Below are 69,992 nucleotides of genomic sequence, written 5' to 3'. Positions count from 1 at the left end.
CTAGACCAATGGTATAGCTCCATGAGCTGGAGATCTGTGATCTAGACCAATGGTATAGCTCCATGAGCTGGAGATCTGTGATCTAGACCAATGGTAGAGCTCCATGAGCTGGAGATCTGTGATCTAGACCAATGGTAGAGCTCCATGAGTTGCAGTATTGGCCAGTGTTGCTGTTGTAAGTAGTGGCATGCATATTATTTTTAGATGTGTTAAACCTATACATGCGTATGGCATTTATGGTATACATTATTAATTCTAAAAGGCAGGATGGAGATTTTCATTCATTCAATTCAGAACACAGCCAACAGTAGGCACGTTCTCTTGAATGTCACGTGTGCTGCACACTATTTTGGATTCTGATGCAAGTTTAATGGTGTTTGTAGGTATGGCCTGGAGTGCTTGTTCCGATACTACAGCTATGGGTTGGAGAGGAGATTCAGACCTGACCTCTTCAAAGACTTCCAAGAAGAGACACTGAAGGACTATGAAAAAGGTATGAACATCTGATTATACATCCTTTTTTTTGGTTCTGTGAACATTATTAGCCAGATTGAGAATATCTATCTTTATTTTTACATACCTATACAAGCATACATATCGCTATGTAGAGATGAAAGAATATCTCTGGTGAGGAGTCTGATGACGGTGGAGATTCTCCTTTGATGTTCTGTGGTGAGCCAGGTCACAGGTCACTCTGACTCCGAGATGTTATCAGCCGCTCTCTGTTTACCAATAAAAACAGCCCCGGCTGCCGTGGTTAACCCTTGCTCTCGGCGTGGAAGTGCTGGATATCATCGCCGGGGTTGAAAGGGCTGCTGGCCTATCTTAAGCAAACAGAGTTTGGTGAATTGAGTCGGTGTGAAATGACCTGGATGAGCTAATCCGAGAAATTGACTGAAGCAGCAAAGTCACAGGTCATCAAAGCTGAATTGTAAATGGTGATTGTGTGTGTGTGTGTGTGTGTGTGTGTCCCTGTTCAGGTCAGCTGTATGGGCTGGAGAAGTTCTGGGCATTCCTGAAGTATTCCCAGATGAAAAATCAGCCGATTGATCCCAAACTACAAGAACACCTCAACAAGTTCAAGACTGTTGATGACTTCAGAGTTGTGGTCAGTTGTGTGTGTGTGTGTTGAAGAAATAATGTCTAAAGAACAAGAAATGTTGTTGGTGACTTGTTGTAGTTAGACAAATCGTAAATGTTGAAACAGTTGTTGTCCCACTGCCGTAGTGTCTCCTCATGAATTCACATAGTAAACAGAATGAAACAGCACACTGTGTTTATCTTATCCAGATTGGGTAAGATTGGTTATTAGATCATTATTTTGACGTCTGTTTAACTGGCCTGTGTGTGTGTGTGTGTGTGTGTGTTAGCCCCCGATGGGAGAGGAAGGAGGAAGGAGGAGACGACTCTCATCCTCCGGCGGTGACGACGGGAGGCGAAGACGACACAACTCCAGCTCGTCCAGCTCCAAGCCCGTCCCCAGCGCCAAGAGCACCAATCAGACCCCAGCTGCTGCCTCTGCCAAAGCCACCTCAGCCAATCCCAGCGCAGCCCCATCAAAGAGCACCAATCAGACCCCAGCTGCTGCCTCTGCCAAAGCCACCTCAGCCAATCCCAGCGCAGCCCCATCAAAGAGCACCAATCAGACCCCAGCTGCTGCCTCTGCCAAAGCCACCTCAGCCAATCCCAGCGCAGCCCCATCAAAGAGCACCAATCAGACCCCAGCTGCTGCCTCTGCCAAAGCCACCTCAGCCAATCCCAGCGCAGCCTCAGCCACGGGCAAGACCCCAGCGGCCAGTGCCACCACTACCACAGCCACTTCTGCCGATAAAAAAACTGCGCCTTCAAACACCAAGACCTCCGCCAGCGAGTCTGCGGGCGCCCGCGCTGGCCCGAAGCGGAGCTCCTCCTCAGAGCCCCGTCGGAAGGATGCCGCCAAGCCCCGAGACGGGCAGCCGCCACATAAATGACCTCCCTCTCCAGGGAAACTCGGCCTTAGTTAGTGGTTTTTCCACCCAGGGATGCGTCTTGACCTGCGACCCTTACCTGTTCGCCGTTAACTCTTTCTGGTAGCCTCAGCTTGAGCATCAAAGCAGGCAAGAGACGTAAGGTTAGCTTTAGCCGTGTCCACCCCCCTAACGTTTCAGCTGCGGCGCCAGTCCCTAAACACAGTCCCATTCTCAACTCTTGTGCTGTTTTTAGGATGTTAACTTTGTGTCAAAGACGATGTTTAAATCACGTCATTGCACAGTATGAACAGTTTTTGTTGTTGTTGTTGTTTCTTCAACAGGATTTTCAATCAGGCACCGACTGTAATGATCAGGAAAGGTGGCCCTAATCACGTTATTTTTTAATTGTAAAAGTTTACAGAAAATGCATTCCTGCATTGAAGGCATTTCTTGTTACTTTTGGAAGGATGCCTTAAACTTTAAGAAAAAAAAAAAGAAAAAAAAAGGATTTATCAACAACTACTTAACCCATATCAGGAGGCAGTGGCTCTGCCTCTATGTTTGTTGCAATATATGTGTGCCAAGTCAGTTATATTACAATCTAACAATTGAACTTCTCTAAAACATTTGAAATGAGTCATGACGCTGGGAAATCTCCTCGAGACACTATTCACCACATCCAGTGTAGTGCTTTCCTCTTAAGGATTATGACATATTGGGATAAAATGCTGTGTAATCACTTTTACAGCCTACGCCTGTAATAATTATCGCAAACATCACAGAAAAGGAAAATATATATATATATTTTGAATGACTGTCAAGGTATACAAAATGGTGGAGGTTGATCAACGGAAAGGTGTGTCTGAAGCTATGACCCTTATAATCTGAAAAAGGAAAGGAAAAATGAAAAAAAAAAATCCTATTATGCTGTTTGCATTGTGTGGCTGCTTTCTGGGCAAAGATACCTGTCCTTTTTAGTTAAGAGTTGTTTCGGGACGGGCATGGGACTGGGTGGGGGTGTCAGCATATTATTGATTTTACTTAAATTAGAAAGTGTCTGTGTACTTGAAGATTTTTTTTTTTTTTAAGAAATTATATCTTTTTAAAAAGAGGAATTGTATTTCCACAAAGTTTTGAATTCTATTTGGAAGTGAGATAATTTATTGTTGTTGTTTATTGTGTTTATTTGATCTGAATGACGTTAATAGAAAGGATCATAATTTTTAAGCCTTGCATTTATTTGAATTGTAGAAGCAGTAGAAACCGTACATGACCGCCAGTGGCATCCTCAATTGTGTGTTTGCTTTCTCTAGCCGGGAGATACATACGCTTCTGTCTTTAAGAGCCTATACAAGTCCTGAATGTAACATATTTAGTCATGAAAAACTGTACATAAAAATGAATTAGAAATAGCGTTCTTTTGATTTGATGTTAATTTTATTTTATTGTTTTCATTATTTTAGTATTTGTGTGTGTGTGTGTGTGCGCGCGCGCGCGCGCGCGTGCGTGTGTGTGTGTGTGGCTTTAGTGTTGGTATGCATGTTTTGTTTTTTTTTCCTTTTGTGAACTGTAAAATGTAAAAATGCATATAAAATTATAAAACCCAACCTTTCCTGTGTGTCGTCTGTTTTGAGTTGCACATCAGAGTTCTGGACACATCACACACAAATAAACCGTAGGCCTACTAAAAATGATGTGATAAGTGATACGTTTCCTTGGTGGTCTCTTACGGAATAGTCATCCATATCATAGTGACAAAGATCAGCGTTAATCATTTACTGTTGCCTACAATGGGGCAGATTCGACGTTTAAGTCGCAACCTCAGCGTTTCAACACGTTGATAAATGTGGCCTGGTGTGTTTTAAGGTCAGAAAGGTGCCGCCAAATTAAACCGTTTTGTAAATGGGAAAACGTCTACAGTTTTTACTCGTTCTTGAAGGACTAGCAGAACTTGGTCCCATTCCTCGCCTGGATTGGGGTATTTTTTGTCTCGCCTCTTTGTTCCAGCGCATGGTCTGTGTTTGTGTTGTGTCGGCTGTCAGTTGAACACATCCGGAATTACTACAACTCCCAAGCATGGCGCCATCATGAGCGACGTCCGCCAATAATATTTGAACCACAGTTTGAAGTGGGCGAGTCTGTTGTGTGTGGAACTTGAAGCGCTATCGTGCAGTATGGCGGACGATGGAGATGGTAGGGGTGGAGCAGCAGACACAAGTGGTGGTGGGCAGGGTACAACAGAAGAGTTGGATCCAGGGCCCAGTCTCGGCGGGATGCTGTTTAATTTGTGTGTTTTAGCTGTAATTGTCGCTATCGGCTATGGAATTTACCGACGGTGGTTTAGGAGACTTATCGGTGCTGACGCGGCCCAGGGAAGCGAGGCCTTGTCGCTTCCCAAGATGAGAAGACGTGATTTTACTCTGGAACAACTAAGGGAATATGATGGTGTTCAAAACCCGCGGATCCTTATGGCTGTGAACATGAAAATCTTCGACGTTACTAGTGGCAAAAAGTTTTATGGACGTGGTAAGGACACTAATGTGGCACAGTCCCTTTCTTCTAGCTGTGTACAATGCTAGCATGCTAGTAATTGTTAGCCAAGTTTAGCAATTCAAGTTATTTTCGAGCTTAGTAACTAGCAAACACGCTAGCCAACTTGGGCGCTATTTTACGCCTTAACAATATCACAGGTTGAGGCCAGTAAAGCTAGCTAGTGCACATGCAGGGTCAAATCTAAGATCATTGTACTTGAAACAAATGACCACTGTCTTGGGATCAATGAGGCAATCGTTAGCGCAACAAGATATTTTGCACAAATTTCCAAATTGTTAACATGGCCAGTGACTTTCCCCCCTTGGAGACAAGTTTGAAACATTGGAGTGGCTAGCTTGTCTTAGCTTGTTACCATATAACGTTAGCTAGTGTTACCTGATGTTTGCAACGTTGTAAACTAAGCACACTGACATATCACTTATTTAACCTTGCCCGTTATGCCAAGAGTAAGCAAGTGGAAATAGTAATTCTTCCTAATATTACTGCGGAGAGGTTGGTGTGTAGCTAACTTTAGTGACTCACAATGTTACATTTGAAAGCAGAAGTTGACACAAGTGCATGTGTAGGTTTGGAGAGCAACGTTAGCTTGCTAGCTAGCTAGCACCGTTTCCAATACTTAACGTTAGGCAGCGCCAATTCACGACTCTGTCTATTGTCACACGGAGCAACCTGTCAGATCTTTCAGTTGTCGACACTTATTTGGTTGGCATATTGTGACCTAAAATAGGAAGGCGGAAGAGGCCACCAGAAAAGCAATGTCCGTATGCAGGCAGTAACGTTAGTGACAAAGTCGCTAGCTTGCTACGTCCATTTAAAATTAGTTGACCCACCCACCAACCTCTGTTACATAATGGGCAGATGAGCTTTAAGTGACAAATCAATGTGTAAATATTTCCGTTGGTTTGTTTCAGAAACAGGTTTTATGTCCTTTCTTTGATCAGAAATGGGTTAGACGCTTTGTTCAGTATAAACCGTTATGCTGTAGACTAGAGGGTCCTGTTCGCGATTAGTTATGTCTCGGGCACGTTGAGACGGCATGGGCTAGACTGCCTACGTGCAATGAAATCAAGTTGTCAGATTTCAATAACAGATACATCAGATTGTTATCTAAAATAGCGATTGAGGCTTGTATATGAACCACTGCCTTCACAACCCAACAGGTTGTGCTGTGACATTGAGTTTTCTCGTAGCAACGTTGAGGAGATCAAAACTCGCGAGCCAGGCATGGAAGGCAAACTCGACTGTGGAACTCGTGCTGGTGGTTTCACAGATGCGTCAGCGCTCCCACGGTGAGCCACGTCGGAGAAATCCCAGTTATCCCAGGCGTTTAGAAGAGTCTCAACTAAGCTTCATTATCAGTCTTTGTTCAGTATGAGACAGACTACTTGACTGTGCTTGTGTGTTTTGTGCAAGGTGTACCCTATGTTTCCCCCTTCTAAACAGACCAGTTCTGTGACAGTCAAAGCGACCCATCTGGTATTCCCTACCCAGCTACCCTATGTGAGAGCACTCATGGTGGTCTCTGTTAAAGTCTCCACCATCCCGCAGCACAAAAGACTACCAGTCTAAAAAACTCAGCTGCTTTGCCACATGCTGATCAGCTGATGAGCCAACACAACAACAAAAAATATCATAATAATTTAAAAACAAAACAAAAAAAACCTTCCATGTGAATGCTTCTACTAACTCTTGGGCACAGTGGTTGCACATCACACATGTAAGAAATACAAGTTAGTTACTGGCTTTATCTGTTTGGCCATGCTTGTGAAGGTAACTTGATTGACAGGCTAGCCATGGTCACATTACCGTAATTTCCCAACTATTAGCCGTGCTTATTCATTGATTTTGCAACATTTCTTTAGCTATGAGTTTGATATATGAGGGCAGTTAATATGATTTTGTTTGGTTTTGTTCTGAAACAGTCCTACGGCTCATACACAATGCGGCTAATAATACACAGGACATTACTGTAGGGGAGAGCGGTGCATCTGGAAGTGGCATGGGTGAGGTTGCTAAGCTCTCATGCGGACTGCCAGGAATCTCTTTCAGGTGCGTGTTGCTCTTGGGAAGCCTGTAAACAAACACTGAAGGTGTGGAGCAGGTTTGGGCGGAAGGACTACTGCGCGTCTCCGCTCCATGGCGCTGTGGCAAGGCCCGGCCCGGCCCCAGCTGTTTTGGGTTGCCTGTGTTTATAGAAGTGCCCTGAAGCGACTGCAGGCGCTAACCAACATTCTTAGCATGCTCGTGGGAGGCGCAGCGTGATTAGCCTAGTCGTGTTGCACTGCTCCTAAATCCAGCCATGTCTCACCTTTTGGAGAGGAGAGGAGAGGAAGTCTCCCAAGAATACTCAGTTTTATATTTGTTTAGATTAGATGAGATGGGACTAGATTAGATTAGATTAGATTAGATTAAACTTTAATGTCATTGTGCAGAGTACAAGTACAAAGACAACTAAATGCAGTTTGCGTCTGACCAGAAGTGCAAAAAAGCAGAAAGTGCAATGTGATATACAAGTATAGACAGACAAGAAATATAGATATATGCAGTGGATTAGCAGAAGATATTATAAGAAAAACAGATTAAATATATTCAGTATGAACCATATAGACAGATGTGTACAGTACAGTACAGTATGTGCAGTGTGGTAACATCACCACTGTAGTGCAGAAACGGCAGCATTATACGAGTGGTAAGAATAGTATGAAGAGCAGTAGAATATGGCTATGTACAGTATAAGAGTAATTACAGCTGGTGTGGTGTTGATGTAGGACCAAGTTGGCTACAGCCATGCAAATATATGCACTTATATGGTGACTGTGTGTCAGTAGCAATGCCACAGTCATGCAAATATGTGCACTTATATAGTGACTGTGTGTCAGTAGCAATGCTACTACAGTCATGCAAATATATGCACTTATATGGTGACTGTGTGTCAGTAGCAATGCTACTACAGTCATGCAAATATGTGCATGGAAAGTTGTCTTTGTTCTTCATCCTTTGCCTTGTCCTCTGTTTCCCTTTCTTTCTCCATAATGCCGGTATGGATACTTGCTACTGTACTACTATGTTCTCTCTCTCCCTCTCTCTTTCTCCCCCTCCCTCTCTCTCTCCCTCTCTCCCTCTCTCTCTCACTCCGCTAATCAATCATGTGTGTGTGTTCTCCCCGTGACTCCTCCCTGCAGACGGTCCGTACGGCATCTTTGCGGGTCGGGACGCGTCGCGAGGCCTGGCCACCTTCTGCCTGGAGAAGGACGCGCTGAGGGACGAGTACGACGACCTGTCCGACCTCAACGCCGTGCAGATGGAGAGCGTGCGAGAGTGGGAGATGCAGTTCATGGGTGAGGAGTGAGGACGCCCTCCACTATCCCAGCATGCACTAGTCCGGGAGAGCTGCCATATGTGCAGCCAGCCCACCTCACGTAGTCCTTTCACTCCCAGCGCATTCTTTGTTGACACCTGGACTGCACACTCACACACAGGCGTTATACAAGCAAATACACACACACACACACACACACCTTCTCTCCTCACAAACGCGTCACCTTGCACATAACACTTAAGGGAACACCAGCAGGGCATGGACGGAATCCAAGTAGACTTGGGAGTGTTATAAAAGTGTGATAAGACAACTCGTTTGTCTGTTGTGTCTGAGACTGCGTGTCCTGTCCGCTAGCGAGTGTAATCAAAGCGTTACTCTTACAGGAGCACGTACACACACTTGTGCAAACACACACATGCGTGTGTATGCATGTGTACACACACACACACACACACACACACACACACACATAGACACACACTCACTCACTCATATACACACACACACACACACACACACACTCAAACACACACACACACACACACAACACACACACACCCATGCATACACACCAGATCAGCTGACTCTGGTAACACACACACACACACACACAGATGCTGTAGTCCATGTTCAGCTGTCCCAGCGTCCCTGTGGGAGCAGCTAGAGTAAAGAGGCGATCCGTCATCAGGTCCGTGCGCCTGCTGATTGCTCTGCTCCGCAGCCGTCATCACCTCTCTGGGGCTGCCACGGCGACGCCCCAAACCCCACGAGCCCCCAGCACCAGCTCCCACTCAGATGACCAGATTAGAGCGCCCACAGCCATCTGCAGGATTGCTTTATTCACCCTGACACACACGACGGGCAGCAGTAGTCGATGTTTTGACCCGGCCATCTCCACACTAAATGCATTACACTCCAGCTCCCAGCAGCTGCAGAGCACACACACACACACAGGTCTACAACTGTAGAATCCAGCGCTGTGCAGCGACTAACAGCCAAATGTGTAATAATGTGTAGCACAGGCTTACTGTTGTTGTTGTTGTTTATTTGTGAGTATGGCACACGTCCACTGTTGAGCGTTGTTGTGTAATACCCCAGAGCCCCCCCCCCCCCCCCTGTAGTTTAGAGGAGGTTTGCAGTGACGGTGATGCTTGCGTTGCCATGAAGCGTGAGGTGTGTACACAGAGGCACCTGTGTTTGAGCGGCCATGTTAAATGGAGCGTGCGATATGCGTGCGTCTCTTTGCTCTTCTTAAGCAGGAGCTTAAGCAGAAGTGTGTTTGTTCTGTTCTGATGTCTTATCGTTCTGTTTTATCGTCTTGATCCTGATCCTGGTGCGACGTAGCGTTTGTGTGTTGTTGTTTTTTGAGTGCCGTTTAATGACCGGTGTCGTTTGTTTGTTTGTTTGTTTGTTTTGAATAGAAAAATACGACTACGTGGGTCGCCTGCTGAAACCAGGGGACGAGCCGTCGGAGTACACAGATGAGGAGGACCTCAAGGATCACGCCAAGCACGAGTGACCCGCCCGCCTGCCACACTCACCCGCCCGCCCCACCCCACCCCCCCATGACCAAAGCCTGGGCCCAAACAGCTCTCTCCAAACCACCGCACACTACCCAGACACCATCACCCCAGACATGCGTGCACACACACACACACACACACACACACACACACACACACACACACACACACTACATGCATCGACTCCACGGGTGGTCTGCTGTGCGACTGCACTGGCTCCAGCTCTCCTCGCTCACAGCAGCATCTTGCCGCTCCACCTCACGTCCAGCCTCCGCCCGCACCATAACTCCGTCGTCCACGCTGACCTCTGACCTTTAGCTGCCCTCTACCTGCCCTGCCCTCTACTTGCCCTCTACCTGCCCTCTACTTGCCCTCTACTTGCCCTCCACTCTGGTTTCATCTCTCTCCATCTTCTCTTCGTCCTCTCATCCCTGTAACCCTGTGGCTGTTCTGTGACTGTGCTCTGTCTCCTCTGTCTCCTCTCCTCATCTCTCTCTCTCTGTCTGTATCTATCTCTGTATCTCTGCCTTTCTCTTTCTCTTTCTCCACCCCTGGTATACGGGAGAGCTGAGCTGTGTTGGGACCGTATTGGCCCTCTGGCAGGGTCAGGGGAGAGCGTGTATATGTGGCTGGGGGGGGGGGTCTGGGGGGGGGTCTGGGGGGGGGGGTTTGGGTATCAGACTGAAATGTTGATGTGAAAAGGAAAAAAACAAACAAAACAACAAAAAAAAAAACACGTGCATTCACATACAGACACGTAAACATAAAACAAAGAAACACATGTTTTTTTTCTTTCTCTCTCTCTCTCTCTCTCGCTCTCTGTCTGTCTCTCTGTCTGTTTTTTTGCGGATGTCCCTGTTTGTACCCCGGTTTTGGCTATGCCTTATACTAGTGTTTATACACTGAGCGAGTAAGGTGAGGATGGGAGCGGACTCAGTCCGGAGTCCTCCATCTTTCACAGGGTGGGGAGGTGGAGGGCCTTTATTCCCGTTGTTGATCGTTCACTCATGTTCGTTTTTTGATATAACGATGATTATCATAACGTTTGAGCACATGTCTCTTGAGCCCCAGAGCAATCAGTTCACGCACTGGCCCAAACGCCCGTGCGCCACTTCCCCTTTTAATTCTGACCAATGAGAGAAAGGCAAGTACAAGATATTAACCAATCAAAAGGCCAGTTGAGCCATGGCCTGTCCAAAGCTGACGTGACGGGAACGGGGTTTGTTTTAACCATAGGTTTTTGTATTGTACGTACTTCCAATGACAGTTTGTCACTATGTGATTGTATAAATAAGAAAAGGAGGAAATACTAGATTGTAATGTTTTTCTTTTCGTTTGTTTGTTTGTTTGTTTGTTTGTTTTGGCGGGTGGTTTGGGGATTGTTGCCATTAAACTACTTTTGAATCACATTAATCTGAATGGCTGGTTGGGGGAACTAAAGGGAAGGTCAGTTTGTTGACAGGTCTAATCATTTGACTGTTTACATGCCAGTCAGCCGCGGCCGCTACCACATCTGGTCCGAGTATTAATTGTGCCTTATTTCCTTTCTTTTCTACTACAAACGTACTGAGCAGTCGAGGATTAAAAAAAAAAAAAAAAAAAGGAAGAAAAAGACAAAGTCACGTCCACAGTGAGAAGAAAGAATGACAATGATATCCCCATTATGGTTTTTTTTCTTTTCGTTTTTCATCTTTTTGTGGCGGTGTTGTAGACAAAACGAAAGAATGCAATCATTATCCATAACTATATCCAGACTAAAAAGGCATGCTTGTGTCTGTGCACAGAGCAGACAACAAAGACTTTCCTTCGTCACAACCTTGTACATAGACTTTACAAAACGATTCAGTGTTACTGCCATATTTATGTAGTTGACGAGCGCCATGTACTGCTGTGTTGTATTGGCCAAAAGCCCCATGCTCTCTCCTCTGTTCTCTGCTCTTTTCCTACTCTCTCTCTCTCTCTCTCTCCTCTCTCTCTATCTCTCTCTTTTTCTCCTCTCTCCTCTCTTTGGTTTTAAGATCTCTGCTAAGGCTTTTATAAGCGTGGGGAGCCACCAAAAGAACGTGTAAAAGTGTTTTGGGGTTAGGAGGGGGGGGGGGGGGAGTCGGGTGGTAGGTGACCGTTAAAAAGGGGCTTGGGTTGGAGTAGGGGCGGGGGGGTGGTTTGAGGGCAGAAACAAAACGATAGTCAATTCTGTAAATATGTGTATTATTTTATTAAAGCATGTGCAGCCATGTGGCCTGACCTGCTGGGCTCCCAAGTCATTGTATTTAAAATGTTGGGTTTGTGCGCGTACAGTACCAGAGGGGAAGAGGAAGTGTTAATGCATAAATAAATAATAAACGGATTTGGTTAAGAATGGTGTACGTGGCCGTCTCTCTGGGGAGTTGGGGGCTGTGTGTGCGAACTCTGCTTCACTCTTCCTCTGGATCCTGCCCACCTTGCTGAACAGTGATGATGACGAGCCTTCTCCGCTCGCTGGGGTGTGTTTGAGTGTATTCACACACCAGCAGGCTGTGCTGCAGAGAAATAGGCTGGGTCAACCCAGCCTGATCTGCTGGCCATTTGGATGATTTCGCCCTGCAGCTCAGGCTGGAAACCTGCACTTCTATCTCTCCTGCTTCCTGTCTACGTTTGCTGGGTCCAATCACACACTGGCTTATCCACCAGACGCACCCGGATCGTTGGTCTGATTGGCTGAAGGACTACCCAAGCGTACAGTCATTTGAACTATGCCCGCTGATCACGCCTCTTGAGCAGTAGAAATGGAGCACAGACTCCCCAGACTCATGTTCAATCTTAAACGATTGAGCTTAGTCTGGTCATGGCAAGACTATCTTGGCCTTGCACACCTTGCTAAACAGTGTGATGGTGACTATCCCTCGCCACTCCCTGGGGTGTATTTGAGCTTAGTGACTAAACAGCAGGCTGTGCTGCAAAGCAAGGTAACTGGCCAACTCTGGGAATAACCACCGACCTCTAAAAGAACACTGCACTGACCAGCTGTTGACTACAGTGGCGTGTTGTTGGAGACCAGTGGTCACCAGGGTAACCTAGTAACCTTGCTTTACAGAATACCCCTCTGTTAAAGCTGTCCCAGAGGAAGTGGTGAACGTTCTAATAGGTCAGTGCTTCATTCTCCCAACAAAACAAGGCCATCGGACATCAATTAGATTAGATTAGATTAAGCTTTATTGTTATTGTGCAGAGAAGTACACAGTCAACGAAATGCAGTTCACGTCTAACCACAAGTGCAAAAAAGCAGAAAAGTGCTATGTGATATCAAGAGCTTTGATCATCCCAACTGTTTTCTGCCCTTGCAACATCTAGGCCTATTGGCTTGGCCTGGTTGGACTCTGAGGAATTTTGCAACAAGCATGTAGATTTTCTTCAGAGGCCCGTAGGAATGAGGCCTTGGCAGGCGCAGTACACTGTAAACATGTGTGGCTTAGCCAGCCGTGCCTTGACTTCTGGTGGAGAGTTGAAACTGTTTACTTTAGAGGGATATTTTATGCTCATTGGCCTTTTCCCAGTAGGACTATCTACTGTGGCTGAGCATCTTTACCCACAACTGTCGGCATCAGTGGCGGCTGGTCATCAACATTTTTGGTGAAGCAAAACCTGTCGACCGACGCGGTTGCGGCGTCGGGACCTTACCACTTCGAACGTGCATTATTTTCCTGTAGACGCACGGCGCGTCGTTGATTATATCCCTTACATAACGGTTCAGCCTTAGGCCTACTCACGGTTCCTCCTCACATTCTACAATTGAGATGTCTCCTTACCGTAGCATCAACGAGCTGTGTAATTCCCACAGAAGGTTTTGGTCTGCCCTCTGCTTCCACTCGTAATTTGTCCTCATATGAATATGACTGGAAACGAAGCTAGCTACCCTCGTAGCAATACCCTTCTAGCTTGTAAGGGCTCTTGCTAAACAAATTATATTAGGAAACAAAAAATATATTCACTAACCCTAAGTAACAAAATCCTCATCTACACAGAAAAATAAAGATATGTCTTATGAAATGACTGTTCAACAAATGATGTGTTGTTGTTGCTGATTATGAAGCTCTCCTAAATCGTCGCTGTCAAAGTCAGTTAACGATAGTTGCCTTATGAAGGCGTTGACTGGCCAGAGTATTGTGTCAATCATATTCAAGTGACGGAAGTGCAAAATTTTACCCTATCGGTCACTGTTTCATGGGTGGGACTTATCTGCCATAAGGATCCATTGAAACGGGAAAAATCCACGAGCCGCGGGGGGTTTCACTCGATTTACATTGAAGTCAATGGGAAAAGATATCGATGGTAGTGAAGCAAGAAAATCGTCTGATTCACTGCAATTGTCTGTTTCACCGCGGGTGTGGGGATGGCGCTGTTGTCACTCACAGAATTGAATTCAGGAAAACAGCTCGTCTTAATGACGGTCTGTCTGTTTCAAAACAGTGAAAATTGGATTATTGTAAGGTTTTTATTTTTATTTTTTATGTTTACTTTTTTTTGGTGAAGCACTGCTTCACCTGTAGTCTTATAGAAGCCTCCTCTGGTCGGCATCATGTGGCTGAAGGCCGCCCCCGTTCACAGCTTCAGCAACACCTTTGACACTTCCAAGTAAGCCTTTCTCCGTATTGGCTAACAGCTAAGGTGTGCATCCAGGCTTAAGCATTTAGGAGAGCATGCTGCAGGCATGGCTGTCGGAACTGGTCACTCTCTTCATTTACTCAATGCAATTCACACCAATTCTGCTGCTTTTCATTTTTAATCATTTCAGTTCAAATCAAAAAATATTTGAATGGCAAGAAAAGCACCAGGACTGTTGTATTTACGCAGGGACATGTTGGTGTAATTTCAAACACACTGACTGATGACATTAATCATTTTTAAAAATCCATCTGAAATTTACCAATTTTGTATACTTAAATAATCCAGAGGGACTAGCTGCATGACTGTTGAAAGACTAAAACATGTTATGAAATATGGGAGGATTAACAGACTTCCATGGGCTCCCATGGGTCATGGAATTTCTGGAATATCATGGAATTTTGATAAAGTCTATTCCAGACCGGGAAAGTCAGGGAATTTTATCGCATTCGGAGCAAAATCATGGAATGGTAGATAGATGTAGCAGTTTAAAATGTACTTGCCTAAAGACAAATACAAATATATATCCACAGAATTGGTGTATGTCTGGTCATTAGCTTCACTGTTTGCTTGAGTGAGTGTTACCAACTTTGTCTATTCATTGTCCATTTATTCATCCTCCACTCTAAAGAAAAGAAAAGTGGACTTATGACTGCGTCATGAAGCAGCCAAAGGTTCACTGTCTGTTCACATGTCCTTTCCACCACTACTTCATGGTTAATACTGGTTGATTGTCGCATCACAAGCTGGCTGCATACTATCAAAATGTAAAGGTAAGGTAATGTAACTTTTATTTATATACCGCATTTGTATGCACATACTGCAACCAAAAGCTCCTCACACAAGACATTGCCACATAGTACAGAATTGCATGACTTAATAGGCCTTGCTGAACATTTGCTATGCATATAATTTACCTCAAAGGTTCCTACTTAGTGACAGCCTCAAGGATCACTGTGAACCCTCATGGGTTTCCCTTGTTGTAGCAGGAGTGATTTGGAAACATCTACCAATTCGAATATTTGCATGTTTTTCAAGTCTGTTGACTTTTAAATCTGGTTGCTTTAAGGATTGTGTGTGTGTGTGTGTGTGTGTGTGTGTGTGTGTGTGTGTGTGTGTGTGTGTGTGTGTGTGTGTGTGTGTGTGTGTGTGTGTGCGCGTGCGTGCGTGCTTGGTGAGCTCATCCTGGCCCCTATGTGTGTTATTTGTTTGATATGCAGAGGAGAAAATTCCCTCAGAACAAATAAAGTTAAATAACTTAACTAAGTTGCTATGACTTATGAGTTAGAGTGAACTCCCCGTGAGCAAAAGACACCGCTTCCCCTGCTCAGAATCAACATTGGTGATGTCGGAGTTCCTGCAGCGAACAGCTGCACCTTTGGTAGGTCTTGCAGTGAGGTTGTGCGACTTGTCCGGCGGTGGCTGGACCATCACAGATTTGGACCGCTGGAATGTGCACGCCCTCTGTCGGCCGTCACCTAGGCGAGTGCTGTCGGCATTAGACCCTCTCGCTCGAGTGGTCCTGTTGCCTCCGAGAAGATCCTCTGGTCTTGTTTTGGACATAATAACACTGTTCTCGATGGAGCAAGAGCTATTGCAACTGTAGAATTGTAGCTGCTACACGAATGCAAACAGAGACACAGAGCTAAACTGTCACCAGCCGGCTTCTATCTGGTAAGTTAGCATGCTAGCAAGAAAATGTTTCACAAAAGGATTTTGATAGGCTTCAAAATGTAACGACCAGCTGCATCTTGAAACTTTATGTAACGTAATCCGTGTTTTGAACCATTCATAGCATCGTCAGTCATGGGCTACACTGTTGAATGTTTGCGCTCATCCATGTAGACAGATGCATCGAGATTTGTTTATGAGCAGGATGCATGATTCACTGAAAGAAGCATAATACACATCTACATAATGTGTCACGTTTGTATCTGGGACACGAACATGACGAATTATTTGTAGTATGTAACTGTCCCTAATTGCATGTATTTTTGTTTGTTGCTTTGCGCAGCAAAGCTTTCACTAAAACTTAGCCATGCAGATCGGTTTGGTATTCATAAAGCCTAGGTCGAATTTAAGTGTACAAAATTGTTCAATTTCAGATGGATTTTTAAAAAATATTATTAATAATGTCATCAGTCAGTGACTGTGTTTAAAATTAGGCTACACCAACATGCACATCCCTGCGTAAATACAACAGTAGTCGTGGAACTTTCTTGCTCCATCATTTTTTATTTGATCTGAATGATTTGAAATGAAAACAAGCGGAATTGGTGTGAATTGTATAGTGTAAATGAAGAGTGTGACCAGTTCTGACAGCCATGCCTGCTCTCCTAAATGCTTAAGCCTGGATGCACACCTTACTGTAGGCCAATATGGGGAAAGGCTATTTGAACTCCAACTGAAATTGAAAAAAAGTTTCCTGATATAAATAATCTCATTCCAAAATGTCTGCTCTGTGAACAGCATGAAAATATCGTAGGCCTAATTAGAAACAGCAGAGGCAGAAATGCAGTAAAATGTTATAGTGCACTTACAGGAAGGGCCACTGATGCTATAAATTATTTTGGGGGTTACGCAATATCCTGCAGCTTCCCTCTCTTCTGACTTGCCTGTGAAGTAACTATGGTTAAGTAGCATAGCAGTTTGTGCACTACTGAAAGTTTTATTAACTGTGGATTGCAGCAACACGTCCACCTAAAAGCTTGAGCTTGCAATGAGCAGCTATGTTGAGCTTTAAAAGTTGCAAGAGCTCTGGGCTACAGCACGTCATTGACTCGTAGCATCTGAAACTGATGTGGTGCCATGTTATAGGTCAGCACAGTGAACTTGATGTGTTTTGGTTGTTTCCATGTGGAAGATAACAGCCCACAGAAGAGTGGACCATGGCGGAGCACCTCTCTCAGAGCGAGCTGGACTACCCTTTCAAACTGCTGGAGTACTTCAACGGCTTCAGGGTCTCCAAGGTTGTATACAGTGGAGTGAAATTATTGTACACACACATTATTGTATGTTGTGTGTGGTGTCTTAAGCTGCTGGGACCTTGAATTTCCCCTTGGGGATCAATAAAGTATCTATCTATCTATCTATCTAAATGCTCCTTGATGCACACAGTAGACCATCACCGAAGTGTGAGATGTGTCATTAGTGTACTCTCACAGTGGCACTGCAATGGCTGAAGGGGTTAGGAAAGAGCAGCTCCGTCTGTCAGCAGACTCCCTACGCTGGGCACGAGTCTCTCTCTCACGAGGGATGAATGTGGTTATTTATTTATTTATTATTATTGTTTTAATCACAAGCCTAAAACAAGCATCCAAACGAAGCAGAAGAAGTCACTAACTCTAAAGGCTGCTTTTCATTGGATGGTCGCTGTAGGAGTTATAGTGACCTCACCTTGCATGAAAAGTGGAAGGAGCTCGAAGTTGCTCGTTAGAGCCGGATGAAGCAACACTGATGCCCCTCTGAACTCATGAGGAATTCAGAATTATTGAAACGGTATGACAGTGTAGTGTAACACAGGCTAAGGTTGCAGGATTTGAAGACGGTTATAACAATTTAGTATAACACAAGCCAAGGTTGTAGGTGTGAAGACGTGTGTGAGATAAAATTGTGCTGCGATTAGGAAGAAGAAGGAAGAAACAAGTTTGTTGTAGTTTCTAGACTGTAGAATCAGGCAGCACAGCAACAATGGCCGCCGCTGAAGATGTGAAGTTGATTGTGCTCGTCTCCCCAGGTGATATTTTCTGCGTGTGAGCTCGGGGTGTTTGACCTCCTGCTGCAATCCCAGAATGCCCTGCAGGCGGGCGAGGTGGCGCGGGAGCTGGGCAGCAGTCAGGACGGCATGGAGCGCCTGCTGGACGTGCTGGTGGGCATCGAGATCCTGGAGGTGGAGCGCAAAGAGGGCACAGGTACTGGTGTGGAGTGATCACACACACACACACACACTCATGGACACATAGACACATAAACACACACACACACTCATGGACACATAAACACACACACACACACACACACACACACACACACACACACACATACACTCACTCTCAACAGTCACATACAATAGTTGATGTTGTTCTTGAAGGAGGAAGCAACTCTAGCTAGCAGGGGTCAGGAGAGCAGAGGTCAGAGGTCAGCCTGTGTTCAGCTGGCTCAAAGTGAACAGCCCCCATCTCAACAGCTGGGCCTCATGCTATCAGTGCAGCTGGTAGCAAAGTGCTGAAGCCACGTATGACTCAAGATGGCCATATCTGTAGCGACTCACACACACTGGTGTTTCCACATGTTGCGTTGCAAGTGTTAGTGTGATGATCTCCTCTGTGTAGTTCTGTTCTGTTCTCCTCCGTTGAGTTACGGTCTGGCACGAGACACGTTCCTCTTCTCCTTCCTGTCTTCTCTCATAGTCATGTATGTGGACACTGTCACAGCCTCAGGAGAGGAGGCACAGATACAGCATGAAGCAGCTGGGGAGATATTGAACGGATATTGATATCTTTTTGGTGTTTTTCCAACGTCTGTGTTCTCTGTTGTTGTTGTTAATTGTTTATGATAATGTTGTTATTGTTTGTATTGCTAGCTTACTACAGCTAGGGAGATATTGAACGGATATTGAATATCTATTTGGTGTTTTTTCACCCTCTGTGTTCTGTGTTGTTACTGTTGTTGTTGTTAATTGTTGTTGTTGTTGTTATTGTTATTGTTTGTGTTGTCAGCTTACTACAGCAGCACAGATGTGTCCAATCTCTACCTGGCCAAAGCCAGCCCTAAGTCCCTGCACGACATGATCATCTACCAATCACAAACCATCTACCCGCTCTGGAACAACCTGGTGGACGCAGTCAGGTGAGTGACATGATCATCTACCAATCACAAACCATCTACCCGCTCTGGAACAACCTGGTGGACGCAGTCAGGTGAGTGACATGATCATCTACCAATCACAAACCATCTACCCGCTCTGGAACAACCTGGTGGACGCGGTTAGGTGAGTGGTCAGGTGTACGCAGGGAAGCAAGGTTGCTAGGTTACCCAGGTGCCCTCTGGAGTAACTGATGATCTCCAAGCAACACGTCACGTTGGAACCAATAAAGTTCCCTGGGTTAGCAAGTTAGCCTAGTACAGCAGCGTTCCCTGGGTTAGCAAGTTAGCCTGTTTGGTAGTACAGCAGTTCCCTGGGTTAGCAAGTTAGCCTGTTTGGTAGTACAGCAGTTCCCTGGGTTAGCAAGTTAGCCTGTTTGGTAGTACAGCAGCGTTCCCTGGGTTAGCAAGTTAGCCTGATTGGTAGTACAGTTTGAGTTTGATCCTGATACGACTAGACGTCCCCTCTGCCATAAGACCGGACTAAACGCATCTGCTACTCTCTGACTCGGACACGTTGATGTGGATGCCAGTGAAGCAGACTGGCTCTCTGTGTAGAAGTGTTGCCCTGCCTCTGTGCCCACTGTGGGGGGGGTCATCCCTATGTTCCCCGGGTCCTATGTTCCCCGGTTTTCCCAAAAAGGGTCCTATGTTCCCCGGTCGCAATACATACTGGGGAGCATAGGACCCTTTTTGGGAGAAGCGGGGAACATAGGACCCTTTTTAAAATGTAAGAAAAAAAGGGAATATGTTCTTCCGGTCCCATACAAAGTGAGGAACATAGGACCTGGGGAACATAAGTACGCTCCCGTGTGGGGCTATGGGGGCTGAGAGATGCATAGTGTCATATAATAATGCATAATAATACACAGGACAACATGGTCTAGTTATTAGCATAGAAACCTTAGCACAGAGCTGACTTCTGAACTTAATATTTCCACCTAAACATAAAATCACATTTTTTGAGATAAGAAGCATCACCCTGTTTTATTTAAATCTTTCTTTATACATCCTTTTTCTGCAGGGAAGGGAAGAATCAGAATGAAAAGACCTTTGGGCTATCGTCCGAGGACATCTTTTCAGCCATTTACAGGTATGAACGTCATGAGTGTGATGATTAGTGTACACAATAAACAAGGAGACACACTGTGTCAGCATGTTATTCTTTTTTCATTCTTATTCCGTAAGCTTGTCCATACAATGGAATTAGAATGGCATGATGTCTTGTCAGAAAAACAAATAAATGCTTTGCCTTATTCAAGAGACCCTTTTAAAACATGATCCATGTATAAATCCTTTTAATCCGACCATTTGTAAATTCTATTATTTTCTATAACATGCAGTGTTTTCTGTGATCATTTCATCACTCTGTTTTTTCTGTCTTGCATCTCCTTATCCCTTCTGTCCACAAGGCACTGTATGCTTTGATGAAAGGAATTCTAGAAAAAATATATATACATGTATTTTGATTACAGTTTCTTATTGTTAGCCAGCCTAATATTTTTACTAAACAGACTGTACATAAACTGAGATCCATTATTTTTCTTTTTGCGTTCCTTGCGCGAGACGATGCTGCACTGCACAATTTTCCTGAGGCTGTTTGAAATTTTGGGTCACAGCTTTTTGTTCCTGACATCCGAAGCTCACATCTGAGTTCGTCTGACAGTCCCGTGTTATTTAGAGAGAGGTCACTGTGCCATTACTCCTTTGAAGCCTAGGCAGTGAACCTAAAGAACTGCACTGTTTATTTAGCCCTCACGACTGCAGTTTGCTACTAAATCATCCCGTAGCCTGTTCCATGTCTGTGCTAGTGTGAGCTAATGTGAGACTTGGGGTCCTTTAAACTCACAACTGTTTGCTATTCCATTTCCTTTTCCATTTATGTGTGAGCTAATGTGAAACTAATGGTCCTTTAAATTTAAATAGCAGGCACAGAGATAAGTCTAAAGTCTAACTAAAACTAATTCAAAAACCGTACAAGCTCTGTTTGCTAACTTTACACCAAGAGCAGGATCATTGACCCAAAGGTCAGTGGGCCGGCGTTACGTTCTCTCATGTCACGCCGCGGCTGTAGCTCATGCATGAGACCTTTTGCTCAGTGACTCCCTTTACGCTTCGCCCCAACATTTAAATCAGGGCCCCGGCTTTTACTCCTGTGACCACAGAGAAGAAGGACTTTACAGATCAGTGGGATATGCGACATGCTCTTGTCCTCTATTAGGTCCAGTAGCTCTTGCGTTTAAAGGAACAGACTTTCCCTTCTTCACTTGGATGCACTTAGTGGTGACAGAATGAACAGATGGTGTCTGTGTGTGTGTCATTTGGTGTCTGTCTAATCAGGCTCTGCAGGTCCATATGTGAATGTGTGTGTGTGTGTGTGTGTGTGTGTGTGTGTGTGTGTGTGTGTGTGTGTGTGCTCACTAGGTCAGAGGAGGAGATGCTCAAGTTCATGGGGCTTATGAACTCGACGTGGGCCATTGACGGACATGACATAGTCACTGCCTTTAACCTCTCCGGGTTTAAAAGCATGGTGGACCTCGGCGGTATGTCTCTCTCTCTCTCCCACATCTCATCATCATTGCACGTTGATAAAAGAACTGCCCCATTACTCTGGAGTGAAGCCCCATCAGCCCCATCAGTCCCATATGATTGTGTGTGTAATTACATGTGATGGGGCAAAGACAGCCGCTGTGAAGCGCTCTGTTGGCAACAAGATGGCGGCTCAGAAGGGGGCCATTAGTGGCGTGTCCGTGGGTGATAATCCGCTGCTTTATGGTTATATGATTTATTTTGTCTGCCTGTGGCAGGCTGCTCGGGGGCGTTGGCGCGCGAGCTGGCCAGGGAGTACCCCTCCTCCACCGTGACCGTGCTGGACCTGCCCAAAGTGGTCCAGACGGCCAGGCGGCACTTCTCAGAGGAGAGCGACAGCACCGTCCAGTTCCAGGAGGGTGAGTAACATGGCTGAAGCTTGTGACCGCAGGCAGGGGTAGAGTTCAAGATGCTGATGGGAAAAGAAGGAATATGAAAATATTCGGCCTCAAAGCCTGTCATGTCTTCATTTGCTCGCTATGACACTGAAAAGCATCAAATACATGAGCAATTTAGCTCATAGGATATCAGAAATGGTATTACTACCGTACTATAAATGGATAAGACTCTAAAGATCCCAATCTCATGCTGAGAACACATTGGTGCATGCCATGGTCACTTTGGTATTCCGATTGTCTATTCAGCACATACTGCTCTCAAATCTTTGTCAAAAAGTGTCACAACATACAGTAGATTCATTAGATATCAATGAAATATTTCAAGCCGGAGTGACTGAATCCCTGTTTTGGTCTCTGTTTCCCTTATCGTTCTAACCTGTGTGTGTGTGTGTGTTGTGTTTTCAGGAGACTTCTTTGAAGGAGAGCTCCCTCCAGCTGATCTGTACATCCTGGCCCGGATCATCCACGACTGGAAGGAGGAGAAATGTGAAAAGCTGCTGAAGAAAATACACTCCTCCTGCTCTCCTGGTACACACCTCCTTTCACACACACACACACACACACACACACACACACACACACACACACACACACACACACACACACACACACACATATACACACATTCCTCCTGCTCTCCGGGTACACACCTCCTTTCACACACACACACACACACACACACACACACACACACCTCCTGCTCTCCTGGTACACACCTGCTCACACACACTCCTTGTGTTTAGAATGGAACTCAATCAGTGTTGTCATGAATATAATGTTGTATTGAGCATTGTGCTTTATTTAAGGCTATGTTGTCAATATATTTCCAAGTAGATTTCATTAGTACTAGAAGAACTAAAGCTACAACGGTCTAAAGGATGAGGCTGAGTAAGAGAATTGAGACGTCTTGTCTGTTGTCTTTCTCCGTCTGTCCCGTAGGTGGCGGTGTCATGATCGTGGAGGCCATGTTGTTTGAGAAGCGGTGTGGGCCAATCACGGCGCAGCTCTTCTCGCTGAACATGCTGGTGCAGACGGAGGGCAAGGAGCACCCGCCGTCGCGCTACACACACATGCTCACGCACGCCGGCTTCAAGGACGTGCAGCTGTGCCGCACCGGCAAGTCCTACGACGCCGTCCTGGCCATCAAATGAAGACTGAGCTGAAGGCCCGACCCCACCATAGACTGTCCTCCACCCTCCACCCCCGACCCCACCATAGCCTGTCCTCCACCATGCACCCTCCACCCTCCACCCCCGACCCCACCATGGACTGCCCTCCACCCTCCACCCCCGACCCCACCATAGACTGTCCTCCACCCTCCACCCTCCACCCCCGACCCCACCATGGACTGTCCTCCACCATGCACCCTCCACCCTCAGCCACACACTGCCCCCCCCCCTCTCTCCCCCAACCACACACTGGCCCCCACTGGAGCCTGCAGCCCCCCACATACCCCCTCTCCACCCACTGGCTCCCCCTCTCCACCCCCAACCACACACTGGCCCCCACCATAGACTGTCCTCCACCATGCACCCTCCACCCTCAGCCACACACTGCCCCCCCCCCCCCCTCTCTCCCCCAACCACACACTGGCCCACGCTGAAGCCTGCAGCCCCCCACACACCCCCTCTCCACCCACTGGCACCCTTCTCTCCACCCCCAACCACACATTGTTTCCCCTCCCCCCTTCTCCACTCCCAGGTTGCCAGGTTTGGGTTGCCATGTTGTGGTTGGAAGTTTACCTGCTACAGACCTGGCCGTAAAACCTCATGATTTACATTCTATTTCTGACCTGCTGCTTCCTGTTGGAGACGGATCGTCTCCCTCTGGAATCAAGAGACGTGCGGATCGCACGACTGGAGATGGTGATCAGAGACCAGATGAGTGAGGCTTTGGAGGCATTAACCATCTCAATCATCTCAAGATGTTTCCCCTCAATACCTCTATGCGGGAGTCCCCCTCAGCCTTCCTTTGCATTGACAACTACAAGACTACAAACTATCAGACTACTTTTACTGTTGTGTGTGTTTCAGTGTTAGATGACAAACTGCAGGTTTGGACATTATGCGATGATGATGCAAAGTGCCAAGTCAAATCGCCATGGTGTTTCTGAGGATGTCTGGTTGTTATTATTATGGGTTGTTTACTGTTGAAGCCTTCACCACAGCCCCTTGTCCTTCAGGTGCACCTCTCTCGCTGTGATTGCCTCCTTCACCTGTGTGGCCTAACAGTGTTCCTGACCATAGACCGTCTGTTCTGTATGCATGCAACCTAATCACAGACTAATTCACCTCGTCTTGCATCACCCACACAAACACACGATATCTCCTCTGGTCCATTACATCACTACATCATTACACTCAACTGGATGTGTACACTCAACAGGGATCAAACCCCATTCTGAAGTTGTGGCAGGCTAAGGTTTGGACGAATCTTGATATCCAATTCTGAATGTGAGACACATGAAAGTGAGGATTTTGGGCCTGGGATTCAATTGCGTCGGAGAACAAATTTCATGTTAGATACTGTTCTGTTGATCACTGAAATGTCGTCCTTTGTTGTTGTTGATCATTCAAACTTCAGTACATTTTCATTTTCAATGTTGTTAGTAGAATATAGCATGGCTGTATTTGTGGAGGAGCAACTTTGTAATAAACTTGCAGAGTACTCTTTACAGACACGAGCTTTCTCGCGCCCTCTACTGGTCATAAATATAAAGCAATTTCACATTGATCTCTACATGACTGGGACGAGTTTGATCGAAGATTGCATCACTGAAATCATTAATATACCGGCAGCAATAATATATCGCTTAAATATAATTATACACTAAGGGACTGCCTGGTTTCGTTGGTTACAAAGAAAAAAGGATTACGACTGGTTATCCCCAGTGGAGACACGACCATGCTTTCAAAATGAGCCTATCAGAGGCCGGCTTGCTGTCACCGCCTTCTTATCCTGGCTAAAACAACAGCGCCTCCTCTCGTCTACGCGTCGCCACTGCGCCTGTTCTTTCACATCACACGAAGTGCAAGCTGTACTCCGTGTACTGAGAGAAACTTAATTTACGACCGTGTTGTTCAAGCTGTTGTAAATGGTAACGGAAGCGCAATTTACGGTGTGGTTGATAGATGCACATATACCTGGATATATAGCACAGTTTTGGGGATTGTTATGAGTGGATTCGTGAGCCCTTGACCTTTCCATGAGAAATCCTTGCGTCATTTTGTTACGCAACATTCTATTCACTCCACGTTCATTTTGTTCAAATTGCCTACAGCACCATCAAAACGACAAGATTATGTAAAAGCTATTACTATGTATCTGACATGATGCTTTCAGTTGTAGTGAGCAAACAAACAGACGCTCATCGTGATAAGAGGAAATGCTCCCTCTAGAGGAAGGGTTGTTGCGTTTATGAAGCTGTGACAAGTGGATGCATACGTCAGTCAGTGTGTGTTTGTCTGAAGTCCAGGGAGGGGAACGGCAATCTGCTACCGCCCCAACTCAAAACAGCACGCAGCACCATTGCTTAGCTACACAGAAACATCGCCGCAACGAACGGCCAGATTGTACAGTGAAGGTACACTTCAATTTCTAATTTCCTTCTGCGAGACTGCATTATTAAACGCCATGTAACAACTTTGTGAACCTTCGATTTTTAAGCCATGTGGCTACTGTTTTGAGGTATTTCCGTGTACAGTTTTGTGTACAGATGGTCGCATCCCGGTGGAAATTTAGTACGTCATTAAAATGGCGCCAAAAGATTAAGTTCAGACCACCAGATAACGTGCGGAGACGTGGCTATAACTGCACAGCTGGGTGTCAGTGTTGGCCGCTGGTAATAAATATACGAAACTTGCTTTTTTGGAGAATAGCTCTGTCAGCGTGGTGGTATTGATACACGGGACGCAAGCGATTCTGTTTGAAAATAGTAACGTTAAACGCTACTGGTTGGGTGCTTGCAAGAGGACGTTAGAACTGGGGCAAGAGGAGGGTTTTTGCGATTTTAAAGTTTGAACCATTCATTTGCCATTCACGGCATGTGACTCGTATGCACGGTACCCACATGGCATAATGTTTATGGTTTCCTTTAAGAAGACATAACTGTAACGTTATTCCTTATTGCTACCTCAGCATAACCCCCGTGGATCCCCATGCATATGTCTGCAGTGATAATTCTGGAAAATGTGGGCTAGCTAGCTAATGTTAATCAAGGGATGTCCTAGCACTCCATAAATGGTGCCGCTCATGTTTCAGTGACGTACGCACTGTCAGTTCAGCTGCGAAATGTTATTAATTTAGCTTCTATACATGATCAACCTTTCGTTATAACATTACGGTATATTGGGTGCATACGGCATCAGATTGAAGCTAAATAAGTCACTTGCAACTTTGCTACACAGCTGATTGCAATGCCTGCGCTGTCGTGCTGGCTAACGGTAGCTAACGCAATGTTAAATGTTAGCTCTGAGTGTTTCACGATAAGTAACTACGTTGAAGCGATTATAATCATTATTTTTGTTATTCTAATACGACAACTGACGTAGTCATGATTCCGAATTTGCATTTTAGCAAACTGAAACGACCAATTTATGGAATTTATTAGATTTTTTTTTGGTACAGGCTCTGGACCGGCCACCTAATGTTTGGGGGAAGGCGTGGCTATTACAAAATTGGTTTACGCTTGTTGCAAGTGATGGTTTAGATGGTTTTTAGTAAGTGTTTTTAGAGAAATGGGCAGTCGTGATATGTTTGTGAAACCAGAGAATACTATTGTTAAATCCAGTACACTGGGTTTTAGTGGACTTTGGAAAATTTGGAATCATCAAACAATGTCAGTTTAAGCGGCGCAACAATGGTTTGTCAACAGCTTCAAATTACAGCACATAACGGTGTGTTCTGTTGTAATCGTTACAACAAATAATGTTAAATAAAACAACTTAGGGTTTCTTCGTTTATGTTTACCTTGATTATGGACTATTGTGACGTTTATAGGTGTGACGCGGATGACGATGTGAGCACGTGCCCAGTAGCTTGTGTTGTTTTTCTTCCGTCAACATCCAGTCACTCTTTCCAAGAGTTCAGAACATTGCCTTTTTCGAAACGTAGAGATGTAAAAGTATGTTTTGATTTGTTGCTTCTACTGTTAGTTTTCCTGCAATTTGGAGTCCTTGATTTTGTTGTAAGGTCTGTAAGTAAGGGGTAGCCTATTGGGTATCTTTAAAATAGAAGAACAGTTTATTTGTCCAAGCATGTGTGTGTGTGTTTTATTTTTATTTTTTATTAATAGTGTATACCAAAGATCCATGTGATGTTAAAGGCTTTTTCATAGCAGCTTACATTTGACAAATGAGGCCATTGAGTGTATGTATGACTTGATTATGATGTGATTGATTGAGTGTGTGTATATACGACTTGTCTTTGCAGATCTGTGATCTTCCAGACTCGACTGCGGAACATGAAGCGAAGCAGGCATCCCAGCAGCAGCGATGACTCTGACACAGGCAGTAAGCAGCTGTTTTGTTCTGGATAGTCCCGCAATGGGTTTACCATAATTTCCCAACTATTACCCGCGGCTTATACATTGATTTTGGAAACGTACAAATTTCCAGTATAACATCATTTTCAGTCATTACAAGTACTAACTTAACCATCTTATATTCATCCAAGTTTCCATAGTATTGTGTTTGTTTGGACAAATCTTCCTTCTCCACTCTTTTCTTCCATGGCACGAATGCTGTGTTTAGGGAGAACCAGGGCCAGTAAGCAAGTGTCCAGGCAGGAGGAGGGGATCAGTCAGACAGAGAGACAGAGAGGGTGTAGACTCAGACAGCGAGTGTGGACTTTTACTGACGTTGTGCCAGGTCAGGTCAGACAGATAGCAGGTGCTCCTGCAGGCTATCAGGGAGAGAAGGGTGCTAGTAGCACCAGCATCACAGTGTTTGATGTCCAGGAAGTACTCTTACTGTTTCATACAATTTGATGTGCAATACTGTTTAGGGCAGTTTGGAGAAAGATTACGGGTGAATCTTAAACTGTTTACCATGTTTTAAGTCACTGGCTAAAAAGCATCAGCCACATGTAATGTAATCTAATGAATCTCAATGATGCGCGTTCCCGCTAACTTTGTGAGGGCTGCTGTGAAATTCAAGTGCATGAGGGCTCATTCACACCCTTTCTTTGCCTGTTCCGTAAGTCTGCATCTATGCAGAATTTACTCAAGGGATGTACCAACAATTGTAGTGTGAAACACAGGGTTATCAAAGGGAGGTTGGAAGCTTTAAAACACATTAATAAACAACTGCCATGAAATGGAAACTGTAGGTAGGTCAATAGGTCATAGGTCACATGTGCTGCCCCATCGCCATCATCGGCATTTTGAGCCTTTAAAGACGAGTTTAGAATGTTGATAAACTACAGTCTCTCAATCTCAATCCCTTATCAATGGATGTCTAAACAGGCTACCTTGCCAGAAGGTTAACTTTGTGTTACTTACACAAAAGTGAACAACTTCCTGTATTAATAAATAAATAATTAGATATTCGAAATAAATAATAAATGTACCAACTTACGTGCTCTAAACGCTTACATCTTTCACCACAAATGCTGCCGTGTCAGGAGATATCATCAACTTTTCTGAACTCTCAAAAAACTCCCACTTTAAGTGGCATATTCCAATTTGTACAGATGTTCAGAAAGGTGTAATCTCCTACTTGGAGGTCAGAACTTTCCCACTCTCCAGTTGCTCTTGAACTTATTAAAACATCTAAGTGTTAGAAGAGGCAGCAGGGACAGGATCCATATATGTAACTTGGAACAGCTCCTGAATAGGAGGCACACATTTGCTAGTCAGTCTCTCTCTGTGAGAAATAGGTGTTTGACATTTCCATCCCATCCCTCTCCCAGTCTTGAGAAGTGCTCTGTCTGCCGTAGCCCAGCCAGCAGTGGCTTTTGCTGACCATGTCTACCTAAGAAAGGGCAACTCGTACCTGGCCTCGCCAGATTACTACCCAGCAGGGGGCTGGCCATGTTATTTACCTGGTGCCAGTAGCATTTTTGGAAAATGTCAAGCATGCAGTTTTACCATATGATGCCCTGATACTATACAGATTTTGTTGTGTCATTCTCACTGCACACATATTATATATTAATTCATGCAGTATTTCATATCACTCTGTGTGCATGTGACTGTGAGCGTTTATACAGTGTGTGTGTTTAATTTAACACACTTCGCACAGCATGCTTCTGGAGCTGTGATCATTGTCTCCTGCCCTTTTGTGTGTAAAGATGACCCCCCCGCCCCACACACACACACACACTGATTTCAAATGATTGTTCTTCTGCCAGGCACGTCGACATCCTGGTCGCAGCACTCCAAATCTCAGAGCCGGAGATCCAAGGGGAAGAAGCCGTCTGAGGTAAAGTGCCGGCATGTTTGTGCCCTGCCTTCTACCCCTGTGCTGATTGGCTATCATGTTTGTGACCTGCCTTGTACCTCTGTGCCGATCAGCAGTCGGTTCTTATCGCCGGTGTCTTTGCACCTGGCTGTGCCGAGGGCCGATGGGTTCTTATCGCCGGCGTGTGTGTGCTCTGTGCGGTACCCCGGTTACTTTCCCACTGAGATGCCTCAGGGCTGTGTGTGTGTGTGGCCCTGCACAGAGCTGTCACACGTAATCAGTGATTAGCCGAGTCTATCTATGCGCTGAATAGAGGCGCTGTGAGGCGCACAGTAGCACACGCGTGATGGCCTCACCTCACAGTGCACAAGGTTCTGTAGTCTGAGAGATTGATGGAGCAACTGATTGATCATTGACTGCTTAGATGGAGTGATTGATTGACTGATTGATTAATTGATTATTGGCTGCATGGATGGAGAGATTGATTGAATGATTGATTATTGGCTACATGGATGGAGAGATGGATTAATTGATTGATTTATTGATGGATTGGTAGATTGATTAGGTGTATGGTGTTCTGGTGTCCCCAGGTGTTCAGGACGGACCTGATCACAGCCATGAAGCTGCACGACTCGTACCAGCTGAGCGCGGAGGACTACTACGTGCTGGCCGACCCCTGGAGGCAGGAGTGGGAGAAGGGCGTGCAGGTGCCCGTCAGCCCCAACGCCATCCCCGGCCCCGCCGTCTGGTATATACGCCTATACACCACCCTCATACACCCTCATATGTATATATATATATATGTATATACAGGCCCCGCCGTCTGGTATATACGCCTATACGCCACCCTCATACACCCTCATATGTATATATATATGTATATACCGGCCCCGCCGTCTGGTATACACGCCTATACACCACCCTCATACACCCTCATATGTATATATGTATGTATATACCGGCCCCGCCGTCTGGTATACACGCCTATACACCACCCTCATACACCCTCATATGTATATATGTATGTATATACCGGCCCCGCCGTCTGGTATATACGCCTATACACCACCCTCATACACCCTCATACGTATATATGTATGTATATACCGGCCCCGCCGTCTGGTATACACGCCTATACACCACCCTCATACACCCTCATACGTATATATGTATGTATATACCGGCCCCGCCGTCTGGTATATACGCCTATGCACCACACCCTCATATGTATATATATATGTATATACCGGCCCCGCCGTCTGGTATATACGCCTATACGCCACCCTCATACACCCTCATATGTATATATGTATGTATATACCGGCCCCGCCGTCTGGTATATACGCCTATGCACCACCCTCATACACCCTCATATGTATATATACTGTATATATACAGGGCCCGCCGTCTGGTACATACACCTATACACCACCCTCATACACCCTCATACACCCTCATATGTATATATACTGTATATATACAGGGCCCGCCGTCTGGTACATACGCCTATACACCACACCCTCATATGTATATATATATGTATATACCGGCCCCGCCGTCTGGTATATACGCCTATACACCACCCTCATACACCCTCATACACCCTCATATGTATATATACTGTATATATACAGGGCCCGCCGTCTGGTACATACGCCTATACACCACATACACCCTCATATGTATATATGTATGTATATCCCGGCCCCGCCGTCTGGTATATACGCCTATACACCACCCTCATACACCCTCATATGTATATATACTGTATATATACAGGGCCCGCCGTCTGGTACATACGCCTATGCACCACACACACCCTCATATGTATATATATCATTTGCTATTGCTATATCATTTGCTATTGTCAATATCATTTGCTATTGCTATATGTTAGGCTATTGCTATATGCTATATGTACGTGGTACTGTGTAGCTGGCGTGTGTGTGCGTGGTGCTGATCTTGTGATGTGTGTGTGCGCAGCGCGGTGGCGGAGCGTCCGGCGGCGGTCGTGTTCGCGCGGCCCAAGAAGATGATCCGCTCGTCGGGCCAGGAGCCGCCGGGGCTGGGCTACGTGGCCGTGCGCACGCTGGCCGACGCCGTCTGCCGCTACGACCTGGACGAGCAGGACGTGGCCTGGCTGCACTACGCCAACAAAGAGCTCGGCCTCATGGGTGAGTGACACGGAGACACCTTTGACCTTTGACCTTTGACCTGTGACCTTCATGTGTGAATGAGACGGAGCGCTGCATCCAGAGGCGGCTGATAAAGCGAGACGGTTGATAAGAGAGTCATTTCCTGTGTCTGTTAGGAGACACAGGAAGTAGCTCAGGTAGAAGGCAGGTCCTAACGGCAAAGTTCAATTACTTATCCCGTGCCCGAAAGAATTATATATTATATATTATAACATTTATATTTATTTTCTCTTATTGCTTATTCAGAGAGAAGTTCATGTTTGGTGTAATGGACACGCCTATTTAGGAGTCAGGAACTACGTGCCATTTTGTTTAGTTGGAAAAATCCCTTTATGATTCATCTTGGTAACTAGACTATCTTTGCTGCATCTGCTCACGCGTTGACCTTTGACTCCTGAGAGTGCAGGCGAGAGATTACGATTTGAAATCCGTTTCTTCTCGTGACCGTTTTTGCTTGGTATACAAATGATCATTTTTCTAGCGATCTTTTTTTTTGGGGGCTTAAATGTATGGTGTGGTCTATAATTTCAGTTTACATGGTAAAGAGTCAGATTCAAGAAAGATACAAAAACTTTGTAGTCCATTTAATTCACATAGAATCTGTAAACCAGGCAGCATAGTGAGAACCAGAAGTACTGTATATACAGTGCCTATAGAAAGTCATCATACCCTTTTGAAATAGTTACTTTTTTTGTCTTACAGCCTGAAATCAAAACCCATTTAAAAAAAAAATCTTTTCCAGTTTCATTTACAAATTTAGCTGTACAACATCAAAATGATGAAAAAAAAGTCAACAGTTCTGAAAATTAATAAAAAATTAAAAACTAGAATAACAGGGTTGGAAAAGTCATCATACCCCTGACTTAATACTTTGTAAAGCTTCCTTTTGCTTTCATTACAGCCATCAATCTGTTTGGATATGTCTCTATTATAGATTTGCACACCTAGATAGGGGAATATTTGCCCAATTTTCCGTGCAGAAATTTTAAAATTTAGTCAAATTCTGTAGGAAATGGCGACGGACTGCTCTCTTCAAGTCAATCCACAGATTTTCTATAGGATTTAAGTCAGGGCTCTGACTTTGCCACTCAAGGATATTCACCATCCTATCCTTAAGCCACTGCTTTGTTCTTTTGGCAGTATGTTTAGGATTATTGTCGTGTTGGAAGGTTAATGACCTCCCCATCCTCAGCTGTCTAGGAGAGGGACGCAGGTTTTCCTCAAGAATTTGGGTGTACTTGGCAGCATCCATTTTCCCTTCTATCCTGACCAATTGCCCAGTCCCCGCTGAAGAGAAACATCCCCAAAACATAATGTTGCCCCCGCCATGCTTCATAGTAGGTATGGTGTGTTTTGGGTGTGTTTGGGTGTGTATACTGTGTTTGGTTAGCGCCTGGAGCTCAGTCCAAAAACTTCAATCTTAGTCTTCAAAAAGTTCGATCTTAGTCTCATCTGACCATAAAAGCTTTTTCCACATGGTAGCAGAATATTCCAGATGTGTTTTGGCACTGAACTCCAAGCGCAATGTTTGGCGAAAACCAACACAGTACACCACCCAAAACACACCATACCTAGTGTGAAGCATGGTGGGGGCAACATTATGTTGTGGGGATGTTTCTCTTCAGTGGGGACTGGGCAATTGGTCAGGATATAAGGGAAAATGGATGCTGCCAAGTACATCCACATTCTTAAGGAAAACCTGCGTCCCTCTCCTAGACAGCTGAAGATGGGCAGGTCATTCGCCTTCCAACACGACAATGATCCTAAACATACTGCCAAAAGAACAAAGCAGTGGCTTAAGGATAGGATGGTGAATATCCTTGAGTGGAAAAGTCAGAGCTCTGACTTAAATCCTATAGAAAATCTGTGGATTGACTTGAAGAGAGCAGTCCATCGCCATTCCCTACACAATTTGACTAAATTTTAACATTTCTGCACGGAAAATTGGGCAAATATTCCTCTATCTAGGTGTGCAAAGCTATAATAGAGACATATCCAAACAGATTGATGGCTGTAATGAAAGCAAAAGAAAGCTTTACAAAGTATTCAGTCAGGGGTATGATGACTTTTCCAACCCTGTTATTCTAGTTTTTAATTTTTTATTAATTTTCAGAACTGTTGACTTTTTTTTCATTATTTTGATGTTGTACAGCTAAATTTGTAAATAAAACTGGAAAAGATTTTTTTTTAAATGGGTTTTGATTTCAGGCTGTAAGACAAAAAAAGTAACTATTTCAAAAGGGTATGATGACTTTCTATAGGCACTGTACATGCAGTATTATCATGATGCGTTAGCTACTCCACTGTTCCTGAGAGAGAAGCTGGCGTGCAAGGAGCCCCTGAGTGGCTTGTGTGTGTGGACAGAGGAGCCTCATTATGTTTGCCATCTGTAAAGAGCACTGTTGCTGTATAATTACCCCCGCCAGCAAGCGGGCGGCGTTGCCACGGTGACCGCGCCGGTCTGACCGAGCGCTCTGTCCGTTTCCAGGGACGCAGCCGATGGACGAGCTGACCATGGAGCGGGTCATGGAGGAGTTTGAGCGCAGTTGCTACGACAACCTGAGCCACGCCATGGAGACGGAGGAGGGCCTGGGCATCGAGTACGACGAGGACGTGGTGTGTGACGTGTGCCAGTCGCCCGACGGAGAGGACGCCAACGAGATGGTCTTCTGTGACAAGTGCAACATCTGCGTCCACCAGGTGTGTGTGTGTGTGTGTGTGTGTGCGCTTGCTCGCGCACACGCACGCACAGGGTTTTCCTCCAATGGCTTTGTGGTTGACTGAAAGCACAACTTTCATTTTGTCAGGGTGTCAACTGTCAAGCTTTATTGAAACTGCATGATTGAGTTTGTCTGCACATGAAAGTGAGATATGTGTGCTGTTGGCTAGTTCCAGCAAGCTGAAACTGATATGCAGTATATAGATAGATAGATAGATACTTTATTGTATATATGTATTATATATGTATATTTTATGTTATGTTGTTGCAGGCCTGTTATGGCATACTGCACGTGTAATATGTTTATACTGCACGTATAATATGTATATTGCTCGTGTAATATGTGTATGTCTCTGTTGTATGTGGCTGCAGGCCTGTTATGGCATACTGAAGGTGCCCGAGGGTAGTTGGCTGTGCCGCATCTGTGCCCTGGGCATCCTCCCGAGGTGCCAACTCTGCCCGAAGAAGGGCGGCGCCATGAAGCCCACCCGCAGCGGCACCAAGTGGGTCCACGTGAGCTGTGCCCTGTGGGTACCGGAGGTGAGTTACCTGAGCTGCCCGCTGGGTCCACACGGGCCCACCCTCCACATGCTGGGGTCAGAGGGGTCCATTTAGATCTAGTTAAGCTTTAATAGACATGGACATTGATAATGAATAGAAATAAGGAGAAATATAACCGTGCCAGCTCTTTACTCTCTGGGCTTCAGACGGGGCAGCTCTTTGCTGTTAATGGCATTTAAAAGGGAGGGATTGATTGAAATCCAATACATCTTTTGTGAAGTTCTGCCAAAAAAAATCTTTGTTCTTAAACTGTCCAGGCTCTTTAGATGGTAAACAAAGTGGTTTTGACTGATGCATGTTTAAGCAGTAATGGCAAAATTCATTGGAGAGATTTAGATATTTTGAGGTTTTTCTTGTTTTCTGTGAGTTCTAGAACTAGTGTAAAGGCTCTAGAACATGGAGCTTTCTCCTGCTCAGAGTTCTGCTGTAGGGCTCTAGAACATGGAGCTTTCTCCTGCTCAGAGTTCTGCTGTAGGGCTCTAGAACATGGAGCTTTCTCCTGCTCAGAGTTCTACTGTAGGGCTCTAGAACATGGAGCTTTCTCCTGCTCAGAGTTCTGCTGTAGGGCTCTAGAACATGGAGCTTTGTCCTGCTCAGAGTTCTACTGTAGGTAAGGGCTCTAGAACACCGTTTCTCAAAGTGTGGTCCGCAAACTATTCTAAGTTGTCCCCGAGCAGATGTGATGAAATATGATACTAATGAGGTGTTTGCAATATTGAACCAACGTGTGTGTAAATCCAAACAGTTCTGCAACACTGCCTGTGTAAGCTACGCCAGTTTAAATCATACCGATCATCTGACACAAGCAAGGTGCAAAGACATTAGCCCAGCTGGTTCATTGAGTAGCCCTATTGTGTAATATTCTGTTGAAGTAGCTCTACTCTTCTGTTTTAGCTAGGTGGTCCGTGAGGGCCAAAGAAAGAGAAAAATCAGGCTGTGGCTTTGCTCTGTATCCTTGTGTTAAATAGTCTCTCCCTGTGTGTGTGCGTGCGTGTGTGTGTGTGTGTGTGTGTGTACGTATGTGCTAGGTGAGCATAGGGAGTCCAGAGAAGATGGAGCCCATCACCAACATCTCCCACATCCCCAGTAACCGCTGGGCCCTCAGCTGCTGCCTCTGCAAGGACCGCTCGGGCGCCTGCATACAGGTGTGTGTGTGTGTGTGTGTGTGTGTGTGTGTGTGTGTGTGTGTGTGTGTGTGTGTGTGTGTGTGTGTGTGTGTGTGTGTGTGTGTGTGTGTGTGTGTGTGTGTGTGTGTGTGTGTGTGTGTGTGTGTGCTTGTGTCAGTGGGGCGCCTGCATACAGGTGTGTGTGTCAGTGGGGCGCCTGCATACAGGTGTGTGTGTGTGTGTCTGTCTGTCTGTCGGTCGGTGGGGCGCCTGCATACAGGTGTGTGTGTGTGTTTGTGTGTGTCGGTGGAAACTAAGCCGGAATGTGTGGAACTGTAATATACTGTGTGGAATGGGTGCATTTTACTGGCTAGTGAGTGTTTTTTTGGGACATGATGTAGTGTCTCTGTGTGTGTGTGTGTGTGTGTCTCAATCCTGCTCCTCCTCCCCCCAGTGTTCTGCCAAGAGCTGTCGGACGGCGTTCCACGTGACGTGCGGTCAGCACGCCAGCCTGAAGATGAGCACCATCCTCACCGAGTCCGACGAGGTCAAGTTCAAGTCCTTCTGCCCGCTACACTCGGGCCTCAAGACCACGCCGGCCGCGGGCGAGGAGGAGGAGGGGGGGAAGGAGGGGGGGTCGGCGGGGACGGACGCAGGGGCGGAGAGGGAGGTGCGGGGGGAGGACAGGGACCGGCGGGGCGGACGGAAGGTGCGGGAGCGTCCGGCGAGCATGACGGAGGGCGTCCGCGTGAGCGAGCGCAAGCAGCGGCTGCAGCAGCTGGAGGACGACTTCTACCGCCTGGTCTCCGTGGGCGACGCGTCCAGGCGGCTGGGGCTGCCGGCCGACGCCGTGGACCTGCTGTTCCAGTACTGGAAGCTCAAGCGCCGCGCCAACTTCAACCGCCCGCTCATCACGCCCAAGAGGGAGGAGGAGGAGAGCCTGGCCCGCCGCGAACAGGAAGTGCTGCTGCGCAGGCTCCGCCTCTTCACACACCTGCGCCAGGACCTGGAGCGGGTAGGTCCCGCCCCCCGTAACCGCCGGCAACGCGGCAGGAAGCTGCGTGCTGTCTCACGGGGCGCTTAACTTCCTGTCCCAGAGTCTCCGCCCAGCGGCACACAGCACAGCACAGCACAGCCCCGCGCTGCCTCCGCTGTGTTCTCCCAGACAGGAAGTTATAAATAAACAGAGCATCCAATCAGCAGACTGTTACTGGAGTTGTGTTTGTTATGACAGGAAGTCAGCTGTAGTCCCACCGTCAGGTCTGAAGTCCTGTTGGAGCTAGAACCCATTCACTTCCCCTTTAGGGGAGTGGCCTTCTGAGAGCACTTGGCTTTGCTAGCAAGTCATCGGTGTCATATTTGGAGGTGTCATAGTCTAAGGTCATATTACTCTCAGATCACATAACACAGATTACAGATTTTACTGTCACTGATGGCATTTCAATAGTCTAAGCCAGAGGTTCTCGACCTTTTTGGGGTTAAGGTTCACCAGAGGTCGCAAAACAACAAGGCACACTGACTCATGGGTAGTGTAGTGATTATGATGAACGACACAGACATTATTATAGGCTGTACCTGCCAGATGTTTGTTCCTAGATTTGTTTATAAGCATGGAAATAAATGCAAATACGTATTTGTCTCCATACGTATCTATCAAAGTGTTTATGAGCTGAACTCAAAAGAAAGGCAAGTCCTGACATTCTTCACCGGCTGGGAAAGGTGTTTTTATTCAGCGGTCTGACAAGGGGAAGAGTGCTGCCAGAGATTAGAGTTTTGAGAGAGCACAACATTCTAAACGTAGAGAGTTCTAGAAGTTAGAATCTGCAGGCCATGGGGAGATTAGAGTTTTGAGAGAGCACAACATTCTAAACGTAGAGAGTTCTAGAAGTTAGAATCTGCAGGCCATGGGGAGATTAGAGTTTTGAGAGAGCACAACATTCTAAACGTAGAGAGTTCTAGAAGTTAGAATCTGCACGCCATGGGGAGATTAGAGTTTTGAGAGAGCACAACGTTCTAAACGTAGAGAGTTCTAGAAGTTAGAATCTGCAGGCCACGGGGAGATTAGAGTTTTGAGAGAGCACAACATTCTAAACGTAGAGAGTTCTAGAAGTTAGAATCTGCAGGCCATGGGGAGATTAGAGTTTTGAGAGAGCACAACATTCTAAACGTAGAGAGTTCTAGAAGTTAGAATCTGCAGGCCACGGGGAGGTGCTTGGGGCAGAGAGGGTTAAAGCGGAGTATCGATCGGAGTACGATCTTTGCTTGGGTGTTTGGAACTGAAGGGAAAGTGAAGTCTAAGTAAGTTTCAGCAAACACCACACTCATAGTTTTTGACTTGACCTGTGTGTGTGTGTGTGTGTGTGTGTGTGTGTGTGTCCAGGTGCGTAATCTGACCTACATGGTGACGCGGAGAGAGAAGATGAAGCGGTCAGTGTGTCGAGTCCAGGAGCAGATCTTCCAGCATCACATCAAACTGCTGGAGCAGGGACGCTTCACAGGTACACACACACACACACACACACACACACACACACACACACACACAGCAGCACATCAAACTGCTGGAGCAGGGACGCTTCACAGGTACACACACACACACACACACACTCACACACACACAGCAGCACATCAAACTGCTGGAGCAGGGACGCTTCACAGGTACACACACACACACACACACACACACACACACACACACACACACACAGCAGCACATCAAACTGCTGGAGCAGGGACGCTTCACAGGTACACACACACACACACACACACACACACACACACACAGCATCACATCAAACTGCTGGAGCAGGGACGCTTCACAGGTACACACACACACACACACACACACACACACACACACACACACACACACACACACACACACACACACACACACACTCACATGCATCCTCACACAGCAGCACATCAAGTAAGCACCTCTGCTTATAAGCATATATCTGCCATGTGTGTATGTAATCATCAGTACCTAAGCACAGGCCTTCAAACTTTCCCACTCATCCCTCATGTTCTCTCTCTCTCTGTCCCTCCTGTTCTCTCTCTCTCTGTCCCTCCTGTTCTCTCTTCATCCCTCCTGTTCTCTCTCTCTCTCCATCCCTCCTGTTCTCTCTCTCTCTCTCCATCCCTCCTGTTCTCTCTCTCTCTGTCTCTCATGTTCTCTCTCCATCCCTCCTGTTCTCTCTTCATCCCTCCTGTTCTCTCATGTTCTCTCTCCATCCCTCCTGTTCTCTCTATCCCTCATGTTCTCTCATGTTCTCTCTCCATCCCTCATGTTCTCTCTCCATCCCTCCTGTTCCCTCTATCCCTCCTGTTCTCTCATGTCCTCTCTCCATCCCTCATGTCCTCTCTCCATCCCTCATGTTCTCTCTCCATCCCTCCTGTTCCCTCTATCCCTCCTGTTCTCTCATGTCCTCTCTCCATCCCTCATGTCCTCTCTCCATCCCTCATGTTCTCTCTCCATCCCTCCTGTTCCCTCTATCCCTCCTGTTCTCTCATGTCCTCTCTCCATCCCTCCTGTTCTCTCTCCATCCCTCATGTTCTCTCTCCATCCCTCATGTTCCCTCTATCCCTCCTGTTCTCTCTCCATCCCTCCTGTTCCCTCTATCCCTCCTGTTCTCTCATGTCCTCTCTCCATCCCTCCTGTTCTCTCTCCATCCCTCATGTTCCCTCTATCCCTCCTGTTCTCTCATGTCCTCTCTCCATCCCTCATGTTCTCTCTCCATCCCTCATGTCCTCTCTCCATCCCTCATGTTCTCTCTCCATCCCTCATGTCCTCTCTCCTTCCCTCATGTCCTCTCTATCCCTCATGTCCTCTCTCCTTCCCTCATGTCCTCTCTCCATCCCTCATGTTCTCTCTCCATCCCTCATGTCCTCTCTCCTTCCCTCATGTCCTCTCTATCCCTCATGTCCTCTCTCCTTCCCTCATGTCCTCTCTCGGTCCCTCATGTCCTCTCTCCTTCCCTCATGTCCTCTCTCCATCCCTCATGTCCTCTCTCCTTCCCTCATGTCCTCTCTGTCCCTCTGTCCCTCCGCAGGCTTGTCCACTACGCGGCGTCTGTCGGAGGCGCTGTTCTACTTCCGAGACCCCTCCAGCGTGCCTTACTCGTCTCCACGGGCGCTGAAGGGGCACCCCGCCCTCAACACGCCCCTCCCCCCCCACGCTAGCCCCGCCCTCAACACGCCCCTCCCCCACGCCAGCTCCGCCCCGACCGGCCCCCCCACCCCCACCGCCCCCCCCGCGGGCCCCCGGCTGGGGAAGGAGACGCAGCGCGGAGAGGTCACCTCCCGACTCCCCCACCCCCCCGAGAGCCCCTGCAGGCCCCCCAAGACCAACGCCGCCCTCCCAGCCCGGCCGGCGCGGCCCAATGGCGTGCTGCCGCGGGCCAACGGGCTCCTAGCGGGCAGAGCGTCCAGGGGCACGCACGAACGCTCCGACCTGCCGCCGGCGCCGGACACTCGTCGGGTCACCCGGGGCGACGCCACCAGAGCGGCCTCGGCAACCAAGCCCGCGGAGAGGAGGGAGCACGCCGCCATCGCCGTCGTCTCCACGGAAACGTGCACGCGCATCAGGGACCTGGGCCCGCCCCACACGCCCCCCAACCTCAACCCCACCCTGCGGCTCACCCCGGTGGTGGTGCCCCCCCACGCCCAGATCTACGCCGCCGAGGACCAGCGCAGGAGACGAGCAGCGCGCGACCCCCCCTCCCCCCCCCGGCCCAAGCTCCGCACGGCCGCACGCCTCTCTCAGGACACGCCAGCGAGGCCGGCCGATTCCGACGCCGCCGTGGAGCCCGTCGCCGCGGAGACCAAGTACAACGGCGTTCTCAGGAGGTCCGCGTCTAGCCAGGACAGCTCGTCGTCGTCATCATCATCATCGTCGTCGTCGTCGTCGTCGGGGGGCAATAACCTCAGGGGCTGGGGCAGTTTCCGTATCCCCAAAAAGAGCGAGAGGAGCACGCGCGGGCACCCGGGGGGGGGGCAGGGGGGGCAGGAGGGGGCAGAGACGCCGCGCGGCGACACGCTTCCGGAACCTTCCTGCCCCCTCCCCTCCCGCAGGACGTCCGACAGGACAGCGGCGCCCGCTCCCGCTCCCGCGCCCGCGCTCAGAACTCGCCTCCGGGTCGCCACGCAGAACCACGCCCGCGCCAGCTCCGAGGGTGGCGAGAGCGAGAGCGGGCAGACGGAGCAGGACGCCCAGGGCAAGCGATGCCAGGCCCCGCGCCTACACAGCCACGACATCATGGCCCGCCGCTACGGCAACGACATCATCCGCCGCGGCGTGCTGGCCTCCTGACTGGAGCGCGGGCATCATCATGGCGGGCATCATCGCGGGCATCATCATGGGCACCAGCGCGGGCAGCAGGTCCGCAGGGCTGCAGAGCGGGCACAGTGATGACACTGCTGTTTATTTTGGCCCACGTGCTCCTGCTCTCCTACTGCTTTGGTACTTACGTCTCATTCTCAAGTGTTCTATGGAAGAGTTGAACTTCTGTTATATGGAAGAGTTAAACTTATGTTATGCCCCCCCTGCTTTTGATTTTTAATTTTTAATTTTTTTTTTTTGCTTTAGTTCTAGTTTGGTAAACGTTACTTCCTCCAAGTCATCACACGAAGTTAAAGTGAAACGTATGCTTTGCTCCTTCTCAAGAGATTATCCAACTCATGTGGAATGTTTCCCACAGTTCAGACTTCACGTGAGTGGGAATAAAAAGCTCCGTAGCTGTAAGGTGGCCTTCCGAGACCCGCTGGTCACACAAGCTGAGCCAGACCCCCCTGGTGCCCCGTCAACTCCCAGAGCCAATATGGACGCCGCATATGGAACATGCGCACATTAATGTAGCATTGGCCCGTCAACTCCCAGAGCCAATATGGACGCCGCGTATGGGACATGCGCACAGTAATGTAGCATTGCCCGTCAGCCCGTCAGTCACACGCTGCCTTGTGAAACAGCAATCCTGCGGCAGGTAAACAGGCACTAAAGATTAGCTTCGTTTTTTTTTGTTTTTTTCTTTATCTATAAGTCCAAATAGGCCTTGAAAGGAAATAAGCTTATTTTAACTCTTTTATTTATTGTAAGACATGTTATGTGACCAGAATTTGTATGTATATTGTAGCAATAGCAAACACATACTTTTGATGCTAGTATCTGAACCATTTTATGGTATGACAATTTGTTCTGAGGAAATGATTTGTGGTAGACTACTGCATTTGTTGAAGGTTAATGCCTTAAAATCTCACTTCCTTGTAGCCTTTAACTCTCTTCATGAAGTTGGCTGGCTTCCAGTGATGTGCTTGTTGCATAATTGTGATCATGATTAGTTTTCATTGGCCGTTAAGACATGCTTAGTCCTGGACATCTGATTTGAAGTAGGTCTCTCAGCAAATCATGAAATCAAGGAGTGTGTCGTGTTCATCCAGCATGGGCACTTTAGGGCTATACATCAGCCTTATTCTCCTACGCATCTTTCCATTAATGCTGTGCATCATAACAAAGCACTTAGATTAGTCACAAGGTTGTTTTGTTTTCAAAGTATCTGTGTTGAGATGGGGCCCAGTACCTTTTTTTCATTGTCTTAATTAAATGCAGTTTTTATATCTAGCCAAAGGGGGGCGCCTCGCATTTTCTAAAAGCAGATGTTCTCCAGCTGATGGGCCGTAATGGAGCTAGATCCAGGAGCTCTGCTTCTGTTATGGCCCCCATTACGCCCTTGTCTGTTACTAATGATATTAACCCTTTGTTGTACCACCTGGCTTTAAAGGGATAATCCGGAGTGAAATGCACTTTAGATCAATTTTTCGGACTATTGGGAGTACATACGTTGAGTTGACACCAAAATCATGTCATTCGGATGTATTTTGAGAAAGTTCGCGCTCACCGTTTTTAGCCAAAACTCGTTAGCCTGGAAGTGACCGGGGCGTGTCCTTTCGCCGCTACAAAACGCTATTTTTATACCTCTTCTACTGTTCCAAACAACACTACACTTACGTGGTAGTGAGTAGAGGTTCCCTAAAGCCAAACCGAAGTATCAGCACGTCTTTATGTGGTCGGATAGAGAGTCCAGAATGAATTTAATCGAGTCCGTACCTTTCCGGAAATGTTAGTAAAGTGTTGTGAAAACGTTGCTAGCTGCAACAGCGACATTTCCGGAAAGGTACTGACTCGATTAAATTCATTCTGGACTCTCTATCCGACCACATAAAGACGTGGGGATACTTCGGTTTGGCTTTAGGGACCCTCTACTCACTACCACGTAAGTGTAGTGTTGTTTGGAACAGTAGAAGAGGTATAAAAATAGCGTTTTGTAGCGGCGAAATGACATGCCCGAGTCACCTCCAGGCTAACGAGTTTTGGCTAAAAACGGTGAGCTCGAACTTTCTCAAAATACATCCGAATGACATGATTTTGGTGTCAACTCAACGTATGTACTCCCAATAGTCCGAAAAATTTATCTAAAGTGCATTTCACTCCGGATTATCCCTTTAAAGTTCAGCGCTGCTGGCGCCCTCTGGTGTCGTAGATGGGAATTGTACGCTGTGAGATGGAGGAATGAACTCCAGCAGAGAGCGCAGTGGGGCGAGGCCCTCGATCTGAGACGGCAGGCTCCTCCCGTGCCTATTGTTGATTTACATGTTGCACTAATAGAGAACTGAAAGGTGACAGTAAGACTGTGTTCAGGTAATTATTTTTTCATACGGAAAGATATTTTATATGGAGCGCTGCTGTCGTATGTTTTGTTATGCAGATCTATTTTGTTTCGTCTCATCAGATTGTGAATAAATTTCATTTCTTGAGATTAACGATTTGATGTTGTGGAGTAATATTTATTTGTGTCTGGAAAAAAACCTGAAAACTTATCTATTTGTTTTCTTTTCAGTATGGGGAGGTTATTTTACACTGCCGGGCCAAAAAAAAAGGTGCCCAAAGAATGAGGTCAGCTGTCAGCTGAATATACCGCATGACCAGGCTAGTCCATCAATGCATTTTTTCGTGGAATGAAATAGTAAGAGTGAGTGGCCCTTTTTTTGACCAGGCAGTGTGTATAGATTCAAGAACCTCAGACAAGCATTGGAACGTGGTCATGTTCCTCCTCATCAGGCCGGTTCTGTAGGCCGTCTTGAACCGGGAAAAACCAGACTGGAGAATCTCCAGCCAGTGATACAGTACATGGGTTAACTTGTTGAGCAATGTTGCTCATTATTGTGACCCTAGCATGAGCCCATATTGGCCACCATTTTGATCAAATGTCCATTATCATCCAATCACACATGAAACACATGTTTATGTGGTTGCCCAGCAACATTGCTCAAAAAGTAGGCCCATGTATTGCCACCTGAGCCACTGTTCCTTTCTCATCCCTTTGCTATATTTTCTGTTGCACCTGTTGACTGACATGTTCAGCATAACAAAGTTGACAAGTGTGTGGGAATGAAGGAGAATTCGCTGTTCAGAACGTGGAAATAAGAATTTATTAAAATATGTTTACAGTAGGTGAGCATTCACATTAAACTCAAGAATGATACAGCCTATCCATGTATAACCAAGAAAAGAAACTTTGATCAATCACATAGAGATGAATTAAGATATGGTAAGATTTTTAAACGTTGAATGATCAGTGTTTTGGCATATTGGGAGATATTACATGTAGCCTAAGATGTGTTCAGTAGGCTAACTGGGCAACATTGGAAATGGACGGCCCAGAGGTTGACACAGATCATCATGGATATCATGGTAGCCTAAGCTATGGCCTTGTGGACTTTATAAAACTTTGATGTGATTCCACATTCTAATTGCGCTAATATTGAAGCGCAGCCTCACGGCTTATATGTTATGAATAATTTCCTGAAGATGAAATCAGTCAAATAAATAAAAGAGTTTACAAAAAATAAATATTTTTTTCTTACACCATACTTTTAGTGTTAAATCAAAATAAAGGAAAGATTCACATTCAATTAAGGTTCATGAAAGACATGTCACAACAATCACAAGAACAGTAACGGCCAGTGCAAAATCATCTGCTGAATTAAGACACGACATGGCTGCGCGCAGCCTGCTTCTCTCTACCCGCTCAACATTCTGAGTTCGTCTTCCAGTCGTATTCCGTCACACCGAATGCTCGAGCCTCGAGGGGCGCGTGTAGGCCTGGGATAATTCTGGGGCAGCCATTTGGAAACCTGCGCGACCTTCCTGGCGCGCGATTCCCCATACCTGAACGGTTCATGGATCTATCCGTTCATGGGTGCATCCGGCCCTTTACCTGTGGTGGTAACATCTAAAGATCCGCCAAGGTCAATATATCTATGCTGATTGTACAGTTTGGTGACTGCCTCGCCGAAGCGTTCAGTAGGCCTAGGGATCTGCTTTGTTCATCGAGGTGGTGTTGTTTCCGTTCCTTGTGGTATGACGACATACACGCCGGTTCTGAAGTCTGTTTCAGGCTCTGGCTGTGACAGCTGCCGCCCCTACGTGTTCTCTATGGAGGGCGCGTCGTGTACGGTGACAACCGTCGAGCCGCTAGCCGTGCTCTGCTGGTCCATGTTGTTGTGGTCAACACTGGCCAAGTCCACCCGCGGGAGACGGAAGCCATTCTCTGACGGGCCAGGTGATTGGACGAAACTCCCAGACACCGAGCTGGGTCCAAGGTGACTCATATTGATGTTCGTTTGGGTCGAGTAGGGCGACTTTTTACGAGCTTTGGAGCCTCCAACGCCTGCCATCATCCTCGACGTATGTGTTCTCCTGGGGAATGGAAATTAAAATCTAGATTAATATAGGCCTATCACTTTTTTTTACAATAGGCCTACCTCAAAAGGTGTGACCTGCTTACTCTACTGGGTTCATTCAAAATTCAATTTCTATTTTTATGTTTCATCTCGGTGATCATTTGTCCATGAAGTGGTCAGCCCCAAGGCTAGGTGCACACATACTTGCAAGTTGTTACTGTAAACTAGTGCGGCTACATTTCTTTCCCACACAGCCATTGTGTCATGCCTGAGCCATAGAGATGACAGACGATGATTTAATGGGCCTAACCTTTCTCTCTCTCACCAGCTACGCTAATTGAAGAGCAGTGACACAAATTCAAAAAACCTTCCTGTGAAGTTACTTATCACCCATCGAATCAGTGAGAGAAAACTAGGCTACGTTGTGGGAGCTCACACACATGTATCATTTTGTTAACGACTAGCCTTCACCAAGCCAGTGTAATACTGTGCTATTTTGGCTGAAGAGGAATGCGGCCTCACCTGTTGTACGTCTTGAGAATGATGAGTAAGATGGTGAGAATGATGATGATGCCGATGACGATGAGAGCTATCATGGCTCCAGAACCTGTGGGAACAACACAAACACCACACAATGCATCAGCTTACTTAACCGCACAAGCCATCGTGTCACTCTTTGTGTTCCCCTTTCTCTAGTGAGATGACTCCTTGTCTTCATCGCAACACTTCACACGGCTACCATGACAGATATACACATGCTCAAAACAACATCATCGGGAATCCCCCATCTCAACAAGGCTGCCACCGCATGACCTTCATATGACCCCTAGAGCTTTGAACTTGCAGTCCGTGTGTCAGTCAGATGTGAACATGTCTGCTATTGTGTTGAATACAAAGTTCTCCATAACTCCAAAACCCTGTGTTTGTCCGAACTGAAAAGCTAAAAGCACAAATGTACTCTTGATTTAAAACTGAAATATATATATATATATATATATATAAAAGCAGCTCTTACTCTGGGTGAGGATCTGCTCCTGGGACTTGGTGGTGGACGTGGTGTTCTGGAACGCTGTGGTGAAGTTGGTCACGGGCTGGGCAGTTGAAGTTTGCATCTTCAGTAATATCCTGGAAAGGAAACCATTGCGGACAGTGTTTGATTACATGACATTATTATCACCCTCTCTTTCTCGCAGGTTGTGTGGTGGTATGCTGAGGGACAGGTGTGAAGGGGGAAGCCTGATGTGTGGCACTGTGTGTGAATGCAACATCCTGTCTCAAGGTGCTTAAAGTAACACTAAAGAGTTTTCCATACCTTAAAATAATGCTTCCAAAATCATTTCAGCAGTTCATGAACTCGTAACAGGGTGAACGGCACTTCTGCTTTCACCTCACAGCCCTCTATCGGCTATAACTGCACTATGTAACTTTACGAGGTGGGGTAGTGTATCTGTAGTTCGATGAAATGAGACATCAGAAACTACAAATTTGACTTGCTTTGATGTCGCAATAGATCATACTTTCATAAAATCATGCAACATATTCTACCTTGTCTGTTATTTGCTGGATAAACAAAAAGCGTGTGTGCGACAGAGGAAAAGTGCTTTAGTGTTGCTTTAACTGAACCTCAGGGCCAAACAAAACCTTCTCTGTTCCTCCAGCACTGGTAGAATAGTTGGAATGGTTTTGTCTGCAAACTGGTTCAAAGACTCCTCTCCACCCTGCTGCTGTGAAAGGTGTGATGGGCGCTGATGAAAGGCCCAGACACCTGACCACCATCCCAGCCGTCCTGCAGCATCTCTAGACAAGCCGCTGCTCTTCGAGCACATATCCTACCTCAGAACCAGGGCCGTGAGTACAACAGTTCCTATGTCCAGTATGGTCCGCTTTGGGGCAGCTGTGGTGTACTGGTTAGGGCTTCGGGCTTGTAACCGGAGGGTTGCCGGTTGGATCCCCGACCAGTCCACCACGGCTGAAGTGCCCTTGAGCAAGGCACCTAACCCCTCACTGCACCCCGAGCGCCGCTGGTTGGGCAGGCAGCTCACTGCTCTGGGTTGTGTGATTCACCTCACTGGGTGTTCACTGTGTGCTGTGTGTTCACTAATTCGGTTAAATTGGGTTAAATGCAGAGAACTGAATTTCCCTCACGGGATCAAAAAAGTATATATTCTATTCTATTCTATTCTATTCTATTTTGCTATGTCCAGTATGGTCCGCTACAGCAGTATTGCTATCCATGTAAAACAGCACTGAGCGTCATGCTTCAATATTTCATGTTTTCTCTGCGGACGTCACGTCTGTGATATCGAGGCGTGTTGCTGACGCAGGCCGTGAGCGGGTGCGCCTCATGGAGTCCAGTCATGCCAGCCGGTCATTACCATGAGAGAGAGAGATTAGGGAACTTCCCTGTTTACGACTCGCCTGCCCTCCGCTTGGCCTCGCTAAACAACACAACACAACACAGCGCGTGTGACTGGATCAGGCTCGCTCCCTTTCTCCACAGAGAGGCTCTTCCAGAGTGGGAGTCTGGCGGGCGGATTCCAGAGCGCTGGGCGAGTAGAATGGGTCCTTTCATGTGTGCGCGGCTCCTTGCTTCCCGCTCCCGCCCCCCCCACCCCCCGGGGCCTCCCTTCTGACGTGACCTTTTCAACCGGCTGCTCTGCTGCCGCTAGCAGACGCCTGGACTGGACTGACCGAACGCTTCCTCCCGACGAGCAGGACGCGGCCGTGAGAGCTAACGGACACACACACACACACACACACACACACACACACACACACACACACGCACGCGGGGGAATGCTACGCCCGCCGCACAATCAGAACAGGTGTTTCAAAAGAGGACAAAATTTGCATCGGCTATAAAAAGCCGAAAACCCTGGAACACGGAAGAGGAGTCTCTCTCTCTCTCTCTCTCTCTCTCTCTCTCTCTCTCTCTCCTCTCTCTATCCCTCTCTCTTGCTCTCTCTCTCTCTCTCTCTCTCTCTCTCTCTCTTTTCTCTCACTTTCTGTCTCCACCCTCAACCCCAAACACACACACACACACACACACACACACACACACACACACACACACATTCAATCTCATGAGGGATATTCTTAACCTACTGATTACATTCAAATGGCTTTGCAACTACAAAACATGCAAAACGCACAATGTCATAACAGCAATTATATTTTCCACGCTGAGAGCAGTGCTGTGGGCTGTGGTCAGGCTGCACAGATGGCCACTCCTCTCACCCTCCTCTCACCCTCCTCTCCTCTCCTCTCCTCTCCTCTCCTCTCCTCTCCTCTCCTCTCCTCTCCTCTCACCCTCCTCTCCCCTCCTCTCCTCTCCTCTCCTCCTCTCCTCTCCTCTCCTCTCCTCCTCTTCTCTCCTCATACCCTCCTCTCCCCTCCTCTTCTCTCCTCTCCTCTCCTCTCCTCTCCTCTCCTCCTCTTCTCCTCTCCTCTCCTCTCCTCTCCACTCCTCTCCACTCTTCTCCCCTCCTCTCCTCTCCTCTCCTCTCCTCTCCTCCTCTCCCCTCCTCTCCACTCCTCCTCTTCTCCCCTCCTCTCCTCTCCTTTCCTCTCCTCTCCACTCTTCTCCTCTCCTCTCCTCTCTACTCCTCTCCACTCTTCTCCCCTCCTCTCCTCTCCTCTCCTCTCCTCTCCTCCTCTCCCCTCCTCTCCACTCCTCCTCTTCTCCCCTCCTCTCCTCTCCTCTCCTCTCCACTCTTCTCCTCTCCTCTCCTCCTCTCCTCTCCACTCCTCTCCACTCTTCTCCTCTCCTCCCCTCCTCTCCTCTCCTCTCCTCTCCTCTCTTCTCCTCTCCTCTCCTCTCCTCTCCTCTCCCCTCCTCTCCTCTCCTCTTCTCTCCTCTCCTCTCCTCTCCTCTCCTCTCCTCTCCTCTCCTCTCCTCTCCTCTCCTCTCCTCCTCTCCTCTTCTCTCCTCTCCACTCCTCTCCACTCTTCTCCTCTCCTCCCCTCCTCTCCTCTCCTCTCCTCTCCTCTCTTCTCCTCTCCTCTCCTCTCCTCTCCTCTCCCCTCCTCTCCTCTCCTCTCCTCTTCTCTCCTCTCCTGTCCTCTCCTTTGTAGGGGTAGGCCACAGGACACTGGGGGGACCCCACACTGTTTTCCATAAATCCAAACTGCTGTCCAGAGTGATGATCACTAGATCGCTGATAGACACTGACCCTGCAGTGGGGCGGGACTAGTCTGAATCTGGCCCTGGTCTGGCCCTGATGTGGCCCTCAACTGGCCTCAGTCCGGTGTGAGTCTGGCAGGTGACTGCTGCCTTCGTCTGCCCTCTCAAATTGATGTGTTATGTGCAAACAACATCACAACCCTGTATACTTTACTTGCCTCACAAATATGACCAGAATTGACATCTAAAATGACCTCAAATTGAAACGAGTATTTCAAATGGCCTGTACTTGTGTACTGAGCTTCGAATCAAGATCATGCCTATTCTTTTGCATGGGTTCAGTCCATCTCTCCCTGTGGCTCTCCATTCAACAGACCATCTCTCAGCCATTCCTGAATAGAATCGCTATACTAATCAAAGTACTAGGCCCATTGTTTAGGGGTACGAATGCCTAGATGGCCCTCTCTAGCTTAAAGTTGACAAAATAACAAGCAATTAAGTTACTATATATTCACTGAAACCCAACCCATCATGAACAACATTTGATTTTAGCTTTGAGAGTGGTTAAGAAAAATAAACGTTGGTATTGCTATCTTCTTAAATTGCCTTTGAGAGAGAAAATCTACCATTTTTGGACAGATAATCTAGTGTTAAAAAGAACAATGTGACATACTCAAGACCTCATCAGCCTATATATATATTCAACCCATCTATACCGTAACGTAAATCTATAGCCTATATATATATACAATTTCAATTTCAATCTAATAGAGCGTCAAAACATTACACATGTCTCATGGCGCTTTAAACATTGTTAAACATTCAGAGAGAGCCCATGAGTAACGGGGGCGAGGAAAAGCTCCCTAGAGTTTATTTATGCTCCCTAAGTGTTTATTTATATATATATGTATTTACAACCCACCTATGCCGTAACGTAAATAAATCTTCTGCCTCTCATGTGACCACTGCCAACCCACAACTAAGCATCAGATACGGACTCTCTTCTCATATATTAAGCATCAGATACGGACTCTCTTCTAATATATTTAAGCATCAGATACGGACTCTCTTCTCATATATAAAAGCATCAGATACCGACTCTCTTCTCATATATATAAGCATCAGATACCGACTCTCTTCTCATACATATCAGCATCAGATACGGACTCTCTTCTCATATATTTAAGCATCAGATACGGACTCTCTTCTCATACATATCAGCATCAGATACGGACTCTCCTCTCATATATTTAAGCATCAGATACGGACTCTCTTCTCATATATTTAAGCATCAGATACAGACTCTCTTCTCATATATATAAGAATCAGATACAGACTCTCTTCTCATATATACAAGCATCAGATACGGACTCTCTTCTCATATATTTAAGCATCAGATCCAGACTCTCTTCTCATATATACAAGCTTCAGATACGGACTCTCTTCTCGTCTCTCTTGTCAGAGGAGCGATCCATCAGCACAGCACAACACAACACCTGTTTGGGCCTCTCTTGTCTGGACACAATGAGATCCACACCGCAGATCACTTTCACACACCTCTCATTTCACAGTTTCAGAAGGCCTCTCTCGCTCTCTCTCTCTCTCTCTCTCTCTCTCTCTCTCTCTCCCAGTTGTTCCTGAGGGCCCCCAGGCTATGACCACACTAAAAACGCCATCTTTTCTTCAATCCTGCAAAAACTAGTTTAAACTAGGCAGCAGCATCGTCGGCAAACGAGCGTGCGGACGCTGAAACCTAATCAGCTGAGCGCATGGGTGTTTGGGGAGCTGTTAGGAGTGCGCTGCGGCAGTGACGTTATTCCTCTTTTCTAAACGGCTTCTGTTATTCTGTTATGGGTGTAGCGGGAACACGAGAATAGTGAGTCCTCAGAGGCCTGTGCAACACGGCCACATCGCCATGTGAAGCCATCCAACCAAAAGCCCGACGCTTTCTGTGAAGCGCGACGTAACTAAGACCTGAAATAAATCGTTTTAGCCGAAACTACAAAACCGTGGCCACACACTGGTCACTCTCTGTTTCGAATTCTCATCAGAATTGAAATTCCTTCCAGAGTGTTCTCTGATAGAAAATCCATCCATCAGAGTTGACAAGTCCGATTAGACGCCGCTTTGTTGAGCTGTGAGCTGTGGAGCTGAGTGGCAGTGGACAGATGATAAGCTTTGACACACTGTGTTTTTATGTGTCTGTGTATGTGAAACTAAGAGTGGTCAACACCCTTCGGTAACCGTAACTCTGTTCTCTCCTCTGCTCTCATCGGCCTGCAGCTCCACACAAGCTGCACACACACTTTACAGCTGCCAGTAAACAGGAGAAGAGGGAAATGTGCAGTGTGTAGCAGGGGATGTGTGTGTCCCTTTAGAACTGGGTGCTCCCCTTCAGAAATCTTCAAATCGTCTCATTTAGCCATTTAGTTAGGCCACCTCTACATTACAGCCACGTTTAACTTCACACGCAGCTTGAAAAAACCAAGAGATTCCCATTAACCCTCAAATCAAACAGTTGAAGCCCAGTGAACTGTTTGCTCTGCGTGTGCGTGTGTGTGTCTGTGTGCTACGTGTTCATTAAGCAAAGGTGCAGGGTCAATATTTAAACGGCAAATGTGTGTGTGTGTGTGTGTGTGTGTGTGTGTGTGTGTGTGTGTGTGTGTGTGTGTGTGTGTGTGTGTGTGTGTGTGTGTGTGTGTGTGTGTGTGTGTGTGTGTGTGTGTGTGTGTGTGTGTGTCCTGTGGTATTTCATTATACCCTGAGCACACACACACACACACACACAGGGCTCATCTCTGGCCCATACTGTGCTGTACTTTCTCAGAGTCCAACATGGCCGCCCCACCTTCAGGAACAACTCAACACTGTAACACCTTCAGCTCGTACTGGTTTTCATGGGAAAGTGTAGAAACTATTCAATGTAATCATATGACTGCCCTATAAAGTAAAATGTTGGTTATTAAAGTTATATGAAATATTATATATCTAGATCTGTACAATCATTTCCTGTGTATTAGTATTGGCTGCATCGTGTATAAATCGCAGGACAGTGTTTCATGCAAGTTGAAAAAACAAATAAAACCATATTAATTCCATTTGACTTGCCCCCTTGTATTAAACTCATAGCTGAAGAAATTTTGCTAAATTAATTGTATCAACCGCAGTTAATAGTTGGGAAATTATGGTAATGATTTCTGGACTACCTGAAGTAAAAGACTAAGCTCTGTGTTAATATACTGTACACCGGGAAACACAGGTCCAAATGATTGTGCGTAGCTTGTTCCTCTGTTCCCAAAGCATAATATCCACTTAGACCATGATATGGCCCCATAGCAATGGGTAAACCATTGAAATATGAACCTTTTCAAATAAATTCATGAGCAACATGATCATTCTTTGTCTGTTCTATGACTCCTGTAATATTTTCATAGAAAACACACATCAACGCACACAAACACATACAGAAAAGGTACCATCTGATACAAACTTTACCTTCACCATGCTCAAGAATAAAGGGAACAAATAACTCCCACGACACTAACATGTGCCATAAAGAGTTAACCTCATTATTTTGAGCTTTACAACGTTGTTTAGTAATCAGTAACACAATTAACATCATTATTGTTAACTTTACGACATTCTTCAGTAACCAGTAACACAAATAACCTCAATAATTCTTAACTTTACGACATTCTTCAGTAACCAGACAATGCGTTTACTCTAAATAGCCTTGTACTCACACACCAGTGTCCTGCACCACACCTTACACCACCCATGGGCTAAACATAGCCAGGCGCATAACCCGCCGCGTCTTTGTAAACTCCTCGGTGATAAACCCAGTGAAAATCGCGGCAGACAAAAGAGCTCAACAAAAGTGTTCCACGTCCTGAGTAGCCGTTGGATTCCAGACGGCCGTGCTCTGGAATGCGGGCTGTTCCGCGGCGGAGAGGCTGACCCACCTGACACCACCTCACCTGGTGGACCCTCCGCTCCCAGCACAGGTGGGTGGTCTCCACCGTCCACCGCAAACAAGCCCAGTCACAACCCCAGTGTGTGAGAGTGTGTGAGCGGTAGTGTTAGTGTCAGTGTGTGTGTGTGTGAGAGTATAAGTGAGAGTTCCCCTGTTTTCCGGTTCTAAGCGGTTCTCACCTGTGGTGCCGTGGGTCTGCCTAGAGAACCGTTGGTCCGTGCGGGGTGTTCCGCTCCAGGGTTCCGCTCCAGGGTTCCGCTCTCAGCCCCGCTCCCTCCTCTTCTCTCGGCAGGGCATAGTCCACAAACACACACACTCACACACTCACTCACACACTCACACACGCTCCAGTGAGCTCCGCAAGAGGAGGGAGGTGGCGCAGGGTCTGTGTGTGTGTGTGTGTGTGTGTGTGTGTGTGTGTGTAAGTGTAATCACGGCAGGTGTCCGTCTGGGTGGAAAAATCCACCTGGGAGACAACACACTCCGCAGAGAGACGACGCTCGGATGGACAGGTGCACACTGATTGTGTTCCTCACAGAGAGAGAGAGAGAGAGAGAGAGAGGGAGAGGGGCGGCCGAGATTTGTGGGAAGTGTCTGGACACACACACACACACACACACACACACACAACTGTGTTCACCGTAGCACGGCGGATCTGCATAGCCTCAGTGCTTCTCACTGCTAGCTGGTTTTTCAGGTCCTGCCTGGCCCCTAGGCGTGTCGTCTGTCAGTGCGTAGCAATCACACACACACACACACACACACACACACACACACACACACACACACACTTCCAGCCCTCATACGTCCCTCAGGTAGACCCAAATCCACACGATGTCCCAGCAGCACACTTCCTCCATGGGCGTGTGTGTGTGTGTGTTATGACTAAGGAGGAAAGAGAGAGTAAGAGGGAAAACCATGAAGAGAAAATCATTACTGTAGGAGTCATGTGGGAACCACGCACACACACCCTGCTCTGTGTGTGTGTGTGTGTGTGTGTGTGTGCGTGTGTGTGTGTGTGTGTGTGTGTGTGTGTGTGTGTGTGTGTGTGTGTGTGTGTGTGTGTGTGTGTGTGTGTGTGTGTGTGTGTGTGTGCGTGTGTGTGTGTGCGTGTGTGTGTGTGTGTGTGTGTGTGTGTGTGTGTGAGTGTGTGTGTGTGTGTGTGTGTGTGGTAGGATTGCATATGAGTGTGTATGTGTGTATGTATGCGCATATGTCTGTGTTTGTCTACGTATGTATGTGTGTGTGTGTATGCGTTCATGCGTCCATGCATACGTGTGCGTGCGTGTGTGAGCGTGTGCGTACGTGTATGCGTGTGTGTGTGAGTGCGCGTGTGTGTATGTGCGCGTGTGTGAGTGTGTGTGTGTATGCGTGCGTGTGTGAGCGTGTGTGTGTATGCGTGCATGTGTGTGAGCGCGTGTGTGTGTACGTGTGTGTACGTGTGTGTGTGTGGTCCAGAGATGCTATCTTATCAGCAGCATTTAAATTGCTGATGAGCGGCCATTGGTCCTCTGTGCGGTGAACCATCAGGAAGAGCAGAGCCCACAGCTCCTACTGCACTGCTCAACACACACACACACACACACACACACACACACACACACACAGAGCCCAGAGCCCAGATCTCCCACTGCAGTGCTCATCACACACACACACACACACACACACACACAGCCCAGAGCTCCTACTGCAGTGCTCATCACACACACACACACACACACACACACACACGTGCACACACACATACCTGCAGACAAACACAGACATATGTGCATACATACACACGTACACACATGCACACTCATATGCAATCATACCACACACACACGCACGCACGCACGCACACACACACACACACACACACACACACACAGATCCATAGATATTGGTACTTGATATCATAGAACAAATCCATAGGTTTTGGCATTTCAAAGTGCTTTACAAAAGAGGAGATTAGAAAGCACAGAAGTCAAAAGAGTTGATGATGCAATGATGGAGGCTTCACCTGTTTGCCAATATCTCACTCTCAGTGTTCACTTATAGCGCCCTCTCTTTGGAAGAAGAGACAACTTTGTATGTTTCTGGGTTCTCTGTATGTTTCTGGGTTCTCTGTATGTTTCTATGGGTTATGTGTATGTTTCTATGGGTTCTGTGTATGTTTCTATGGGTTCTCTGTATGTTTCTATGGGTTATGTGTATGTTTCTATGGGTTCTGTGTATGTTTCTATGGGTTCTGTGTATGTTTCTATGGGTTCTGTGTATGTTTCTATGGGTTCTCTGTATGTTTCTATGGGTTATGTGTATGTTTCTATGGGTTCTCTGTATGTTTCTATGGGTTCTGTGTATGTTTCTATGGGTTCTGTGTATGTTTCTATGGGTTCTTTCTATATTTACAGCATACGCTGGGCTCTTGCTGGTGCCTTGTGTGTCCTTTCTGCTCTTGGATGCTGCTGAGACCTGTGTGCTCTGGACTGTAACACACACACACACACACACACACACACACACACACACACACGCTAAGAGGGATCCAGTGGCTACACACACAAGCAAACTCCATCAACAGTTTTTCCTGAGGCCCCTCAAAACACATTTTTTGATGATTTCTGATAATGTGATAATGCTTCATGATTTTGGAACCACGAGGTGCTTTATATTTAAGTTGCGCATTTATAGCATCATGTTACACAGTACACGCTCAAGTTTGGCTCCACAAGTACATCCATTGGGTTTGACACAGACTACATACGTGCATGGGGATAGTAACAGATGGGTAGAAACTGAATCTGTACACACACTTGGTGGTTGAGTGGAATAGTGCAGGACTGACGATGGCAGGATAAGGGGTTCTAGTCTTACCTCAAGAATTGGTGTTTGGCATGTTTTGTAGAACAAAGTAATGTGTATCATCATGATGAAGTAGAAAGACCTAACAATGAGGTGGAACATGATAGAACCAAGCCTCTGGAAGTTCTACATCTCCCATTAGAAATAGCCTTATGGGAAGCTACCAGGTGCATCAAATATGCTTCATGCCCCTGTGTTTACTAACCAGCAGGTGGTCCAGTGGGTAAGTACAGGGTATGTGTGTGTGTGTGTGTGAAGTTCCAAAGGTGTGAGGTTCAAATCCCATCCTAGACAGGGGAATTGGTGCTTTCTGAAGAATCAGCATCATGTAGTGGTGGAATGCATGAAGTTTTGGGTGTATGGTGACATGCAGATCGAGGCATTTTATGCTGCAACCGTGTTGTTAAGTTTGACCACCTGAAAAAAATTATAACTCCCTGTGTGTGTGCTGGAATTCTTCGGGGGGCCAAGTGAGCCCCCCTATCTCTTTCTCCTTGAAGGTCTGTCTTCTGCCACTCTCCCGGGATTCATCTTTGGCTCCTTCCTGCCCTCTGCCTCCATGGAGCGTTCACCACAGGTCCTCTCCTGGCAGAGCTGGGGATTGAACCCACGACCTTGTAGATGGGGATCCCTGATGCTACCGCTGCACCACTGGCTCCTCCATCTGCCTCCATTTCCCAACCTTAGATATAGGTAGTGGTGCTTAGAGGAACAGTATCTAATAAAGTATGTGATATTTCTTCTGTCTTTCTTGAGCCCTTTTCATCTTGTGCACCCCCTAGAAGCAGCCTTTAAGGACTGGACAGTGTAGCATGAGGCCTTTAAGGACTGGACAGTGTAACATGAAGCCTTTAAGGACTGGACAGTGTAGCATGAGGCCTTTAAGGACTCAGTGTAGCACAGACATGAGACGCGGTGTTTGTGAGAGCCGTGCTATTGTTTTGTTCTTAGCAGGTGCACTTCCTGTGGCGGGGATTTGCTTGTGTTGGTGTCCCAGACGCCTTTATTCTCTCTCTCTCACACACACACACACACACACACACACACACACACACACACACACACACACACACACACACACACACACACACACACACACACACACACACACACACGTAGCGGCAGGGCCGCTCTCTGGGCGTGGACAGGAAGTGTGTGATTACGCTCAGCCCGTGCTCCCCTCAGGTGAGCTAGCGGACGCAGGTGTGTGTTGAGCCGGGGCGAGGCTTTCTGTAGTCGGCTCCTCACTGCTAAGCCCACTTCCCTGGACGCAACTTTAGAGGATTCTGTTACAGTGACCGCCCCCCCTCGGGCTCTCATGCCTCTCAGAGCCTGGACACTGAGCTGGAAACAAGCGCCTCTCTCACTCTCCTTCTCTCTCTCGCTCTCTCTCTCTCTCTCTCTCCTCTCTCTCTCTCTCTCTCTCTCTCTCTCTGTCTCTCTCTCCCTCTCTCAAAATACAAAATATATACAAAAGTTTCATTGTGTGTCAGTCTGCAAGTCAGCATTTTTGTAAACAAATAAAGAATTAAAAGAGAATATAAAGAGTTAAAATCTCAAATCTCTCAAAACATACAAAAATGTATTTGGCATGACTGAAGATACAATATTGCAAAACATTAATATTAGTAACAATATAAATTGTAGCAATGATAAGCATAACTATATGATGATAGAAGTATTCCTCTCTCTCTCTCTCTCTCTCTCTCTCTGTCCCCATGGTGACCCCATGGTGAGGGTTCTAGAACACGAGTGTCCCTCGGCGGTCAGTCCCTCTGTGTGCTGATGGGAAACACAACCGGACTAATGTTACCCGTGGGGATAGGTGTTCCGCTCATTCACACACACACACACACACACACACACACACACACACACACACACACGCTCTCTCTCTCTCTTGGTGAATAGGTGTGTTTTTCTCTCTGTCTCTGTGAGCAATTGCTCTCCCTCCCCCTCTTTACATTTGTTCAGTTGTTCACACTTTCACTCCACCCAATCTCTCCACCCCCCCTCTCTCTCTTTGATAAGTAACTTACATCCTCTCTGTCTCCCATTTTCTTTCTTTCTGTATCTCTGTTATATTCTATCACATCTCTCTCTGGGCCACGTCTGCACTTAATTCCACTCTTTCTCTCTCCCTCCCTCTCTCTCTCTCTCTCTCTCTCCACTACTTTTTTCATGTGAGAGTGTAACTATTTCATGTGACTCACACAGCGAGGTCACTCCCAAAGGGCTGCTCCCCTGGTTCCACTGTCCTGCTACACCCTCCTCCACCCCATAGGAGAGATCCCTCATGAGCTACACCCTCCTCCACCCCATAGGAGAGATCCCTCTTTATAAGAGCTACACCCTCCTCCACCCCATAGGAGAGATCCCTCTTTATAAGAGCTACACCCTCCTCCACCCAATAGGAGCGATCCCTCTTTATAAGAGCTACACCCTCCTCCACCCTATAGGAGAGATCCCTCATGAGCTACACCCTCCTCCACCCCATAGGAGAGATCCCTCATGAGCTACACCCTCCTCCACCCCATAGGAGAGATCCCTCTTTATAAGAGCTACACCCTCCTCCACCCCATAGGAGAGATCCCTCTTTATAAGAGCTACACCCTCCTCCACCCAAGAGGAGAGATCCTTGGTTATAAGAGCTACACCTTCCTCCACCCCATAGGAGAGATCCCTCTTTATAAGAGCTACACCCTCCTCCACCCCATAGGAGAGATCCCTCATAAGCTACACCCTCTTCCACCCCATAGGAGAGATCCCTCTCTATAAGAGCTACACCTTCCTGTTTAATATAAGAGTGTTGTTGCATAACACCTCTCCTCACGCCCCAGTGTCCGTCTTCAGTTTCCACCCTGGCAGAAAAAATTGGCTCTCGGCACGAAACCACACAGCCACTTCTTTCAGCCCCCCCCCCCCCTTTCTCTCTCTCTCTCTCTCTCTGCTCTTAGTCAGGTTCAAACCAGTCCAGACGGGACCATCCCAGCGAGGACCGTCCGAGTCTCTGCTTACTATTGTTCTGTGGGCTGATTCAGCAAGACGTCATCCTCCCATGACTTCCTCTCAGCCTTTGTGTGATCTCTTTTACGGATGAGGTTACAGCCTGCTCTGTGCGCGCATTATGTCAACTGTTTTTACTTGGGAGCAGTCTAGGTGCTTAATGACTGCAACCCCCATTTAATCTCAGATGACGTTTGAAATGTACAGATTACATAAAGTGTCTCTGTGGGAGCAAAGTGTACATCAGAGGACAGGCCATTCCGTTTCCATTCATTTGAAACAGAGACACACACACGTGGCTCTGCTTGGGTCACCGCAGCAGTTACAGTGAGCGGCCATTGGGCACGCAAACATCCGCAGGCACATTGAGCTGTTGACACAGTCATTTCCAGCTGCCCCTATCTGCTCAGTGGATTAAGCATATTTACTTTTGCCTTTTCAATGCAAAGGAGAGAGAGAGAGAGAGAACAAGAGAGAGAGAGGGGTGGAGGGAGAAAGAGAGGGATGGGAGAGAGAGATGGAGGGAGAGAGAGAGAGAGAGGGGGTGGAGTGATGTGTTTATTTTTGGAGCAATGTTTCATCTAAATTTAATTGATGGTTTGTCTTCAGAGAGCACAAAGATAACTTAAGAGCTAAATAAAACATTAAACAGTTGGACATTTTTCCTTAGGTCACAGGAACAAACACAATTCTGTAGTCAATTATAGCAACCGAAAACTCAGGGCTGTCATTGGCAATTTCCTGTGGTTATCGATTTATTATTAATTAATATCATATTACGTAATATATTACATAACAGACATTTACAATATTGCAGGCCATTTTTATTGTGTTGACCATATGGTTGACCATATACACATAGAGAAGAAGCCTATATAATATTCGCACCTTGGAAGACTGTATTGATTATATTGTGCTCTTCTGCTGGTCAGGGGCGTAGAGGTGAAAAGGTGGCTATGAACTGTGTGATCACGGTCAGATGGACTGCGCCATGCGCTATCAGATTTATCTTTTTTTAAAAAGGCATTCAGAATGTTTGATGATGGTGGAGGTTATTGTCTATTACTGTTTATAACCATAATGATGGTATGCAATGGTTCCTGTCGATGAGTACATATTGTGAATGTGGATAATACAGTGTATTACAGTGTGACTTCTGAATGTTAACAGTTACAATTGGTCAATAAACTCTTTTGAGAGGTGGATAAACCCAAAGAAGAAGTGGATAAACTATGAATTTCACAGTGTATTTCTGAAATTTCAGAGGCGGATAAACTGTGTTTACTTGCGTTCTGCCTCCATTACAGCCCTACACTCGGTGTAATTCAATTAATTCCTTGCAAAACCATCTACACACACACACACACACACACACACACACACATACATTCTCAAAGCTGCAATTTCATCCCTATCAGCCCAGCAGGGCTTTACCCATACTGCCCCTGGGCCTGCTTGGTTGACCAATGAAAAGGCCGGGGTGTCTGAGCCTGGTCATCAGACGGCATCCGTTATCAGGTCCTCATAATCTGAGAGGCCCATGGTCACCATGGCACACCTGAGCTCCAGGTATGCCTTTACATGATCCTGCATCCTGCCTGAGCAGCTACGCACCTGGGCATAAGATATGCACTCCTCCTGCACGCACCTGTGCCAGGTGTGAGCTTCTATTAAGCGTGTGGGAGCATGAATAGAACATGAGCGATCATCAGGTCCTGCTTGTTTGGGAATTACCTGTCCTTTACCTGTCCCGCCTTGTTGCTGCCGCATGCCCCTGCATTAGGCCGCTTAAGTCACCTGAGGACTGGGAGAATGGGCCGGAGAGCATACTGCAAAAGAATCAAAAGTTCCCAGATCAGGTTACAGCAAACATGGGATTAAGAGTAGCAAAGTCAACAAGCGCTTACGTAGACCAGGAGGATGGGTCAAGACCCTTTGCTTTTGTTCTCCTGACACATGTAATCCGGTGTGTGAGTTTAATGAGTGAGCTTTCCATGTCTTTTTACACGACGCATGCACTTTATTGCTTTTGTTCTCCTGACACATGTAATCCGGTATGTGAGTTTATTGAGTTAGCTTTCCATGTCTTTTTACACGACGCATGCACTTTATTCCACTGTCACACTACAATGTGAAAAAATGACCTTCTGTTAATGGCATCTTGACAAAGCCACTATAAACAGCGGTGACAAAGAAGTTCCTGGCCCTGGTCACACTTCTGCTAAAACAGAATAGGCAGGTATGGGGAAGGACAGGCCCATAGACCGTCTGTATCAAGCGGAAGGCGAGAGGCTCGCACTTCTGTTTGCTAGAAGTAAGGGGACAGAGAGACAAAGAGCCAAAGAGCAGGGAGAAGTTAGTCAGGCCTATTGCTGTCACGGAACCAGGCCAAGCCAGTTTAGGGGACGGAGGCAATCTGAGTTTAAATCTGGAAAAGGGCATTTCCAGGATTGCAGCACAGAAAGTCAGCGACCTGTCATGGGAAAAGCCTCCCACACACACGCCCCACTCCCTCTCGCTCACACACACAAACACACACACACACACACACACACACACACACACACACTGAGCTTCCTGCATGAGGTGACGTGGTGAGGCTTCCATGTGCTGCGTAATGGGTAAATAACCACAGTGTGGTCAGTGCTTTGTAGGAATAGTTTCTTTTATGTATTTCTATGTGAAACAAATGGCAATCATACCTACACAAACATAAGCCAGTAACAGCCAGAGAAACACAACTCTGAAAATCAACACTTCTCACTGAGGAGACACAGAGAGTTAAACGGTAAATTATTGCTTGTTTGCTACATTGTTTTCTGGTTAACTACGGTACAAGACACAAGATTGTATATACCAACAGAACAGTACAACAGTGACAGAATTGAGCTTTTGTAGACTTCTGTAAAAACAAACGGAGTCCATTTTCATCACGACACTATGAATTCAGTTAAACCAGCATATTTTCTCTTTTTTTAAAGTCTTTTAATTGCCATTTACAGAGAACTTGAAATGAGCTGAACTTTGTGATGCAATGCTTGGCATATATATATATACATACAGAATTCCATACACTCTTTCGTTGTGACAGAGATGGAGCCATATTTCAGAGCCCCACACACAGGTAGGTGCACATGACAGTCATCTCATCAGTGTCGTTCCAGAGCAGCACACCGAAACCGTCTGTCATCGCCAGTCTTTGTCTTTTCTGCTCAACGCTTCCTGCTTCTTGAAGTTTGTTCCATTCTCTTTTTGTTTTTTTTTCAAATGTTACTTCAACTTTTTTTGCTTTGCAAGGACAAAGTGAGGTGAAAGAGACAAATGAGAAGTCGTTTGGGGAGACCCTAACTGCCGCTGCGCCCTGTGCAACAGACCTGCTCTCTGAGGAGACCCCTGGCGTCTCAGCTGCCCGCTGACGCCAGACACGACTTCACAAAACCCGCCTTGTGACAGAGAAACAGTGAGATGGACACAGGTGAGCGTGACGCCCCCACTGCTATGCTGGTGAAGGCTAACCAGGTGCACACTCTTGAAAAAGGAAGGAAAGAAAAGAAATCCACCTGCCTGCAGTCTACGGGGGGAGGGGGGGGGGGGGGGGGGGGGCGGGGGGGACAGGACAGTTATAAAGTGCTCGCATGTGCTGAGGCTAAATCCAGTTAGCTTTGTCATCCCTTCTTATACCCCCCCACCCCACCCCACCCCCGCCCCCCCAACACAGTTTGGCTTCTTGTCCAACTCGTTTATCAAAGGCTGGTTAAGAGGGAGTTGAATGGGAGTTGACTCAAACGTGCTACTACGCCAATCGGTCATGGTGGGGCTGAGCTGGGCCTCTCATCGCACATATTATATGGGCCTATGAACTTATCATAGCACATTTTATATGGGCCTGGACTATGAAGTACTTATTATCAGTAAAGGCTGATCTTTGAATGGGGTGTTTGTATCTACAGTGAGTAGACCCAATAGTAATCAAACTTCAACAATCAACCATCACTTAAATGTGTTCATAGTGAGATTGTAAAATAAAAACAAGATAAAAAAAAAGCCTTATTCTGGTAAATAGGCTGTCCCTTTTTGTTCCTTGGTTACTGTGAACATAAGTGTGTAATGGGTGTGTGTGTGTGTGTGTGTGTGTGATGGAGGTACTGGTTTGGAGCTGAAATAAGTTTGAAAGGTTTATCACACAAAGCGAATGATGTGGTAAAGGGTTGCATCTCCACTGGCTACCGCAGCCGTTCTACTAACTAGCACGCTATCTGGACTAGCTACCGCAGCCGTTCTACTAACTAGCACGCTATCTGGACTAGCTACCGCAGCCGTTCTACTAACTAGCACGCTATCTTGACTAGCTACCGCAGCCATTCTACTAACTAGCACGCTATCTTGACTAGCTACCGCAGCCATTCTACTAACTAGCACGCTATCTGGACTAGCTACCGCAGCCATTCTACTAACTAGCACGCTATTTAGACTAGCTACAGCAGCCATTCTACTAACTAATGGACTATCTGAACTAACTACAGCAGGGAAAACAGCCAGCAGCCAGCAGGCCCACAACGGAGAGAGAATAAGCAGAACAAAAACGCAAATATAAACAAAACAACAAAGCAAAAGTAAAAACAAAAGCAAGCCAGAAACGACCAAGTGAGTTTCAGTGCAAGACAACCAGAAGCAGCACACAGAAAACACACTGTAAGCAAGCCAGTCACAAAAACCCCCGAGCATCCAGGAGGAACACAGGGAGAAGAGTAGGAATCAGAACCATTAGAATAATAAGTGTAAAAAAAAGTTCAGAATAAACACACTTTTTTGCATTATATTTTTAACTTTAAATAACCACAAACTTCAGCGGTCTGCTCACGCCCACGTAGAGCTCAAACCCAGCCAGTGAGCGCCGCTCGCCACAGTGCTACCGTTCACTCGAGAGCTACACCAGAGCCACGCTCAACTGCATGCGATCCTTCCATGCCCATCAGGCTCAGCCCTCTGATATGAACATCAAGCGCCAGAAACCTCCAGATCTCTCCAGAAACCTCCAGATCTCTCCAGATCCCTGTAAGTGGTGATCAGTAAAAAACTCTCGAGCTCCTGACTACGCTACGCTAGTTAGCATGCAAAAATGTTTGTGGTATCAAATACATGGTAAGAATACACATCTAGATCGGTAAACAAACGCCCTTCGTTTTTTTTTTTTTTTTCTTAAAAAAGAACCCCGTCTCCCTAACCCCAGATCTCACAAAGCTCAAAAGCTCCGAAGCTCCGTTAGGGTACACCAGTGGCGGCCTGTATCATATCGCTAGTCTGTCACTTCTTCTGTGTGAACTTGTTTTTTATTTGTTTTGTCTGTAAGTATTCTACATAAAGACCCACATACAGAAGCATGAGTTCAGGCAGCCGTCTGGCCTCGCTGTGCAATCACATGAGGAGAGCTGATATGAGAGACAAAAGCATGACCAACAGATACTTATAGTAAGAGTAGTAGTACAAGTCATAATAACAATTATCAAAAAAGAAAGAAAACCAAAATAAGGAAAACAACAAACCGAATGGTTTCGAGCATTGGTGACGTCTGTCTTAAGCGAGCAGCTCTCTTAAGTGCAGATGGAGGACTTAGCTAACTCTAGCCCTGTCTACCGCTACGGATGGACTGCAATACAGAGACTACGCTAGATGGGCAGGACAGGAGGGGGGCCCCTGTGGGGGGGTGCGTGGGGGGGTTCATGGACGGTCCCATGGGCCAGTGTGTGATGAGAGCCAGTGAAAGCCCATCCAGCTGGAGGTCACCTCCGTCCGTCAGCCCAGTCGCAAGTCCGTCCCTTTGACAAACATCACCCCGCAGCCCAGTCGCACGTCCGTCCGTTCGACAAACATCACCCCGCAGTTCACTCGCACGTTCGTTCGTTCGTTCGTTAGTTTTGTTTGTATGCTTCTTTTTTTTTAAAAAGTTTGTTGTTGTTGTTGTTGTTGTTTTAAACTGAAATGAAGGGTGTCTTTCTCTGAGTGCAGGAGAGAGACAGAGAGAGATCAGAGGGTGGACACTTCGCAGGGTGGACGCTTCGGGGCGTTTAGTTGAAGACTTTGGGGGGCCCCTCGGGGCGTCGGGTCTGGACGATCTTCATCTTGGGCCGAGCCTCGTTGTCCTCGTTCTCGTTCTCGTTCTCGTTCTCGGCGTCGCTGTCGCACACGTGCACCACCACGCTGGGCGTGGACTCAGTGCCCGCATGCAGCTCGTACTTGTCACCTGGCGGAGAGACGGACACAAACAGGGGGGGGGGGGGGAGTCACACTTCAGTGTCAGATCAAAAGAGAAGACAACAGACACAAGAGGGCCCAACATGGACAACTGACTAAGTACAAAAGGCCCAATATTGACAACTGACCAACTACAAAAGGCCCAAGATGGACAACTGACTGACTGACTACAAAAAGGTGTTCAGCTCCACAAACAATCTGATGCCACCAGCAAATAAAAAGTGCTGGCAAAATGCCAACCAATGAGGAATTCAGTGTTCTAGAGCCCAGAGAGAGAGAGAGAGAGTCCTGTCCTGGCGTTCCTGTCAGTCAGTCTCATGTGATGAGCACGGCACGTTTCTCTCGTTCCGATAGCTTAGCCGTTAATCTGAAAAGGTCTCTGTCTTAAGAGAGCAAAGACTGTCACTCGGACAGAAATAACCCTGCTAAGCCTGCAGGATGACACAGCTCCCTCCACAACGGCACACACACACCTCCACCTCCTTCACACAGACCCAGACAGCACACACACCAAACTCTCCTCCACCTCCTCACACAGATCAGAGACTTTCTAAAGAGGAGACACAGCGCTCACAATATGGCCGCCCAATGGAGGGGCTTGCCTAAAAGCCCCAGACAGCAGTAGCCCTGTGAGTAGCAGCACACAGAGGAACGCTGAAACTGGTACTAGCGTCACTCATCATCAGCTGAGTTCTTCTTCTCGTCCTTATCTCTCCTCCCTGTCTCTCTCTCTCTCTCTCTCTCTCTCTCTCTCTGTCTCATCTAGTCAGCCTGGTGACTCAGACGCTCTCACCCAGCCTTGGCCATTAGATGCTGTTCAGAACTGCAGCACGGGTAGTTAGAGACGATGGCTGCATCACGAGTCACTCCCGCAGGAGTAGACAAGTCTCTCTGTTGGCCTGGTTCCTCCAAATCAATTTCTTTTATCTGGCTCCGTTTAGAGTTTGGTGAATGTGTATGCATGTGTGTGTGTGTGTGTGCAGGTGTGTACGTGTGCAGGCGCGTGTGTGTCTGTGTGTGTTCCCTGAGACAAGTTGACTACAGACAGACTCTCTCTCTCTCAGCAAGTGTTATCTCTGCAGTGCGTACCGTGCCGTGCCATGCTGAGTCTCATGTAAAAGGCCTGACACCACAGAAGCTAACAGCCCTCTTAACATGACTCAGGCCAGAGGAGAACAATCTTAACGAGACTCAGCAGTAATAGTGCGTTCATGCACATCGGACCTTCGGAAATTTCTGACCTCCGATAGCAGAAAAATGACATGAACGCTAGGTCGGGTTGGATTTTTTGCTCGGAGACTCGTGCGGAAGTTTTGTGCCCCGAGGTGTCCGACTTGACGTCACTATCATATTCTCCAACCACGACGGCCTCCCTTGCAACAACACAAGAGGTGAATTTCACTGTCATTACGAATAGGCAAGGTAATTTGTCACTAAATTAACAACACAGACAGAAACACTCGCCCAAGACAATTTCCTTCTTGCTCAACCATACTAAGCAGTTGTAATAACGTATTTATGCGTTTCCTGTATTTATTTTCCAAACTGATCTCATGAACACACTTTCTTCGGAGGTCGGGACTTTTTAAAGGCGGGTCCTCCGAGGTTCCGAGCCGCATGAACGCAGTATAACACTCTTAGCATGACTCAGGCCAGAGTAGTAGCACCTTTAGCATGAGTAGCGCTCTTAGCATGTCTCAGGCCAGAGTAGTAGCACCTTTAGCATGAGTAGCGCTCTTAGCATGACTCAGGCCAGAGGAGAACAATCTTAACAAGACTCAGCAGTAACACTCTTAGCATGACTCAGGCCAGAGTAGTAGCACTCTTAGCATGTAGCAATCTTAGCATGACTCAGACCAGAGGAGAACAATCTTAACGAGACTCAGCAGTAACACTCTTAGCATGACTCAGTAGCGCTCTTAGCATGACTCAGGCCAGAGCGGGAGCACCCTTAGCATGTAGCACTCTTAGCATGACTCAGGCCAGAGCGGGAGCACCCTTAGCATGTAGCACTCTTAGCATGACTCAGGCCAGAGCGGGAGCACCCTTAGCATGTAGCACTCTTAGCATGACTCAGGCCAGAGCACCCTTAGCATGTAGCAATCTTAGCATGACTCAGGCCAGAGCACCCTTAGCATGTAGCACTCTTAGCATGACTCAGGCCAGAGCACCCTTAGCATGTAGCACTCTTAGCATGACTCAGGCCAGAGCACCCTTAGCATGTAGCACTCTTAGCATGACTCAGGCCAGAGCACCCTTAGCATGTAGCAATCTTAGCATGACTCAGGCCAGAGCGGCAGCAGCACCCTTAGCATGTAGCAATCTTAGCATGACTAGGCCAGAGCACCCTTAGCATGTAGCAATCTTAGCATGACTCAGGACAGAGCAGCCAACAGATTACAGCTTAAAAGCTGTGCGCCGCTCCGCCGCTCTGCTCCCATTTGGCGGTTAGATGCGGGATGTGCGTGTGATGTGCTCAGAAGAGCTCGGCCACATTAGAGCGTGGCAGATAGCATCGCTAATCACATAGCATCGCTAATGGGGCTTCAAAGAGAAGCAGGCCTATTACATCAGCTCAACCAAAACACTCAGATGTACAAATTACATGTGACCTATATACACAAACATTACAGAAAATTCATCATGAAAGTTTGACTACTAATCTCATACATGCCCCTAGATTCTAGAGGCCCCTTGTGCTTACACACACACACACACACACTCATATTTTAATTCTTCCCACAAACACATACACACTCTGAAGAGTGCGAGTGAGTGTTGCCATAGAGACCAGTAGAGAGGCTGTGCAGGCAGGTGAATGTGGGTCTGAGATGAGGCTGCAGTGAGGAAGCCAATCCAGCAGAGGGCGCAGTTACACCATCATCAGTACGACTGCACACTCCCACAGTTCAGCTCAGCTCATTCACACACACACACACACTCATCACTGGGTTGCAGTACAGCCCATAGCCCTGCATTGGGCCTGCATTGGGCCAGCATTGGGCCAGCTTTGGGCATATACTGGGTATATATTGGGCCAGCATTGGGCATATACTGGGTATATATTGGGCCAGCATTGGGCATATACTGGGTATATATTGGGAGTGCATTAGGAGTGCATTGGTATGCATCAGGCTGCAGTGCTGGGCTTGTTTGAGCATAACAGGGCTGTGAGTAGGACGCTGATCCGCTGCTATTAGTATGCTTGAGGACTCACTCTCCACCAACAGGGCTGAAGGGGGGCGGCGTGCCATGGCGTGCTGCGGCGGAATACAGAACAGGATTCTGATGAAATCTCATGTAGCGGAGAGAAACACTGAGTGAGTGGCACACCATGGAGCCCGCCACGCCTGACCAATCAGATCACTGAGAGCTATGCCACGCCTGACCAATCAGATCACTGAGAGCTATGCCACGCCTGACCAATCAGATCACTGGGAGCTATGCCACGCCTGACCAATCAGATCACACCATACAGCACGCCACGGCTGACCAATCAGATCACTGAGAGCTACGCCACGCCTGCCAATCAAATCACTGAGAGCTATGCCACGCCTGCCAATCAGATCACTGAGAGCTATGCCACACCTGCCATGGGACGTACTATAGACCAATCAGATCACTGAGAGCTGGAGGTCTTGCTGAGCGGCATGGGCCGGAGTAGAACATCAGATCAACTCCATATCAAATGAAAAGAGCACAAAAAGCTTTCTTTAAGACGAAACAGGCTTCTAGAAACGGATCAATCCCTTTGTGGTCTTGGGTATAGCCTGGGTGCTCCCATGCTGCCTTGTCTGGACACTACCGCCCTCATTTTTGTCTGAGATAGGGGACCAATCACAGAACAGGGGGGAAAGCAAGACGATGGGGAGCTACGCACAGACGCATTTGATAGACATCCGTGGCGCCCAATGCACGGATCTGGGCCTTTTTTCAAATACGAGAAAATGAACGTTTGGTTGCCAACCCACGCCTCATTTGAGAAGTGGTATAGGCGCTAGCCATGCAGGCTAGGTCTTGGGAGTGTTATGATCTTGATTATGTGCATGTGTGTGTAAGTGTGTGTAGGTACACATCTTGGGTGTATTATTTCTCTCTCTCTCTCTCTCTCTCTCTCTCTCTCTCTCTCCCTCCCTCCCTCTCTCCCTCCCTCCATCTCACCTGGGCCCAGTTTGGCGACGGCGCAGAGCAGGTCGTAGTTGATGACGGGCGTGGCGTCCTCGCTCTGAGCCCAGCC

General features: G+C 47.0%; 6 protein-coding genes across 16 annotated transcripts in view; 4 read left to right on the top strand and 2 right to left on the bottom strand.

The window, feature by feature from the left end:
- larp1b (La ribonucleoprotein 1B) overlaps positions 1-3,556 on the top strand; it is a 44,484-nt gene extending 40,928 nt beyond the window's left edge. For all 5 annotated transcript variants that reach the window (XM_062522051.1, XM_062522052.1, XM_062522050.1 and 2 more), the window contains 3 exons: positions 384-493; positions 981-1,108; positions 1,371-3,556. In XM_062522051.1, coding sequence (XP_062378035.1) covers positions 384-493; positions 981-1,108; positions 1,371-1,970 — 838 coding nt within the window. In that variant the 3' untranslated portion in view covers positions 1,971-3,556. The remainder of the gene's footprint in view (positions 1-383; positions 494-980; positions 1,109-1,370) is intronic.
- Positions 3,557-4,085: 529 nt separating this feature from the next.
- On the top strand, positions 4,086-9,970 carry pgrmc2 (progesterone receptor membrane component 2). The gene is made up of 3 exons (XM_062522525.1): positions 4,086-4,475; positions 7,685-7,840; positions 9,243-9,970. Exons 1-3 carry the CDS (start codon positions 4,124-4,126, stop codon positions 9,338-9,340), a joined length of 606 nt encoding a protein of 201 aa, XP_062378509.1. The 5' UTR covers positions 4,086-4,123; the 3' UTR covers positions 9,341-9,970.
- A 5,477-nt stretch (positions 9,971-15,447) lies between these two features.
- On the top strand, positions 15,448-23,019 carry asmt2 (acetylserotonin O-methyltransferase 2). The gene is made up of 9 exons (XM_062522524.1): positions 15,448-15,659; positions 16,849-16,954; positions 17,722-17,896; positions 18,704-18,833; positions 19,873-19,941; positions 21,273-21,391; positions 21,656-21,796; positions 22,241-22,363; positions 22,775-23,019. The coding sequence occupies exons 2-9, from the start codon at positions 16,874-16,876 to the stop codon at positions 22,984-22,986; spliced, it is 1,050 nt and encodes a 349-aa protein (XP_062378508.1). The 5' UTR covers positions 15,448-15,659; positions 16,849-16,873; the 3' UTR covers positions 22,987-23,019.
- Positions 23,020-25,275: 2,256 nt separating this feature from the next.
- Positions 25,276-42,615, top strand: jade1 (jade family PHD finger 1). Of its 6 annotated transcripts, XM_062523078.1 has the most exons (12): positions 26,990-27,025; positions 27,266-27,345; positions 27,586-27,702; positions 29,186-29,256; positions 29,826-29,983; positions 31,219-31,409; positions 33,919-34,130; positions 34,522-34,689; positions 35,739-35,855; positions 36,271-36,831; positions 38,197-38,314; positions 39,869-42,615. In XM_062523078.1, exons 2-12 carry the CDS (start codon positions 27,297-27,299, stop codon positions 41,125-41,127), a joined length of 3,021 nt encoding a protein of 1,006 aa, XP_062379062.1. In that variant the 5' UTR covers positions 26,990-27,025; positions 27,266-27,296; the 3' UTR covers positions 41,128-42,615. The 6 variants fall into 6 exon arrangements, with proteins under 6 accessions (XP_062379063.1, XP_062379064.1, XP_062379066.1 ...); XM_062523079.1 differs by lacking the exons at positions 26,990-27,025; positions 27,586-27,702 and adding an exon at positions 25,276-25,418; XM_062523080.1 differs by lacking the exons at positions 26,990-27,025; positions 27,586-27,702 and adding an exon at positions 25,593-25,676.
- A 1,662-nt stretch (positions 42,616-44,277) lies between these two features.
- ncmap (non-compact myelin associated protein) lies at positions 44,278-54,201 on the bottom strand. Its single transcript, XM_062523548.1, has 4 exons — positions 53,830-54,201; positions 46,570-46,679; positions 46,077-46,161; positions 44,278-45,570 (listed from the first exon to the last, which is right to left on the bottom strand). The coding sequence occupies exons 2-4, from the start codon at positions 46,664-46,666 to the stop codon at positions 45,294-45,296; spliced, it is 459 nt and encodes a 152-aa protein (XP_062379532.1). The 5' UTR covers positions 46,667-46,679; positions 53,830-54,201; the 3' UTR covers positions 44,278-45,293.
- Positions 54,202-63,192: 8,991 nt separating this feature from the next.
- rcan3 (regulator of calcineurin 3) overlaps positions 63,193-69,992 on the bottom strand; it is a 77,341-nt gene continuing 70,541 nt past the window's right edge. For both annotated transcript variants that reach the window (XM_062523673.1, XM_062523674.1), the window contains exons 3-4: positions 69,917-69,992; positions 63,193-65,744 (exon numbers count right to left, since the gene is read on the bottom strand). The exon at positions 69,917-69,992 is cut by the window's right edge and continues 96 nt beyond it. In XM_062523673.1, the coding sequence (XP_062379657.1) occupies positions 65,569-65,744; positions 69,917-69,992 (252 nt within the window). In that variant the 3' untranslated portion in view covers positions 63,193-65,568. The remainder of the gene's footprint in view (positions 65,745-69,916) is intronic.

Source organism: Sardina pilchardus, chromosome 20, assembly GCF_963854185.1.
Source record: "Sardina pilchardus chromosome 20, fSarPil1.1, whole genome shotgun sequence".
Classification (NCBI taxonomy): Eukaryota; Metazoa; Chordata; class Actinopteri; order Clupeiformes; family Clupeidae; genus Sardina; species Sardina pilchardus.
Note: the sequence above shows the minus strand (reverse complement) of the source record. Positions and strands in the feature narration are given on the sequence as shown.

Coding starts and splice junctions, on each gene's coding strand:
- pgrmc2 (XM_062522525.1), top strand. CDS start 4,124: ATGGCGGACGATGGAGATGGTAGGGGTGGAGCAGCAGACACAAGTGGT. Junction 4,476..7,684: donor CAAAAAGTTTTATGGACGTG/GTAAGGACACTA, acceptor TCCTCCCTGCAG/ACGGTCCGTACGGCATCTTT. Junction 7,841..9,242: donor GTGGGAGATGCAGTTCATGG/GTGAGGAGTGAG, acceptor TGTTTTGAATAG/AAAAATACGACTACGTGGGT.
- asmt2 (XM_062522524.1), top strand. CDS start 16,874: ATGGCGGAGCACCTCTCTCAGAGCGAGCTGGACTACCCTTTCAAACTG. Junction 21,797..22,240: donor CACCGTCCAGTTCCAGGAGG/GTGAGTAACATG, acceptor TTGTGTTTTCAG/GAGACTTCTTTGAAGGAGAG. Junction 22,364..22,774: donor ACACTCCTCCTGCTCTCCTG/GTACACACCTCC, acceptor TCTGTCCCGTAG/GTGGCGGTGTCATGATCGTG.
- jade1 (XM_062523078.1), top strand. CDS start 27,297: ATGAAGCGAAGCAGGCATCCCAGCAGCAGCGATGACTCTGACACAGGC. Junction 34,690..35,738: donor GTGCCCTGTGGGTACCGGAG/GTGAGTTACCTG, acceptor CGTATGTGCTAG/GTGAGCATAGGGAGTCCAGA. Junction 36,832..38,196: donor TGCGCCAGGACCTGGAGCGG/GTAGGTCCCGCC, acceptor GTGTGTGTCCAG/GTGCGTAATCTGACCTACAT.
- ncmap (XM_062523548.1), bottom strand. CDS start 46,666: ATGCAAACTTCAACTGCCCAGCCCGTGACCAACTTCACCACAGCGTTC. Junction 46,162..46,569: donor GGAGCAGATCCTCACCCAGA/GTAAGAGCTGCT, acceptor TTGTTCCCACAG/GTTCTGGAGCCATGATAGCT. Junction 45,571..46,076: donor ATTCTCAAGACGTACAACAG/GTGAGGCCGCAT, acceptor TCCATTCCCCAG/GAGAACACATACGTCGAGGA.